The sequence below is a fragment of the Myotis yumanensis genome, unplaced genomic scaffold (genome assembly GCF_028538775.1).
Source record: "Myotis yumanensis isolate MYYU_CA2020_CCGP unplaced genomic scaffold, mMyoYum1.0.hap1 SCAF_5, whole genome shotgun sequence".
In the NCBI taxonomy this organism is placed as follows: domain Eukaryota; kingdom Metazoa; phylum Chordata; class Mammalia; order Chiroptera; family Vespertilionidae; genus Myotis; species Myotis yumanensis.
Window position 1 is genome coordinate 39,865,334 of NW_027223756.1, and position 72,089 is coordinate 39,937,422.

The window sequence follows — 72,089 nt, forward strand, 5'->3', positions numbered from 1 at the left end:
GTTTTATGGAGAAAGTAGATACCATGATGCACTAAAGGAGGTTTTGGTCAGACGAGAGGGTAAGAATATTGATTTACTGGTTAAGGAGCTTTGACTTCCATAGGCATACCTACATGTTCCATGTCTCATTGGAACAAACATTTTGAAAGTTCTGAAAAGATGTGCTATTGGAGAGAGAGAAAGAAAGAAAAAAACCCACCAAACAATTCCAGAGGCAGTTTCATTTAGCAAATATTGAGTTAAATTAGTTTTTTTCCCCTTCCGGGATTATTTGTCTTTATTAATGTGCCTGGTAAATTTCCAAGAGAGTGAGGGATATAGTATAAAGTATTTTATAAACCCAGGGAAATGAAAATGAAGGCTTGTAGAATACATATATTGAAGGATAAATTAATTCAAATTGGTGACTGATTAAATATATAAAGTAAGAAAATAATGTAAACAAATTTTAAAGATGTTGCGGTTGAGAGATTATAAAAACCATTTTCTGGTTATTGCTATCATTTGTTGAGCTATCATTTGTTACACGCCGGGCACTGCAGGTGAGGGGCTGAGATTCAGAAGTTGAAGTAATTTGTCTCGGGTCATATAGATAATTTGTGGTTGTCACAAGAGTGCAATCACAGTGCAACAAAATGATTGATGGAGAGACACCAAAGACTTCAGTGAAAGGATGTGAAGTTCCTTTAATCACTAAGGATGTAGAAACTTATGGTACCAATTACACAAAGCAGGAGGCAACACGATGTACTCCCAGAGCGCCAGATGGAGGTACAGGTGCAGCCAATACCTGCTGTACAGTGTGATGATTCTGCCAGATGAGCTTTCTTTTTTTCTTCCTTTCTCTTTTAAGAAATTTATGTGAGCATCTGCAAGTCACTGGTACGAAATAACCCCAGTAGATTCCTGGGTGCTTACTGTGGATCCCAGGGAAGCAAAGGCCAATGTCCCAGGAATGGCATCGCTCAGAAGGCCCAGGCTATAGGTCTGTCTGAAGTCCACACTTATTCACAGTAACGGGGAGAGGCAGCATTTAAGTCCAGGTCCACTTCATTTCAGAGCCCCTGCTTTCCCTCTGTGCTTGCTGTTGATTTTGTGTACCAATAGAAGAAAGGTGAAGCCGTTAGAGTGCCGTTGCTTGCTGGTCTTCCCAGCTAGGTCTGTGGAAGAACTGGACTTCATAGCTTGGGCATCAAAGTGCCCCTGTGGCTTAACCTACCTTTTCTAAGTCCTCCACGCAAAAGAAAATCAGTACCTATTTTAAGGGATTCATTGGGTATCAAATCCCTGGGTGGTTTGTTTAAAGCAGATGTGCCGCTCTGGTGGCACATCTCAGTCTTCTGTTCCTAGGACAAGGGTGTTATAACAAGGACCACCCATGCTTTGCCAGGACAGGCTCTCCCCCTAAAGGAAGATCAGCAAGATGACTGACAGGCACTGCTCTAACTCCTGACTTACACTTCCTTATTGAACCTCACAGCAGTGGTTGAGAGATAATGGGATAAATCTAAGTGACACAGAGGGTAATTGATTGTCCTAAGTTCACATATTTGGTAAATGGTAGAATTTGAACTAGGGGGTTGGACTTTAGACTTCATATTTGAAACTCCTACTCTGGCCATGGAAACACTGCTGTCTATTTTGATTCCACCCCCCTGGCCACTTTCTGCTGCTGCTGCTATTACTTTCTCTGACGCTTGGAAATCTATGAGGCTATTCTGCTGTTAATCCCATCTTCATCTTAAGACTCCCTTTTCTTTGTATTTTTACATGATGTTTAACCTTAATGTCCTTTCTTCAGTGACAAAGCCTGTCTTCCCAGCTCCTTTCTTTGACCAACACTCTATGGGTTTGAGGGGAGTGACCTCGCTTACAGAGTTATGATGCTTCTGTCTGTCTTCCTTTTCATTTTAACCACGCCCACTCTACCACTACTTTTAAAAATAAACATTCTCTTTCCTTCTGTTGAGAAATTTAGACATTCTTATTGGGAGATAGAAGGACTTGGTAGACATTCAAGACTGTCTAAAATTCTCTGTTAATAATTTTTATTATATTTTTTTCTAATTGTCTAAATTATTTTTTCCTTCTAAAACCAATAGCCACTGAGCTCCTACTCTGTGCGAGGCACTATGCTAGCAGCATAAAGATAAATAAGAGCCTGTCCTGCTCTTCAGGTGCTCAGTATGTCTGAGGACCGCCCGGTGGGTGAAAGGTGCAAGGCTAAGAGGTTGTTAAAGCACCTGGGGACAAGGAAGAGCTAGAGACAGAACAGGGCACTGCATTTGGGGCTGTGGGAGATGAGCAGGGACTCACTAACTGGAAAAGGGAGTGAAGGGCAGAGCTGGCCATGTGACCACATGTGCGAATGCATGGAGGTGGGAGATGCACAGGGCGCCCTGGAGGAATAAACGGGCTTCTGCTCTGCGGAAAGCACAGTGTGTATGTAGAAGAATGGAAAGAAGTGATCACAGACCAGCCTTCTCTGCCATGCTGCAGCCTGGGCGGAAGCCTACAGACACTGGGAACCCCCTTTCCAGCTGCAGTCTCTATACGAATACCTTCACTTTCCCAGATCTCCCTTGGGAGGGCTCAGCAACCCATGCAGATTCTGATTTAAAAAAAAAAAAGATTCCCTTACCTTTCAAAATTAGAAAAATCCTCATCCTGTACTAAGCGAACCAGTGGTGGTGGTGGTAACACGGTCAGAACAGACCAGTTTCTGTACCAGTTCCACTGCACAGCTGTCGGAAGTGATCTGACTTCTGGTTTAGTGAAGATAAGGGCTACTTCAGTAAAGCCTTTTCCAAATGAGTACCTCCCTAGTGACACTAGGATACAGCCCCCTCAATGTGGGTTTGAATCATGGTGATGATCCTCCCCTTCCCCAAATCATCATGTGTCTTTCTGTCTGGGTGTCAAACTGCTCTTGGTCAGAAGCTATGGACATTTTCTGGAAAGGTTGGTCAATTTATGAGTCAACATTATTGCCATTTTTTCAAACTTTATCTTTCTTAAAAATATGTTTTTATTGATTTCAGAGACAGAGGGAGAGGGAGAGAGAAATAGAAACATCAATGAGAGAGAATCATTGATCAATTGGCTGCTTCCTGCACATCACACACTGGGGATGGAGCCCACAACCCAGGCATGTGCCCTGACTGGGAATCAAACCATGACCTCCTGGTTCATAAGCCGATGCTTAACCACTGAGCAAACCAGCCAGGCCAAACATTATCTTGATAATGTCTTTATAAATACATTTCATTGCCTGCCCTGCTCAAATCCTTCAAATCCTTTTTTTTTTTTTAATTTTATTGATTTTTTACAGAGAGGAAGGGAGAGGGATAGAGAGTTAGAAACATCGATGAGAGAGAAACATCGATCAGCTGCCTCCTGCACACTCCCTCCTGGGGATGTGCCTACAACCAAGGTACATGCCCTTGACCGGAATCGAACCTGGGACCCTTGAGTCCGCAGGCCGACGCTCTATCCACTGAGTCAAACCGGTTAGGGCTGCTCAAATCCTTTTAAAGGAAAATTGTCCTACCACAATCCTGGGACAGCAACATGACCTCATGACCTTCCCCGACACCCCAGGCACTGCATGAACCTCTAACCAGGGACAACTAATCCCTCTGCTGATCAGTGAGTGATAAAGCAAAATCACTTATTTGATACTTTTTTAATTAAAAGGAAGTCTGTAAACAGTTATGTAAACATTGATTCTTTTTGTCATCCTTATATTGAAATAATCTTCCTTAAATTTCCTTCATCCTAGCATTTTTAGACTAAACTGAGTGAGAACACACACACAATATTGTGTTTTTCTAGTGTCTATTCATGAACCTTACAGGTAGGTATTTTGTGTTTCCACTGTATATGGTGGTGAAGTTATTGTCAGAAAACCTAATCCTCTATGGCATGGTCTGCATAATTTCTAAATAACCTTTATAAAATGTGTATACCCATTTTGCCAGGGTAGTGGCATGAAACAGATTAACTACTTCCCATATCAACTCATATTTACTAAGTTATTAATATGTTGACTCCCTATTGTCTATCTTAAATCAGGCATGATGGTTAGGTTTGTATGGTGACCAGATCAAGAGCGACGTGGGTTTTCTGTCAGGTAGAAGGGACATCCGCAACACATACTCCCTGCATGCCCACACTCTGATTTCTTTAAAAAGACAGCATAGTAATGACTAAAGGCAGTTGACGTGAGCATGGCCTGGAGGTGTTGCTTAATTCATTTTTCTTACAACAGATGTATATTTATGTAATTCCAAGAAATTAAATGAATGTACATAGTTGCTGATGCCTTGAGGCATCTTCTATAAATCAGGAGCCATGTCGAAGGGAGTCAATTCATGTCTTTTCTTGGTGTTCAGATACACTGATCACCGTAGCTGAAGTGACCACACAATTGTGCTGATCCTCTCCTGCTCGTTCCCTAGGTATGGACAGCTGACGCTTGTTCTGTGTGTGGTTGGAAAGAGAAGCATAGGAGACCATGTGATACATATGAGTGCTCTTTGTTTTTATTTTTGGAGTGCAACAACTTGGAGTTGGTTGTTTCTGTTTTTCCTGAGAGGGCATTTGGTATATTCTAACATCACCTTTCCAAACCCTTTCCTTTCTTCGGATTTATGATTTCCTTTCTTATGCTTCAGAGATTCACCGGGCAGTGACATGCCAATCCCTCAAGGTCCCATGGGTTGTGGTGGGAGGCAGGAGACAGCCCTCATGGGGAGCCTGCAGTGTAGACTGCACCAATTGCGTGAGGCGGCAAACAAGGCCACATAATAGAGGGGATTAGACGAGAACAAAAATTTCTTTGCTTTATTTATAGTATCATTGTGGAAGGATGAAAAGCTATAAATCAGCTTTGCCTGGGTGTGGACTGGCAATAATCCACTCAAAACCTTGATTGTTCCCTTGACTTTGCCTTGTAAAAGCTTCTGTGGCTCCTGTGGATTATGACTTCATAATGCTTGGACAAACATCAATTAACACACATCAAAACGTTTCCATTTGTGTCTCTCTGTGAATGGAGGGGACCCAAAAGACACAACGGGGTTGGAAAAGCTCGCATGGAGATTACCGGGGGCCAGGCCCGCCGAGGACACAGGTGTGCTGCTTGGTGTGTGTCGGAAATATGCATTTCTTGGGGAGCTTGGAGTAATTATCAAACCAGACCTCTAAAGCACTGCTTATGGGAAACCTTAGCTTTTATAAGGAGCTGTATTTTGAAACCTAGGAAATTAGTTGTTGAAAATCAGATGAAGCTTGTGAGTGTGGCTGTTGACATGGGAGACAGCAGACATTATATTCGTTTTCATAATCATTAGAGAACATTTTTGTCTTTTTCAAAATCTCTCAGAGAGTTTAAGATGGCACTTCTTCCAAATAATATGAATAATTGAAATATGCTTAACATAAATGTTTGATAATATTCATATAATAGTCAATGGCCAAGAAAAATATTCCCATAACATTTTATAGTATGGAGTTTAAATAGATGCCATTTCTTACCATCTCATTACTCTTATAGCAGCGGTTCTCAACCTGTGGGTTGTGACCCCTTTGGCGGTTGAACAACCCTTTCACAGGGGTCGCCTAAGACCATCCTGCATATCAGATATTTACATTATGATTCATAACAGTAACAACATTACAGTTATGAAGTAGCAACAAAAATAATTTTATGGTTGGGTCACAACATGAGGAACTGTATTTAAAGGGCCAGAAGGTTGAGAACCACTGCTCTTATAGGAATATTTTCTATCCATGATGTCCAGATTATATGCAGCTGAGACAAATTCATGGCCAAATTATTATCTTTATTGTCACTTATAAAAAGTTGACAACAGTTTTTATCCAGTGTTAGAGCATGACATTAATGTCAGCTCCAAATATCTCTCATTGTGTGTTTATCTTATAATAATGAGTATATTTACATGGCAAGTCTTCAGAACATATTAATGTTGCTATTATTAACACTGAATGATTTGAAAAAGTACAGTTACCAAGAGTAACCTCATTTTTAGAATTACTTTTTATATTATATAAGACCAAGGCCTCGTTCCTGGGAAGTTTCATTAATAAGCTACAATAATCATATCAGGCCAATTTGCTGTAATTCACAAATCCACATGGTTAGAGTAATATTAGAGCATAGTCATTTCCCCAGAATGTCTTATAAATCAAACTAAAGGGTTAGCTTTTGCATTAGTTTCTTTTGTGAATATTTGTTTCAGCAGAAATTACAGTAATATTTTACTGTTAAGGAAATAAAGAATAGTAACTGGGTTCTACTCAATAAGAAAACTCTCCCCTTGTATATGAGAACTTAAAATTTTTTAAATTATATATTTGTTTTGGGTGTACAGCTTAGTGGTTAGACAATCATATACTTTACATAGTGTTCCCCCTGATATTTCCAGTATCCAGCTGGCACCATACACAGTTATCGCAATATTATTGACTATATTTCCTATGCTGTACCAACTTCCCCATGACTATTTTGTGACTGCCAGTTTGTGCTTAGTGTCTTCACCTCTTCTACCCAGTGTCCCAACACTCCCTCCTCTCCAGCAACCACCAGTTCTCTCTGTATCTGAGTTTGTTTCAATTTTGTTTGTTTGTTTATTTTATTCTTTAGATTCCACATATCATGAGATCATATGTTATTTGCATTCTTCTAACTGACTTATTTCACTTAGCATTATACCCTCTAGGTGCATCCATGTTGTTGCAAATGGTGAGATTTCATTCTTTTTCATGTCCGAGTAAATATCCCATTGTGTAAATGTACCACCACTTTTTATCCACTCATCTATGATGGGCAGTTGGGCTGCTTTCACATCTTGGCTATTGTAAACAACACTGCAATGAACATAGAGGTGCATATATTCTTTCCAATTAGGGTTTTGAGTTTCTTAGGATAAAATCCCAGAAGTGGAATCACTGGATTGTAAGGAAGATCCATTTTTCATTTTTTGAGGAAATGCCATACTGTTTTCCATAGTGGTTGCACCAACGTGCATTCCCACCAACAGTGCATGAGGTTTCCTTTTCTCTATACCCTCCGCCAACACTTGTCATTTGTGGATTTATTGATGACTAGAGGCCCGGTGCACAAAAATTTGTGCACTTGGGGGGTACCTCAGCCCGGCCTATGCCCTCTTACAGTCTGGGACCCCTTGGAGGATGTCCACCTGCTGGTTTAGGCCCACTCTCTGGGGGATCAGGCCCAAGCTGGCAGTCAGACATCCCTCTGGCAGCGCAGCAGCCCTCGAGGGATGTCCACTTGCCAGCGGGGAGCAGACCTAAGCTGTAGTCGGACATCCTTAGTGCTGCTGAAGAGGCGGGAGAGGCTCCCACCACCACCGCTGTACTGGCAGCCTGGCTTGTGGCTGAGCAGAGCTCCCCCTGTGGGAGCGCACTGACTATGAGGGGGCAGCTCCTGCATTGAGCGTCTGCCCCCTGGTGGTCAGTGTGTGTCATAGTGACCAGTCATTCCCAGTAGTTCTGCTGTTAGGGTCAATTTGCATATCACCCTTTTATTATATAGGATAGAGGCCTGGTGCATGGGTGGGGGCCAGCTGGTTTGCCCTGAAGGGTGTCCCAGATCAGGGTGAGGATCCCGCTGGGGTGCCTGGCCAGCCTGGGTGAGGGGCTGATGGGTGTTTGCAGTTGGTCACACCCCCTTCAGGGTGGGGGTCCCCACTGGGGTGCCTGGCCCGGCTGGGCGAGGGGCTGATGGCTGTTTGCAGGGTGATCACACCCCCTTCAGGGTGGGGGTCCCCACTGGGGTGCCTGGCCAGTCTGGGTGAGGGGCTGAGAGCCGTTTTCAGGCTGGCCAAGCCTGTTGGCAATGGAAGCTCCCAGCCTCTCTTTTTTTTCTTTTCTTTTTTTTATTCTGGGATTTATTTACCTTCTATAATTGAAACTTTGTTGCCTTCAGTGGATCTGAGAGCCGGCTCCTGCTCGCTCCAGCTCCGTGGCCACAGCTGGCTGAAAGCAGATATCTGGGATTTATTTACCTTCTATAATTGCAACTTTGTTGCTTTGAGTGGAGCTCACAGCCAGGCCACGGTAGGGGGGAAGCTTGGCTTCCTCCATCACTGGAGCAAGCAAGCCTCCTGCTCGCTTCAGCTCTATGGCTGCCAGCCGCTATCTTGGTTAGGTTAATTTGCATACAGTCGCTCTGATTGGCTGGTGGGCGTGGCTTAAGGCGTAGCGAAGGTACGGTCAATTTGCGTGTTTGTCTTTTATTAGATTAAATAGCCATTCTGACAGGTGTGAGGTGATAACTCTTTGTGGTTGTAATTTGCATGTCTCAGATCTTTAATGGTGGTGAACATTTTTTCATTTGTTTATTTGCCTTATATATGTCCTCTTTGGAGAAGTGTCTATTCAGATCCTCTGTCCATTTTGGATTGTTTGTTTTTTTGGTATTGAATAGTATGGGTTCTTTATAAAATTTGGATATTAACTCCTTATCAGATGTATCATTGCTGAATATGTTCCATATCCAGTGGATTGTCTTTTCCAGTTGCTTTTGATGGTCTCCTTTGCTCTGCAAAAACATTTTAATGTTATGTAATCCCATTTGTTTAGTTTTTCTTTTGTTTCTCTGATCCAAGGAGATATATCAGAAAAAATATTGCTATGAGACAGAGGGAGACATCTTAGAGGGACAGAGCCATAAAGAGCTACCTATAGTTTATGTTAAAATAAGGGTGGGTCTAACCTTAAAGACACACCTGATTGTGAGGGAGGTAACATGACACTGACACCTTTCACATTCAGCTGACATTCTTTAGTCCCCAGAATGCAAAGTTGACCTTGCACCCTTCCTCGATCTTAGGCTGGCCACCCGAGTTCCAGGATTCAGGCAAAGGCCTTACCTGGGGCTACTTACCCTCCAAGCCCTCTTCACATTTAAACATCCTGAGACTGGAGATTGGCTGTTCTGCTATGTATGGAATATAATGATTGCAACCACAGGTGATCTCTTTTCATGTGAACCTTTACATCTATCCAGCAGCTTCTATTATCTATGTGGACAGGATCCTATTCTCTAACATCATTGTTTATTATACTACTAGAGGCCCGATGCACGGAATTCGTGCAAGAGTAGGCCTTCCTTCCCCTGGCTGCTGGCACCGGCTTCCCTCTGGCACCCAGGACCCGGGCTTCCCTTGCAGCCCTTGCTTCATCCAGTCTAATTAGCATGTTATGCTTTTATTATTATAGATTTGAGTACAACTGCCCTTAAAGAGATACGCTTCCAAATAGGCAAGAAATTGCCTTCTGGTTTTGGCTCTGTGCAAACCTCCTTTGCTCACACATTTAATTTAGTCAGAGGAACACGGGGACCCTGTATGTTTTTTGGAGCTTCGGCACAGGCCCTGGAGGAAGGAAATTTGGCACAATGGCAAAGACATGGGCTTTGAAGTCAGAGACCTGGCTTTTGATGCTGTCTCTGCTGTGTATATCACAACATTGTTAGTGACAAGTGGGATTAGTGACAGCATATGATGTGTCCAGAGCCTATATTGGCATTTGGTAGAAGGCCAATAAGAGGTAGCTATTATGAAAAAATCATCCCATTTCTCCCATTTCACCTCCCTAATTTTGCAGTTTTAGTTTCATTTAGCCAAAAGTGCTAGGTGGCGTGATCATCTCCCATTTATCTTATTTCATTGTGGGTGTGGAAGGAGCAGATTGAAAAGAAATAAACAAGGATGAGGAAATGCATTCAGCCCAACGAGCAGGTGTGTTTCTTGTACATTTGTTTCTCTATCACGAGGATAGGTGTCACTTTGATAATCACTATGCTGAGGAAGAACTTGAGGAAGGAACCCTGATCTGGTTAAATTAAAGATTAATCTATTTTGATAAAACATTTATTAAAAAAGATATATTTCCAAAGCCTTTTTCCATCAACTTGCTTTTTTTTTTGTTGGCTATCACATGGCTATATCATTTTTAGACACTAAATGAAAAGCATGTGTAACAGCACAGAAATGCACTTCTCATCCACGTTACCATGGGTACCGTCCAATATGAAATATGGGCTTTCTTGAAGTAGAACACACTACTTTAATTATTACATGCAGTTTGGAAACATGAATATTTATACAATTAGAGACTTGGAAGCATTGCCCAAATTCTTTCTAGTTGGACTCTAACATAGGCATTTTTCCCGCCAATCTTTTCTATAAATGCAAACTGAAAGATGAAATTCTGTGGCAGCCTTAAAGTCATTGGTTCTAAAGAAAAATGCTACAAAATTGGCCACATGAAACACAGTTGTTTGTTAGCACTGGGCCCCAAAGTTGCTTGGATTACTTTTCATTTGTTTGTTTGTTTGTTTGGTTGGTTGGTTTGTATCTATTTTCACTTGCGTTTTTATTGATCACATTTATTCTATTCCGCTCTGTGGCTTGGAATATTTGAACAGTGCATTTAAGGCTGTGATTCAGGTCTTAGTATAATCTCATTGTAACTGACTTTTTCATGTTTCCCCCTTTGGGTTCTAATTTTTCAGTACAAAGATAGATCTTATGTTTTAAAAAATTAATTTGACTCATGGAAATGAATAAAAGTATTCTCTTCACTTAAAACACATATGCATATACACACACAAGTACACTCACACTAAAATGCAAAACAAATTATTTTTAGAATTTTGAGAACATGGGATGCCTCTAGCTCATCCTCATAAAGTACTGGGACTCTGATAAGGGTTGATTTTTGAAATTTCTGGGATAAAAGTAGTTAAGAGTTTTGATTCTCTGCTAGTTTTACATGTTGATTATTGATTGATGTTAAGACAAATTTACTTGAGTTCTTGGAATATAAATTGCTGGACTTTGTATAAATTGTTGCACTAGGTGTTACGATTTATAATAAATCTTATATTACTAGTAATTCTGTACAGAATTGAGTATCAAATTGGTGGAATTACTTAATAGGAAAAAGAACTCATGCAGGTATTAATAAATTGTAAGAGCCAGAAAATTCCAGATAACATAAACTTAATAGTAGTACTTATAAATGACTCTCAGTAGCAAGATCTCATCTGCCTATAAATTTTTTTAAAATTCAAATATAAGCTGCTTATTTAAGATTTTTCCACTTGGGGAGCTGTGTCTAGTAATGAGCTTCTTCCTACCAGACAATTTTTGCTAGATCTGGTTCCTACTTTAATTTGGTTATGTCATGGGGGGGGGGGGGCGATAGGGGGGGGTGGGCAGGGGCGCAAATTTATCAGAACACCTAAGTAGGATCAGCAACTGCAGTTAGAACTGGGACTCTTCAATTACTTTGCTTGAAAATATGGTACTAAGTTTTTATAATGGTTTTATCATTGTTTTCATTGAGCCAACAGGAATAAAAGATATGAAACATGAAAAATACATCAAGTCTTGTTCATGATTATACCACTAGGTTTGTTGAATAAATGAATACATTTTCTTAGAAAATGATGTCACCATTTGTAGTGTTCAAAGTAGGCCGTGATATTAAGATATCCCATTACTGTCTGTGAAACTTGACAAAGATCTGGAGGAAAAACTTATGAATGTAATGCAATTTATGAAGCACTCTCTGGTACACTATGTGAATAAAGCCCCAAATCACCGGTTCTTTTAAAAAATGTTTTTAAATTAAATGTATTGGGGTGACATTGGTTAATAAAATTATATAGGTTTCAGGTGCACAATTCTATAACACATCATCCGTATGTTGCCTTTCGCGTGGCGTTGGTGGTATAGTGGGGAGCAGAGCTAGCTGCCTTCCTAATCATTGGCTCCTAAGGACCATTGTGTGTGGTGAATCAGTCAAGGAAAAGGAATCCTTGGGTTTGAAAGTACCATTTAGGCCAGTTAGTGGCTACAGATGCTGAAGTGAGATAAGATGTGTGGATATCATTGATCCTCATGTGGGGTGAGCTTTTGTGTAGTCACATGGGTCCTTGGCAGTTTCCCAGAGGGAGAAAGCCCTGGATTAGGGAGGGAGTTCATGCAGTGAGCTCGTTATCATGTGCAGCTCCATAAACTCTGACAACCATCTGTTATTTCAAGGATACGTTGTGCTGCAAGTTCATCTTCTCCTTCACTCACTTGCTTCCAACTAAGACTACCATGAATCCAGAGCTTAAGGAGATAGGAAAAGAAGTTCAGATGGGAGCCAAGAGGCCACAAAACATCTTGGCCTCTGTTCTCCTCTTGCCAAGTGTGTATCCACCATTGTGCAACACGGATAGTGTTTCATCCAAACCAACACATTTTTGTTGTTGACTTAAGACATTCAAGGCATCTGAGACCTTTCTGTCTTAATCAGATGCTTTGAACTGATTTCAGAGACAACAGAGGAAAGTAGTTGCTTCAGAGAATGAGAGTGGAGGTGGGAGAGTTTTCACTTAGAGTCGTCACTAGGACTTTTGAGGAAGCCTGGGTAAGAGACTGAAAGGGCTTGGCATGGAGAAGGGGCAGTGGACAGACGGTGTGTGGACCCGGGTGGGAGGCTGTCCTCCGCCCAGGCCTCCCTTCCCTGCACTCCTTGGGAACTGCAACAGCTGCTCACCATCCATCCATTTCATGATTTAACCTGCCAGCTTTTTCTGGGAATGATATAATCCTGATTCCTTTTGGCTTTCATCATGGTGGCTTTCCTGACTGTTTAATCACATTCACTGTGTTTTTCTCCCACTCTCCTCATCACAATTACGAGGGGGACAGCGCCGCTGAGAGCAGTGGGAACATGATGAAAACCACCTTTAAGTGTGGCACAGCTCAGTTACTCTGCCGGCTTCCGCTGGTTATCCTATGATCTGATTTCAGTAACTGGGTGTAGAGGAGGCATGGCCTAAAGAAAACAGAGTCACCAGTTTTAATTTTTTTCTTTTTAATTTCTGAAAGAGGACATTTCAGTCATAGTCTGTATTTGTATCTCATTTCTCTCTGATTGTTTTCTGTGCTATGTTAATTCAAACTTTATGGACAAATGGATTGTAGTCTACTTGTTGTAACTGGAGTTAGAAGTATAGTAGTGGCTTCTGGTGGTGATAACATTCATTCACTCATTCATTTATTCATTCACTCATTATTGAACTGTTATTGAACTCCTGGCATGGGGAAAGGTCTATCCTGATGGTAGAGTTATAATGATAAACAAAGGTAGACATCGGGTCTACAGTATCTTGGGGAAGAAAGACATTTAAAAATAATCATATAAAGAATTATATAGTTAAAATTAAAATATGTGACATAAAGAAAAGAGACACTGTTGTATGAAATAACGGAAACTGACTTGGAGTGAGATAAGGTTTCCCAGGGAAAAGAAAGGCCCTTGAGCTGAATTTGAAGGGCAAGTCAGATGAACTCCCTGCACAGAGGGGCAAACGTGTCCGGAACTGCATCCCATGCAGAGGGAACACCGTGTTCAAAGGATATTGTATTTTTATCATATGGTCAACAGAATTCAATTTCCTTAACTTGCAGGTGAAAGCCAAACGCTGCAGCCCCTTTAGACCCCTCCACTCCGAGTTTCCTGTTTCCCCTTCACCTTATTGTAAGGAGGCCCTCCGTGAGAGTTCCTGTTGCATGCTCATCTTGTCGGTGACTTCGGTCTTTCCTGACGAAACAACAAAAGTTTGCATTGTGTTATGCCATCTTTAATTTCAGAGCTGAGTGATTGATTTGCAAAATGAAATGGAGAAGTCAAGATAAGCTTACATAACAGGTAATCCATCTGGCTCAGGTGAATGGGAGTGTGGCTGAAACATTACATCTGCAGTGTTTGTGTGGGTGTCTTTTAATGGATACTTCTGGGACTTCGACATATGTAGCTAATCAAAAAGATTTCCATTTTTTTTCTTTAAAGAATGTATTCTAATTCCTTAGAGCTCTGCTTTGGTATTCTTGAATCAGAAACAGCGTTTAGCTTTCACCTTCAATTCCAGATTTCATTTAATGCCCTACTCACTGCGCCCTCTCTGTCTGCCTGTGTGGGCAGGTGTTGTCACAGAGGTGCACTGTTCTTTCTCCTGCTGCTGGAGAATAGGTGCCAAGGGCCTCCAAATCTCCCAAATTCTAAGAAAATGTCATCGAATAGGGAAGCCTTCTTATTCAATGGTGATCACCATATGTCTACCTACCCAGATTTCCTGATTCTGGCTCCTGCATATCCCAGTGGACTTGTGCTTTGACCTCTTGTATCTGCCCTATTAATCAAAACTCCCCAAATTCCTTACCTTTTCTTGAATTATGTAGCTTCTAAAATTTGACCAACTCACCCTACTGCCTATAGATGAAATATCTCAGTCTTGAGTCCTAATCAACCATCCATGCATAGCTGTTCTTTAAGTCCTGAGTAGAAATCAGTCTCATATGCCTTGGAGCTGTGGCGATTGTTTGATATTTATCAAGTCATCAGTAGGGGGAAAATGCAAGAGAGAGTGGACACAGGAGGGTCAGTGTGTCCTTGCACCTGCTGTTTCTTAAGTGCCTGTAATTCAAAATAATCAATATGCCAAAGTGGCAAATTTTGGGGTGACACATTCTGGTTTCTCTATCTGTGTAAATGGTTTAATGATTTGGATCATAAACTCCTAGTGATATTTTTGTATAATCACAAGCCAAAGTGAGGTAAACCTTTAGAGGTATCATTATATATATTATTAGCAAACTTACTTTAACCTCATTTCATGGAAAAATGCTCCCAATCTCCCAAATGCTCTACATTTATTTATGAATACATTTCTTTACAATTTAATATTTATAAATACATTCCTTTTCAATTAAATATTTACTAATTAAGAATCTGGGCTGTGTCAGGCACTGTACTATGAATTTTGTGGTGAGAACAACATGATTCCTGTCTTGAGAAGCTAACATTTTATTGTGGGAGACAGTAAGGAAAATTATAATACAATATGATCAATGCTATATTAGTGTGATACAGGCACTATGGGAACTAAAGGTAAGCACTTTCATCGAATTCATGGGTGAGATGTGGCATTCCAGAAACACGTGTATGATTGTCTCATAATATATGTACAGTAAATTCGACAAATTCCAATGTTGAAATCAGTTTAGTTAATTAAGTTGATATGAAGTCCTTTTCTGTGTAGCCACTCAAAATAGAAGTTGCTAGTACACTTACAGCTCCTTTTAGAATCATCAAACTGTTTTATTTAACAAAAAAGGTCATATTTCTTCAACTGCCAACAAAAACTTCTACCTACATCATAATTCCAAGGAATTTCATATTGTTACTAAATCTGTTTTGAGGACAAATTATTTGAATGGGATTCAAGTGCTAATTTTGTCCTTTCTACATTCTCCTCAAGCAAGACCAGAGCTCTCCTTCCTATTTGTCTATGAAATCTAATGTCTTGTTAGCTTTGTAATCATATCTCAGTACCTTCCCCCAGTACATGAACATTCTTCAAAGATTACTGTACATGTAAGACCTAGCTAAGCATGGAATCATACATTTTGACACTTGATTAAATATAGTTAACAATTATATGATATTTTGTTCTTTTTTTATTTTATGTGTTAGATCTTTAATACCTTCAAAGCTTAGTAATACAATAAAGACCTTGAAAGAAAGCAACGTGTAACTATATACACAGTAGCTACTCAGATATTATTGAATACAGGATGCAAATGTATTTTATTGAAAATATATCCTCCTAGAAGATTTTCCAAACAAATTATATCCAAATAATGTAAGATAACATTGGGATATTGGAGAAGGTGCTCCTCCAAGGGCTCCTCATGAATTCGTTTCTGTACTTCTCTTAACAGTGAGGTAAGTATTAGTCTTTCTTTGTAAGGTCTTTGCAACATCTCTAAATTAATGCTTTCCCCTCTTTGACTCAACTTGAGTATCAAATATTATGAATAAAATACCCAAAACTTTCAGGGAAGGCAAAGAGAAAACGGCATGACTTTTATTGTTAAGCTATGGCATCATCTAACAAGTTCACCTAAAGGTCATCTGTCTAAAGAATGTCACTTTCCTTGACCTGGTGTTTACTGGAATCCGTGATGACATTTACAACTTTGTAAGCATAGACATGAATTTGTAGGAAACCAGCAAGCTGCACGTTTATCCTTCTGGTAGCAGGGAAGATGGTTTCAGCCCAGTAGTGAGGATGAACCAAAGTTTGTGATTTCTGACTTTGAGGGGAAAAAAAAATCTGTTTTTGTTGTTGTAGCAGTGGTGGTAAGCTATCAATCTCATTACAGATTTCTTTTTTTTTTCTTCCACTGACTCTATTATACATTGTCAGTATGTTTCAGTAGAGTGAGCCAGCAAGATACACTGGCTTTCCATCCAGTTGATTTTTTTTTTAGTAAGCGCAGTAAAACTTTGACTGTTTGCATGAGAATTATGATGGTTGTAAGATTTTAAAAATTACATGTTTGAGAACAATCTGATGTCCTTTTCTTGAATTATTATTATAATAGCTTATCAACAGGTTTCTTTCCTTCTAATCATTCCTGCCCTAACTCCCTATCAATCTGGTATCCCACTTTTATTATATTTATTTATTTATGTATTTATGTATGTATGTATTTTAAAAAATCCTCACCTGAGGATATTTTTCCATTGATTTTTAGAGAGAGTGGAAGAGAGAGAGGGAAAGACAGAGAGAAATATTGATGTGAGAGAAACACATTGACTGGTTGCCTCCTGCATGAGCCCCAATCAGGGCCCAGGCCCTGTAACCGAGGTACGTGCCCTTGACTAGAATTGAACCCAGGACCCTCCAGTCCACAAGCAGACACTCTATCTACTGAGCCAAACTGGCTAGGGCCTGATATCCCACTTTTAAACAACCTGTTCAGCAAAATGAAATCATCGCCCATCAGAGCAGCCTACACCATGGAACTCGAGGCCCTCTGTCTTAGATTCCTTGGGTTGTCATAACAAACTCCCACAAACTGGGTGGCTTAACACAACAGGAATTGATTCTTTCACAGTTGCAGAGGACAGAAGTCCAAAGTCAAGGTGTCAGCAAGGTCATTCTTTACCTCTTCCAGCATCTGGTAGCTGTCGGCATTTCTTGACTCGTGGCTGCAAAATTCCAATATTTACATCAGAGTGCTTCCTCCTCTCTTCTCTGAGCCTTCTCTTCTCTGTCAAATATCCCTGTGCCTTGCTCTTACAAGGACCCTTGTCATTAGGTTTAGGGCCCACCCAGATAATCCAAGATGATCTCCTATCTCAAGACTCTTCACTTTGTTACATTTGCAAAGACCTTTTCCCAAATAGGTTACATTCACAGGTTCTGGGGATGAAGGTATACAGGATGTCCCCCAAAATGCATACATACTGTAACAGCAGATAGCTCAATTTTTAAAATGAAATGTATTTTAATACATTATAATTATTCAAAGAGCGTGTATGCATTTCTTGGACACCCTATAAACATATCATTGGGGAGGGGGGCGCTAGCATTCAACCACTACATCATTCACATCCGGCCCCAGCTCAGCTATCCATCCTTACCGCCCAGTGCTTCTCAGCGTATTTCTGTTTATTTCTTGATCCCTACCCATCCCCATCCCCAACCCACAAACTTTGCTCCTTACAACTCGTTATGTTGTTCCTATGGTTCATCTGCCTAGCATGCCTCCCCTTCCTTTTTACAAGGTGTCCAGGCTTCCTTCAAGCAGACTCCCCACCACCCCATTCCAGGCGGAGTCTGCTGCCTTCTGTTTGCAGTGTCATTGCATCCTGAGCACACTTGTATTACTTACCAAACTTTACTGTCCTCTTTCCTCTGTGTAGCCCGTGCATCCTGTAGATCCTTTTGTAATGATTATGGACTCTGTCACCTTTGACTTTCTATAAGCTCACACAGTGCCTATAAACAATAGCAATTCACTAAGTGTGGAATATGAGTCAATGAATCTCCAACTCAAAACCTATTTGTTCTTAAAATTTAGCTAACAACCTTTTTTAAAAAAAATTCTCTAAAATCCTATTCCATTCTGTATAATTTAGCATTTGGACTATCAATTACTTGGAGTTCTGGTAGCTCTTCATCTAGCTTGCTCAGTCACCTAAATTATACATCTTGAAAGACAGAATCTATATGCTCTGTGATTTTTATATTGCAAATATGGAAATAACTTGCAAAAGACTTGTTAACTTAATCCCCAGTGGAATCTTTGAGAATGTAAATATTTCTTGGGAGGAAGATGGTAGGAAATCAAACTCTATTTCTCAGCAATTTACTAATGCTTTTAGAAATAAGATAAATTATATTCCAATAGGAACTTCTAGTTTCTGGGTTTAATAAAACTGTTAGCCTTCATGAAATCAGTTTATTGAATTTCATTTTATGTTTCCTCCGTATGTCTTAATGACAACCACAGTATACACTCATATGTTTTATTTTTATTTACCTTGGCTTATGAAATTTAGATGGAAGGAATCACCAACTAGTTAAGTAATATTTAAACTTTGATTCTATGTTTCAAAGTCTTAATTGAAATCTCAGCTACATTGAATCATGAAATTATTATATGCCTACTTTGGGGAAACCATAAGTTTTAAATACAAAGGTATTGTATTGTATGATAACATACTCTAAGAAATTTTCTTTTCTTAGGCATCATCAGCAATTATTTATTTGGGTAATGGAAAATTTTTGTTTTCTATAGTCTTATAAAATTTAGCATCAATATCATTTTAAAAATTTACTTGGGCCCTAACTGGTTTGGCTCAGTGGATAGAGCATTGGCCTGCGGACTCAAGGGTCCGAGGTTCGATTCTGGTCAAGGGTATGTACCTTGGTTGCAAGGCACATACCCAGTAGGGAGTGTGCAGGAGGCAGCTGATCGATGTTTCTAATTCTCTATCCCTCTCCCTTCCTCTCTGTAAAAAATCAATAAAATATATTTTAAAAAATTTATTTGGTTTCAGGTGTCATTAAAAACTCTATGTTTGTGCCACATTAACTGAAAAATTTGGCCCCAGAAGAAGTAGAAAATTAGAGCATAGTTTTAGGCAAAATTGGGTATTTATTTTAGATGGAAAGTATATAAAATTCGATGGATTCTTGCCCTCTGACCTAATACCAACTAAAACTCAACAATTTTGCTATGATTTCTTTTGAGGTCTTATATATTTTTTCAGCTATAAAATGTGAACCTAGGTCAAGACATATATACTAAAGCCTCAATTTTAGCAAGAAAAATATTTATGAACTAAAAGAAAAATACTTAGAAGAATTCAACAGAAACTTGGCGGCTGAGTAAACAACTTTAAAACTTAAACAATCAACTTAGAATATTTGGGACAAGTGCACATTTTGTGAGATTTGCTCTAATTTTTCCTCTTCTTTTCATAGTTCAAACTACAGAATTCTGCACAAGTTCTTCTATGATGCCTTATAATTTTTTGATGGGTTCTATAGAAGATCTTTTCTTAATTTTTTCATTTGCCTTCAATGTCATGACTCTTTAATTTGAATCACTCTTTTTTTCTCCCAAAGCTCTTCTTTTATGGGGAATTTAGAAGAGTTCCTTTGAAAACTGAATCGAGGGTACAATGAAGGAATCCAGGAATACTATACCTAATCCTTCCCTTGTGAATGCTGACAGTATTCTCTGGACAAGGACACAGCTTGGTGACATATTCCAGGAAAAACATCCCAAGAGGTGAAAAGGTGGTCTCTACCCTCCTCCTCACCTAGACATCCCAGTTTTGAAGCTCACATAATTTTCAAAGCATTTTCTTCACTATTCTTTCTAGGAGTGTGTTGAGACTTTATACAAAACAAACATTTAGGGGTCCGAGTATACTTATCCCAAAAGTCTCCTGAAGGCACTTCATCCGTTTTTCTTTCTCCCATTTCCATTCTTCTCTTCCCTTCCTTTTCCTTCCCCCCTCTTCTTTTCTCCTTTCTTTTCCCCAATAATCTCTTTACTTCTTTCAATGAAAATATCCAAGCCCTCAAACCACATTGTCCTCATCTTTAAGAGAAGATAGAGGGGAGAGGATGTCTGCCAATCTCTATTATAAATCAACTAGAGGCCAGTACACGAATTCATGCACCAGTGGGGTCCCTTGGCCTGGCCTGTGGGATCAGGCCAAAACCGGCTCTCCAACATCCCCTAAGGGGTCCCAGATTGAGAGAGGGCACCAGGCCAGGCCAAGGGACCCCACCTGTGCACAATCAGGGCCGGGGAGGGATGCGGGAGGTTGGCCAGCCAAGGAGGGACTGTGGGAGGGCTTCAGGGTGTGTCCAGCCCATCTTGCTCAGTCCCAATTGGCTGGATCCCAGCAGCAAGCTAACCTACTGGTTGGAGCATCTGCCCCCTGGTGGTCAGTGTACATTATAGCAAATGGTTGAGCAGCCTTAGCATATCATTAGCATATCACACTTTGATCGGTTGAACAGATGACCCGATGACCGGACACTTAACATATTAGGTTTTTATTATATAGTATGCCCCATTTTCTGATCAATTTTGTAATATATCATTTGAACTATTTTCTAACTCTCCTTTAAGCCCTAGCTCCCACAATTCTACTTTATATATCTTCTGCTCTATTCAAATTAGACTGCTATCATGTACACATTCCTTCATTCAACAGATATTTTTGAATGTCTACTATGAGCCAGGCACTATTCTGGGCTTCAAAGATACACTAACAAACAAAATAGACACACTTTGTGCTGTCATGGACCTTCTATTCTAGCATCTTCCGGGCATCTCCAGCTTTGCACATTTGCTCATCTTTGGTGTTGTCTCCTTACATGTTTGCCCAACACAAACTTTGTTTGGTATTTCTTAAACTGGTACCTGTATTTCAAAACTAAATTTAGATTCTCTTTAACCCACAAAATGCTTTTAAAAGTAGGCTTGTTGTTAATATTTGCAAGGCCTAGGACTGAAGTATGAATGACATCCACATATAATTTGTCTAAATATTTAAAAAACATAAATCTAGCTAAAAACTTTGATAGCCAATTAAAAGTGAAAAATGTGGAGCACTATGGTTTTGATATATCTGAAAGTTGACATAATATCCAAGATTACTGTTTGCTATTATTGTGCATATCTGGGTTGTCTCTGTAGATTAACTGGCATTATTCGGATAAGTAATAAAATAAAAATATAATAAATTATTGTATCTATATTAAAGTTTTTTCTTGACTTTATTTCAGCAAAGTTAGCAATGTTGCTATAATCAAGATTTTTTACATAATTGTGTTATATTGACAGTGATGTGAATTTAGACTGCATTTCTTGAGTCACCTTAGTCCTTAGACTTTTTTTTTTTAAATTTTCACTTTGGAGAATTCTATTGAGGCTATCGTAACTAGAACTACTAATAAAATTCTTAAAGCAGTATGTGATTCTAAGTGGCCATTAATAAAATTCTTAAAACAGTATGTGATTCTAAGTGGCCATAAGAACATCATGATTAGCATTTTTATTTATTTTAAATCTCACCTGAAAATATGTTTTTATTGATTTTTTGTTTGTTAATCCTCACCTGAGGATATTTTTTCCACTGAGTTTTAGAGAGAGTGGAAGGGAGGGAGAGAGAGAAAGAGAGAAACATGGATGTGATAACGACACATCAACTGGTTGCCTCCCCATGACCGACAGAACTGGCATGGAACCTGCAATTCAGGTATGTGCTTTTGACGGGAAATCGAACCTGTGATCCTTTGTTTCTCAGGCGAACACTCTAACCACTAAGCAATGCCGGGCAGGGCTGTTTGTATTGATTTTCTTTTAGAAAGAGGGAGAAGGAGAGAGAAAGAGAGAGAGAGAGAAAGAGAGAGGGAGAGAGAGAGAGAGAGAGAGAGAGAGATATCAGTCACCTGCAACCTTGTGGTGTATGGGACGATGCTCTAACCAACCCAGCCAGGGCATGTTTAACATCTTAATAGGCAGCTTTATGAAAAAGTATCATCACAGAAAATGTTTTCAGTATTTTAACTTCCTTGAATAAAGTGCTATTAATAGCATATTGGTGTTACCACCTTTTAAAGCAATATCTACATCCGTATGATAATATAAACAATCAGTATTACAGGTCATGAACATTACTCCTATTATGAAGTAACTTTTTTTATCCTACTCGAGGATCTGTTTATTGATTTTAGAGAGAGAGGGGAAGGCGGGGAGAGAAGAAGAACAATCGATGTGAAGGAGAAACACGCATCGGTTGCCTCCCTTATGCACCCCAACCAGGAATCAATCCTTTCCGTGTACAGGATGACCCCTCCACCCAGCAAGGCTTACATATAGTAAATTTAAGAGAACTTTGCAATCTTTAATATTGCACACCATTCGGCTTCCCCATGGACCTCACTGAAAATGTGCTAATTTACTAAAGTAGAAACGGGTCCAGACACCACACCTGGAACATTCGGAGGAGAAAGCGACGCTCAGCAGCAGCTGGGGAAAGGTACTTCATGGTGCAAGAAGCTGTTGCACACACGCTGAGAAGAAGGACGTGCCGGGTTCATTAACCTGTTTTCTCTCTCCTGCCTGAGTCTGCTGCTCCGGCCTTTCCCACATAAGGGAGCAGTGCCGTCTCTGAAGCCCAAGGAGGCCGACCTCACGCCATCGTTTGCTGAGGGACACACAGCAAGAGATCAGAAGAAATGATGATCTGGGAACGGAAAGGCCTTTGATGTGAGAGCTGGCCTTTAAAATGCCAGGTGGGGCTGGGTGAGCTCTCCCTGCTGCATCAGATGACGGGGCAGCTGTGTACTCCTCTAGAAATTTGTATGTTTACAATGTGCAGGCTTCCAAAGTATGGGGCCAAAGAGGGTATCCTTCCCACTGAAGTGTAACATTCTCTAAAAGAAAGCGTACTTAGGATAGGCGTGACCTCTGATTCTGAAGTCCCTAGCCACTTGGCTTTTTTTTTTCTTTCTAATGCCTGGAAAAATGTGACCAGTACAATGGTAGTTTGCCCACATGTCCTATCTCCTCATAGAGAAAACAAGTTCTTTTTGACCAATGAAAGATGTCCTTTTTTTTTATAACCACCACCTGTGGCTAGCACAATAGCTTCAACATGGTAGAGTCTCAAATTTACTTTAAAAGATATTCAATAGCTGAACCAACTCAATAAAAGAAATGTACAAGTAACTGTAATTCATAATCCTTGTGGTTTTTTATTTCTGTTTTAGTTAGGAAAAATTGTACAAATCAGTGGCAGGGCAATTAACCAAACCAATAACTAATTGAGGCCTGAGACTGCATGACTGAGAGGGCAATCATGGTGTCACAAACAGAATTGTGAGCGCCCACTGCAGTGTGGGCGGGGCAGGAGAGATGGAAAAAAGAAAAGTGGGAACCAGTTCAGTTTAAGGTGAAATTGGTAAATATTAATGCAGAGCTTCAGAAGGAAATCAGAGATGTAGCGTTAGAATGCAAGACAGAGGTTGGGGTTAGGGAAAGATTTTTGTCTTGTGATTCAGAAATTATAATGATCATATTTGCCCATGTGACGATAATCAATGCATTTCCTGTTTTCTGTGTGTCAAGCCTTCTGTTAAATGCTGTATCCGTATCCGCTTATTTACTTCTTAGAGTCCCATAAGATTGATATTACCGTGATCCTCCTCTTTGAAATAATATACATGAGGCTCTGAGATGGTTGCTTGCCAACATTTCATTGCTGGTAAGTAACAGATCAGGAAGTAAGCCCAGGTGTGCCTGCCTGTGCAGCTCGCTCTTAATCACCAAGGGCATTTGAAGCCAGGGGATTGGATTCCAGCTCCCTGGCAGAGGTATAGAGAAATAAGAGAAGAAAATGACACGGGAATGGCAACATCTGGGAGAAGGAAAGGAAGCTTTGCTAATTAGTCTACTTAATTTATTAGTGAAAGAAATCCCACTTGAATTGGTTTCAGTGGAAGGATGAGCTATGAAATCATCGGGAAACCACGATTGGAGAAAGGTCACCATCGCTAGCAACATCAGGAACCAGACCCAGAGCATTTGGCATCCTTCTCCGTTTCTCACCATGCCTCTCTCCACGTGTCAGGTCCATTCTCCTCTTCCTGTAGAGCGGTTTCATCCCTGTGGCAAGAATTCCGGGGGCCAGAACATTTCAGATTTTGATAGCTTAGAATTTCAGGCGACAAAGGGACACTGACGAGCCTCCCTGCACCCCAAGTCCAAAAATTCAGGGCAAGGCACTCAGCGGCCCAGCCTAGGTCAAGTGCTACATCAGGATGCTTTTTGCTGTATGAGAGAATAAAACCTAAATGACCAGTGATGGTGTATGTTTCTCACATCGCAAGAAATCTGGAAGGGGACGGCTCCAGGGCTGGTTCCGAGCTAAATGATGTCAAGGGCCAGAATGTCTAGGATTCTTTCAGCATTCCACTCTTGAAGAAGGATGGCTGCTGTTACTATAATAATCATGTCCGTATGGCAACATCTGAAGCCGGAAGAAAGGAGGCAGAAAAGGAAACGCTCTGTGTGACACTCTCTTTGTGTCAGGAGGGAAACTACTGCCTTTCAGGTTTCGTGGGGCCTGAATGGATACAATTTTGGGGATGTTGTTTAAAAAAAAAAACAGGACAATATTAAAAACACAAAATTCAGCACAGGGCTTTGGTTGGGGTCATTGTGAGTATGAGACCCTGAGCTTAAGCCTCATTAGCTCCCTGGAAAATCGACTGGCTATTGCATTTCTTCCTTTGCCTCAGTGGCTGAACTGAGTCACCGGGTCATTCCTGGCTGCAAGGAGCTTGGGAAAGCAAGTATCTGGATCTTTCAGCATCTAACTTTAGAGACAGGTATCTAAGAGGAAAAAGGAAGGGGGAGAAAATAGCTGTAAAATGAGAAATAATTTGTTTGCAGATGTCTATCGTTGGAATATTTATGCAGAGTCAGAGATATAGAATCCTAGTATAAATGGTGCCTGATTTGGAAGTCACCATGTGAATCGGTATAGTGGGATAAATTGTCCCCACCCCCACCCCAACACCTTAAAATTTGTCCACCTAGAGCAGGGGTCCTCAAACTTTTTAAACAGGGGGCCAGTTCACTGTCCCTCAGACCGTTGGAGGGCCGGACTATATTTAAAAAAAAAAACTAGTCGGCTGCTAAGCAACAGGCAGCGGCGGCAAAAACACCCGGCGGGCCGCATGTGGCCCGCGGGCCGTAGTTTGAGGACCCCTGACCTAGAGTCTCAGGATGTGGTCTTATTTGGAAATAGGATCCTTGCAGATGTCATTAGTTAAGCATCTTGAGATAAATCATAGTGGATTTCAGGTGAGCCCTAAATCCAATTACCAATGTCCTTACAGGCAGAGGAGAGACACAGACACACAGAAGAGAAGGACGTGGAGACAGAGGCAGAGATTGGAGGGATGCTGCCACAAGCCAAGGATGCCTGGGGCCACCAGACACTGAAATAGACAAGGAAAGATTCTTCCCCCCAAAAGCCTTCAAAGATATGGCTCTGCTGCCACCTTGGTTTCTGACCTCTACTCCCAGAGCTACGAGAGAATACATTTCTGTTTTATTAAGCCACCAAGTTTATGGTTATTTGTTACGGCAGCCCTAGGAAACTAATACAATGGGATAAAGAGTAATTATCAGAAGAAGGGGTGTGGTGTTGGTGTCCACTGTATAATTTACAAAAGGAGTTTATAAGCAGGTGGTGTTGTAGTTACAGGAGGAGAGCCTGGGCTTGATGGTCATGACAAGGCCTGGGGCTTTCAATGCCATGAAGAGCTGCAGTGTGAAATCCAGAGAAGAGCATGGAGATCATGAGACAGGGGCAAGCTCTCTCTCTTCTCTCCGGACAAACCCATTCCTGAGCATTTCTACCTGTTGCCTGACTCTCTGCCCAGGAGTGCTCTACATCTGAAGTATGCTTCTCCCCTCACTCTTGCCTAATTCACCCATTTGCCTAATTAGCTGCTCTTTGGTCCTTCATGTCCTTGGTGTAGTGGTGGTGATGGTGGTAGAGTGTGTGTGTGTGTGTGTGTGTGTGTGTCTCGAGTGATATGTTCTCAATTTTCTATTTTTAGATATTAAGTTATAGAAGCATAATCTCTGTCTCTCTCATTTTATTTTCATGGTAGAATGTTCTTGGAGTTATTTTTTAAAGTGCTTACATGACGTTGATAGCATGTAATGCCTATCCATGGAGTATGAGCATAAAAAAACACTGATACTAAATTCTTATTTATAAGCCTTCTATATTTAAATGTAGTCATAAAAATCTGTGGTTCTGGGACAATGAGGTATTCCACATTTATTTATTTTAGACATAAAGGAAATCAGCTCATCTGAAATACTAACATTTCTAATTTTACATTGTCCTGATGTGAATATACCATAAATGTATTATTGATGCCCATGGATTCTTATGTAGACTGCGTCTTTTCCTTGATGACCCAGGGTCAAGATCAGGCCCATCCATTACAGTTCTGTGCTCTTGTGGTGATGTCTGGGACCTCTGTCCTACATGCCCTGGACGAGAACATTGCTCAGCTGCTGCTCTTTCCTTTTGCTGTGAGCTGGCCAGCTGTGCATCTGGCCGTTGCCAGAACACTCTCCTTACCAGAATCCTGCCTTTCTTTAATGTGCTGTTTCTAATCCACTGTGGCCTGGGAATCCAAACAGCACAGCTTGTTAGAATTGATCCTGATGGAAGACTAAATGCCCCAGCCAGCATCTGTGTCCCCAAGTGGGTTTCTTTGGGAATCTATCCTGTGAGTTAGGTGTTTTGGGTCCTTGTGCACGGATGGCCAGGGTTATTTTTTTCGTTGCTTCTGAACATGAGACTAGATCCAGCTGGCTGGAGAGCGGTTGACGGCATCCGGCGAATTCTCAGTAGGAATTGTTTTTTTCTCCTTTACATTGTTTTCTGTGTCCTAACAAAGTATTGTATGTATTTTTGTTTCATTTTAGGATATCAATGGGATCATATGGCTGCAGAAGTAATTCTTGACTTTTCAACCTCCATCTTGAGGGGTTACCTTAGCTACACTTTGGATAAGATTATGTGTGGCTCACGTTAGACTGAGAGCCTGTGTTGTTAATGACTGACATACTGCCATCACGTGTATCCACGTGGGGTTAACCAGAAGGGAAAACTCTGTCCAGAACAATGTGACTGGGCCAAGAGGGAATCTTTCAGATGCACATGGCGGTTGTAGGAGTCCCAGAAGAAGCCGCGTTTCCCAGGATGTTGCAGACTGTCTTTGACTCTTGAGATGACATTTAAGTCAAAATGTCGAGAGTAGGAATTCTGAGGTCTGAATCAATAGGTATGTGGATACTAGTCACCTGATTTAAGAAAACAGTCTTTGAGCGGACCCCGTTTCTCTCAGTTCCTTTTCCTAGTCATCTACTCTTCTCCAAAGCACCGCACACACTCTCTCTCGCCTCTAGCTGGGCAGTAGGCAGTGAGGGGCACAGCATAGAGTACATATGGAAGTTGCGAGAGCTAAGCATAAATAGTCAGAGGCTTTAAAAATAATGCAGGTTTGAGAAAATGAGGGCCTCAATAAATCATCAGAAAACTCGATGATGATTCTAACTGCAGATGGGCTTTTAAACAAGTGTGTGAGTTTGCTGCTGCCTCTCAACTCCCAGTTGGATACTTAAAAAAAGGCTCTTTCTCAATTTCCTGTTCTTGTGCCTTATTAAAATCATTCTGGGATTCTGACCCCCGCCCCTGCCTCTTTCTTTTTTCCACATCTGTGTTTGTGTGTGGAGGATGTTACCCACAGCTCTGGGCCATGAAGAATGCATGAAAGTTGTGAGGACGAGACTGTGACCCAGCTACAGTGTGTGCAAATGAGTGATGGAGAGAGAGAGAGAGAGAGAGAGAGAGAGAGAGAGAGAGAGAAATGGTGCAAGGTTATGCGTTATACAGTTATTTCTAGCTTTGAATTGTGTCCAAATCTCATACATTCACAGACAGCCTCGCCAAAGCCCACAGCTGTCATGCATTTTCAACAGATTCCACAGGGCCTAGATGAGGTCGGAAGGCATTCCTTTACTCTTACACATTAGCTAAAAGGAATTACCATAACATCTGATATTGTGGAAGTGGGATATTTGCCATCCTGACCTTGCCCAAAGCAATCCAGAAATAGGGGTCTAAGAATGTATTATCTCATATGGCCTCTGAAGGTCAGCAGGGGCCCTTGGTGGCATCCCAACAAAACCCAAGCACCCAACATGGTCTGCATTGAGGGAGACTGTGCTGCTTTGTACAGACACTGCAGGCAGACATGTGTTCCCATTGCTCTTGGGATGTTTGTCATTGGAAAGGCATGTTCCCCTGGAGAAATTCCCAGCTGTCAGTAATGTGCTGATATACCACAGCCAAGCGCCAGAGGATGTTCCAAGTAAACAGGATGTCCACAGTGTGTGTGATTGCATGAGTGTGTAAGGACAGTTCTGCCCATTTCACAGCCTCATAATGGCATCGACATGCATTGCTTCATCTGCATCTGTCTGTTTAGGGCAGAAACACATCAACACCATGGAGACCATGTGTAAGAAAGCCTCCCTTTTTTCCCCCTTCTGGATGGGCTGTTGATAGGATGGGATGAAATCTGGTGTAAATTGGGAATGAACATTGCTTTAATGTTGTGAGTTGACTTGCTGGGAAGTGCCTTTGAGTCATCCAAAGAGAGAGAGAGGAAATGCTCAGATCATTTGGGGCTATTGTGGGCTGACAAAGGGGCTGAGCCTATAGGAATCTTTTTACAGACCAGCAGAGTCATCTTCATTCCTTGTTCTTGTAAGACACTCATTAGTTGAGTTATTTACATGAATGTACAGAAACAAGTCAAAGTCATGTCATTGCCCTTTTTGTTTGAAAATGCTGCTACTGCTAACTGTTAGCTTCTAAACCTAGTCCTGAGGCAGCACTTTGGGAAGGTAGAGTCTTGGCTCCCTTCATCACTCAGGGTAGAGTGGAAAAATAAGTATCCTCTTAGGTATCAGGCCTCTTCTTACTCTGGGTATGCAAATCCCTTTTGCTCAAGTTGCTATGTTTATTAATGATAATATCAGTAGATAATATATATTGTAGATTTACTACGTGCCAATACTGCGCTATGATTTTAACATATGTAAACTCAACTTTCACAAAAAACATGCAAGGTTGATATTATTATTATTCCTCCTTTAAAGATAAAGAAACTGGGACTGTTGCCTAAGAACACAGAGCTAGCAGAGAGCCAGCTTGAAGCCACGAGTATAGCAACCATGCACTGAATCACTGCTCTACACCACCCTTGTGTGTCTCTGCCTCATGTGAAACCTGATTCTATTACAGCCTCTGATGTTGTTTCATTGAAATGCGGTCATTGTATGTCCTTGAACAGGCTGACGTAGAAAGATGATTTGGTTCTTCTGAGATCTCTCTATTTAGAACATTCCACCAACACGGCAGGGTTGAAGGTTGAGGACCATGGCACAGGGCCTTGGTAATGGTTTTGCTGTTGTTCACTTTTAGTCTTTTAATTATGGTTGTTACACGCTGCTTTTGAAATGTATTACCCAAGATGTACTGATTTAAGCCAAAATCACATGTCACGATGCCAACTCCTAATAAATGTTGACACTCTTTCAATAGTTTTTTATGTGATCCACATAGTGGGAAAAAGAGAGAGTTCTAAATGCACAGAAATGCTGATTTTGACTTATGTAATTCTTAAAGACTTGTACCATGTATCATCTGGTGGAAGACAGTACTCAGAGTGGTTAGGGCACAGGCTTTAAACTCGAGCCTTAGTACTTGCTATCTCTGTGACCTTGGGAACTTTAATTGATGTCTCTGTGCCATTATTTTTTTCATCTGTAAAATAGGCATAAAGAAATCATAATAATAATGCCATAGGATTTTTGTTAGGATGAAATGAAAGAATACATGTACAGTGTGGGCCCCTAATAAATATTTCATAGTCAGGCACTGAATGCCTTTCGACACTGGCACTTCCCACCACTGCCCCTTGCAGTGGTTTTGTCCAAGGTCTTCATTGCAATCAGACACACTGGATCATGAGTGTGGAATGTCACCTCCCTGAACTAGAATGTTTTGTTCTCCACTGTATCCTCATTGCCTAGGATAGGTCCTCACAAATATCTGTTAAATAAATGAATATTAAATATTATTACTATTATTACTATCTGTTTCAGACCCAGATATCATGCTTAAAAATTTTCAAAATAATGTTTAGGTTTGAATAGTTTCCAAGAAGCTTAAGATACATTTGACTCCTAATCATCTATGTTTATAAAAGCCAAGCAACCAGACCAACGGAATGACTGGAAAGACTGGTTGCTGTGATGTGCACTGCAGTGGCCAACCAGCCCGATTGGAGCACCAATCAGCCCCCGACATCCCACGGCCCCTCCCCCCCGGCTGGCCCAGCCCCTGATCGGCCCCACCCACCCCAATCGGGGATGGGGCTGGCCAGCCAACCTCCTGTGGCCCCTCCCCCTGGCCAGCCCGGTCCCCTATTGCTCCCCCTTGGGGCAGGCTGGCCGGATCCCACCCGTGCACTAATTTGTGCACTGGGCCTCTAGTAAACTATAATAGTTTCTAGAAACAGAGTATATTGAGTTTAACTTCTTCAATTTATAAAGTAAGAGGACATACAACATCCCGAAGCCCGGTGATATTGTGATATTCCCTCAGGCCATAATTACCTAGTGGCAGTTTGAACTGGCATCGAGGACTCTAGCCCCCAATCCAGTATTCTTTCTTCTGTGCCCACTGACTTCTAATCTGGCTACCAGTGTGGCGCTCCACCCCTCCTTGGACCAGGCCCCAATCCAGGTAGAAAACAGGCCCTGATTGTCATCATTGGGTTTTACTTCAAACTTCTCATCATCTCTGATTGCTCATTGCTGTCTTTCCAGTTTTTCACAGTGATGGAGTCTCTTTTTTGGATGATGAAGTGATTACAATGTGGTAAGCAATGTGCATGTGTGTAAATGGAGTTTACAGATATCATTAAGTTGCATCCTTTTGCCTTAAGGAGTTTACAGTCTAGCTGAAAACCAAATTGTCCAAAATAAGTCCTGCCGTTATGACACATAGTTAGAACACGAAGACCAGAGATGAAAATGAAATTTTGAGGGAGCTTAGAGAAGGAACAGGGGGTGAATTGGGATGTTCATGGGCGAGGCAGCAGTTTAACTGGACTTTCCTGGGTCAGTGGTGCTCTTCCCATTCCATGCATCTTAGAAAAAATATATTTTAAAGCTAATGACTCAGGGTCTGTGTTACTTCATGACATTTTATATTCTTGTGCCTACCATATAATATACACATATGCAGCATAATGCAACCACAATAGCTTATTTCTCAAAAGAGGGTTTTATTAGAGACTAGAGGCCCGATGCACGAAATTCATGCAAGAGTAGGTCTTCCTTCCCCTGGCTGCAGGCACCAGCTTCCCTCTGGCACCTGGGACCTGGGCTTCCCTTGCAGCCCCAGCTTTATCTGGAAGGTCGTCTGGAAGAATGTCTGGTCTAATTAGCATATTATGCTTTTATTATTATAGATATCATTGTGTATTTTCTACACAGCCACAATTAAAAACATTTACTTGAGTTTATACATGATAGTATACTTCTAAAAGAAAATTTGTGCACATGTACAATACTTGGTATCTCTATACATAGCTAAGAATTATACTACAGATGCTTTTTGGACATTGTTGATTTGACTCACATAACTGATACGGTAAGAACTTGGTTTCCAAACCAAAGTGTATTATGATATAGCGTGCAGTGTTAAAGGAACCCCTGAGCTGAGCCCATGACTTTCATATGAAGAGGCCCAGAAAACATTTACAGTTGCCTCCACAGACATTTTTCTCTTTGTGGGTGGACCTTTCTACTTAAATAATCTGCTGCATTCATTTTAAAATAGTTGATCTATTTTCTGATCCTTATTTTCAAAAGTAAAAATAATGATGGTTAAGTAAGTCTCTTTAGTTTTACTACATATTTTACAATGCACTACATGGTAACTAGAAAATTGAAAGTTTTTTTTATTGAAGTATAATTGACATATAACATTATGCTAGTTTCAGGTGTACAACATAATGATTCGATATTTGTATATATTGCAAAATGATCACCACACCAAGTCTTGAAAGTTTTAATTAATTTTATTAATGAAATCATATTTTTGATTTACCAATCCAAAATTAACTAAAGAAATGCAAACAATGGAGAAACCACAACGAATGTGATTAACTTCAGTTTAGTGCGGAGATGGCTCCAATCCTCTTGGTCACTTTGCCTTTCCTCGGTCTCTGGTCAACTGAGCTGTCGTCTGCTCTGGGCTGTCTCTCCTGAGGGAGCATGCGTGTGCCCATGGTTTTGACTTTGGGTTGCTCTGGCTGCCCATTCTGCTTGCTGCCTCCTAATTCCTGAGGGCAGCCTTGTCTCCTGTTTCTCACGTGGAGCGCGCTGACAAATACGCTCACTGAACAAGTTAACCAGCATGCTCACTCTGGCTTCTTCTGAAACTGATGAAATTTCCAAAACAATTCCGTGCTCCCCTGAAGGACACAGGGAAGGTGAAACCAGGCTATGGATCACAGGCCGTGAGCACCATGGTGTTTGGTGGCTTTCGGGGGCCACATTCTCACATGTTGAGAATTGGCTGGGAACGTCTTACTCAAACCCTGTATGCTGTGTCTTGCTGTAATTAGTTTTTACATTGGAACTGGATCTTAGACCAGACTAGCCATTGCTATTTATGCAGACAAGTCAATCAAATTCTTGGAAATATCTTGGGACAGGTTTCCTGAGGTCATGAAAATATGAACATAGCAAGAAGAATGATTTATTACCAAATATTTTTGAGCTTTTATTATGTGAAGGAGACTTCTTTAATGGGTAATTGTATATGCAAGACACAGTCCTTGCCCAGGGGACCATGTGCACAATTGCCGAAATTGGCGAGGGGCCTGCTCTGGCTGAAGGAGGTCAAGGGTGTAATTCAGACGAAAAGGATTTTCCCATCCTTGATAGAACATGAGGTCTGAAAGGCCTTTCAGAAATCATCTGCTCCTCTGATCTTATTCTATGAACATGATAACTGTAATTGCGACTTGCCCAAGATTACTGAGAAACTTAGCAGAAAGTCAGATATAAACATTCTTATCTTTCCTCTAAATCTGGTGATTTTTGACATATATATGTGTGTATATATATGTATATATATGCGTATGTATATGTATATATATATATTTTAAATCCTCACCTGAAGATATTTTTCCATTTTTTTTTTTTTTGAGAGAGTGGAAGAGAGAGGGAAAGACAGAGAAATATCAATGTGAGAGAAACACATTGATTGGTTGCCTCCTGCATGCGCCCTTGGCCAGGGAAGAGCCTGTAACTGAGGTACCTGCCTTTGATCAAACTTGAACCCAGGACCTTTTGGTTCCCAGGGTGATGCTCTATCCACTGAGCCAAACCTGCTAGGATAACAGATATTTATAATGAAGTAGATTAAATACAATTTAATTTTTCTTGAATTAGGTTAGTGCTTATTATTGAGGTTTTCATTCTAATGTGCTAAATCTGTGTTGTCCCACCCTCCCACCCCCATGTTGTATATTTTTAGCTACAAGAGAGAGGGCAAGAGAAATTCTCTATTTTTGCACTTTAATTTTTTCATTGTTATTAGCGCTAAGTTAGGACGTTGTATTATATGTGATAGAATGTTAATTGAATAACAGTAGAAAATATAGATAAGGAAAAAGAGGAAATTCAATTCAATTGTAATTCAAGCCCTTAGAGAGAAACACGATTTTATTCATAAATGTATATACTTTGTAGTAAACAATGGGATCACATTTAACCTACTCTATTAGACTTCAGTGTCAGTTTTCAATTTTTATTTTTTTGTTTTTAGGTTGTGTTTATTCTGTGGATTCTGGAGTAGCTCTATAGAAACTTGTTGAAGTTTTTATTGCTCCTTTTTTGGATAATGTAGGTTTTATACGTTATAAATGCACTCATCTCATATTAGTGAATATTATAGTATCAGATGAGCTTCATCCAGTGTGAAAACAGAGAAGAGACTATCACGGTGCTCGAATACAGAGCAGGCCTAATTTGATGGGATGGAGAGAAAGGAGGGAGATATAAAAGCTTTTGTATAGATAACTTCCAGCTCAGGCAGACGCAGGTGTGCACTGCCTGAGAGTTCTGAGGAATCACCAGGGATAATGAGAGTCTTGAACACCTGTCTGGGTGGGTGTTTGCCCACCTTAAGAGCCATGTTCCACTTGACCTTCAAACCCTCTGTCAACCCAGATGTTTACTCTGGGCAGTGTCTTTCCTCTGCTTTATCGCTTCCCTTCTCTCCTTCAAATTACAAGTGGAGGGCCCACTTCTCCCAGGACAATTCCTCTAACATCCAGTGAGCTCCCCACCCCAACATGATTCTGCCTCCTCTCGACTATTCGACTACTCATCATTTTTGTAATCATTGTAGCTCTTATTTGTATCGATGGGATGGATGTGTGTCTGTGCTGTTTCCCTTATTAAAACAGAATCATGCTTCTGGGACCATGTCTCCTGTTGGCTGTGTCCCCTGACACACTAAACAAAATAGTTACATATCTGAGCATTTTTATATAAATGCAGCCCCAAGGGGAATTTTATATCAATTTCTTTACCAGGAAGTTGAAAATATTTTTATTAGTTGGATCAAAAGTAAGGAAAGAAAAATGGAGATGAGTCTGATTATTGAGCTAGCTGTTGAAGATTTGCTTCATGCTGGACTTTGTACTGAACTTTTTTTTCCCCACACGTTACTTCATTTAATTTTCACCACCACCCACGTGGGAGATACTGTTAAATTCATTTTAGAGATGAGGACATGGAGAAAATTTCCCTGATGAGGCTCAGAGAGTTAAGAGACTTGGTCAGGGACACAGGATGAGTAAGTGGAAGCATTGGACCAAGAATCCAAAAATGTATGACAGGAAACATTCATGATCTTAGCCAGTTCTCACATCTTCATATCCATTTTCTATTGGGCTGATTTTAATGAAGTAAAATAAGGCCGTAAAACCTCTTTTTCATTTTAAACTTTCCAAGACCTAGCACTGAAGGTTGATATTTCAGTAATTGATCCTACCACATGGATTTCAAATTTTATGGCAGATCATTCCACAGTAGATGATTACTTACCTGACCTATAAATAAAGGAGCATTGCCTAGTGAATCGGGAAAGAACTTGAGGGATAAATATATCCAATTAAAAACTGTTGTGAAAATAATAGGAGTCAAAGGCCTTTTATCTCAGTGTAGGTATGAAAATATCACTTTATTAATAATATTAATGTTATTATTACATTGTCTTTGAAGGCTTGCCATCTAATAGTTACTTGTTTGTTGTTCCTTATATGAGGTAATAGTGTCTATTAGAAATTATGTGCTTTTTCCTTTCCTATGTGTCACATTTGTTTTCAAATGAAATCTGACTCGGATAGTCAATTTTGGTCAAGTAATGCCTAAATTCTAATCTTTTATAATATTAAACACAACTTTCTACCAGCATGGTATAGAATGTAATATCCAATATTTTTGAAATGCAGCCCAGGGAGAAAAATGCTGATGGTTGCAGAAAGGTGTCATCAGAGACCAGGCCAAATGAACCAAATGCAAACATCCTTAAATTACAAGAAAGACCTATTTCATAATGTCACAAGTATATCCTTCCCTGGGGCAGTATTGATAATTAATGCCACATATTCATGGTGAGAAATATGTATGAGTTTGGTCATAAATGCTCTCATGCATTTTAAATGCCAATAAATGAATAGCCTTTATTATTTCAGAATGATAACTTGTTCCCAGACACCCGCTACTTTGCAGGGGATGATGACTGCTTGGCACACAATGAGGTGTTACGGGAACATGCCTGAAGCATTTGTAAGGCACGCCCTTCGCTCTGAATCAATGCAGCAAGGGCAGCAGAGAAGGGCATGAGGATTATGCTTGAGGAAATCCACCCCCTACCCTTGCTCCCACTTCCACTCTCATAAATCAGTCTAAGTGAATATCTTAAGCTTAGTTGGACAACATTTCTTTTTTATAAAGACAATGCTTCTCTTTCTTTGGCTTGCAGAGCCAAGTGCCCCGTTCATGGTCTTCCCTGCTTTCTAGACTCAGCTTTTGTTTGTATTTCAGAGCCTTGCGTTTGTGGCCGGTTTTGTTCCACATCATAAGAAAAAGACTTGTCTGTGCTCTGACTTGGTGGCGGATTAAAGCCATGTGAGACTGGCACAGAGACAGTGGGTAGAGCAGTTCCTGTGATGGGAAGGATTATCAGCTGAATAGAAAATTAAGAATAGGACTTCTGATTTCACTTCTTTTTTTATTTTTTCAATTATAATTGCATTCAATATTATTTTTCATTAGTTTCAGGGAAACAGCATAGTGGTCAGACAATAATGTACTTTTCAAAATGCTCCCCCGCTCCTGATATTTCCAGCACCCATCTGGCACCATGCACAGTTATCCCAGTATTATTGACTCTACTCCCTATGCTTTACTTACACCCCATGACTATTTTGTAACTACCAATTTGTACTTCTCAATCCCTTCACCTTTTTCACCCAGTCCCCCAACTGCCCTTCCTTCTAGCAACTAACAGTCCACTCTCTATGTCTATTTCAATTTTGTTCACTTATTTTGTTCTTTAGATTCCACATGTAAATGAAATCATATGGTATTTGTTTTTCTCTGATTGACTTATTTCATGAGCATAATACCCCCTATGTCCATCCATGCTGGGAAAAAAGTTCATTCTTTTCTATGGTCAGTTCTGACATATAGAGCTTGGAAGTTGTCACCCCTGTCCAAGTGAACTAAACACACTTAAAACGGATGACTTTTCCTGAACCCCTCAGAGAACAGAGGTTGCACAGAAAACAAACTAATAACCCAACATTTTTGTGAGAGGGGCAAGTGCAGAGTCAAGGTTGAGGTCTCTTACCTGGAGGAGCAGCTGCTGGTGCCACAATCTGTTAGGGACACTTCAATGGCCATTTTGAGGAAATGCTGGAGGCTGAGTATGGACCAGTATGACAGGGAGAAGGTTGTAAGGGCTGCAGTTTTATGGGGCCCCTAAGAGCTTTAAACTCTAGGAACCCCACCAGATTCTCACAGTGAAGAGCCAAGAAAGATCCTCTTGGGGCTTTGGCATGGAAAGGGAAAGAGTGATCATTCTGAAATATTTTCTGAGAGTCCTCCATAACTAAGGCACACGATCCAGGAGGAAGGACTTCACCAGAGCCTTATCCAGCTGGGGAAGGGCATTATCCCCCCAGCAAACCTTCTGGTCTCACCTGAGGGGAAAAAGTCATGCCATGGAGGAGGTCACAGCTCAGGGACCCAGGATTACTAAATACAGATTTACTCATAAAATTAAAGAATGCTTTCCTTCTCCCACACTCTATCACCAAGGGCTCCAATGAGAGTGGGTTATAATGGAAAGAGCTGTAAAATTCAGACAGTCTCTGGAGAAGAGTGCTTAGGAAAGCCCAAAGTCAACAGGGAAGATAAAAGCAAGAATACTAGAGGAAATTGAATACCCTGGCACCTACATTTATAGCAAACATTAGTACAGCATGTCTGGCTTTTTAAAAAATTAGAAAGCCTGCCAAAAAGCAAGAAAAACACAGTCTGAAGACACAAAGCAAGAATCAGAATCAGACTTGGATATGACACAGATGTTGGAATGATCAGAACTTAAAATAACCATGATTAATAAGTTAAAGGCCCTAAAGGAAAAAGTAGGCAACATGCAAGAACAGATGAGTAATGAAAGCAGAGAGCTGGAAACTATAAGAAAGAATAAAAAAGAAGTGCCAGAAATCAAAGGCAGAAATGAAGCGTGTGTTTCATGCACTTGTCAGTAGATTGAGCAAGCCTGAGAGTAGAGCTAGTGAGATTGAAGATAGGTCAATACTATAGAATTTACCAAATTGAAAGGTAAAGGGAAAAAGAATAAAAACTCCTCAAATATCCAGTAACTGTGAGATAACTGCAAAAAATATAACATATACCCTACTGGTGTTACTCAACGGTAGGAGTATTAGCCCAAGCACCAAAGTGTCATGGGTTCGATTCCCAGTCAAGGGCATGTACCTGGGTTGCAGGTTTGTTCTCTGGCCCTGGTTGGGATGCATGCAGGAAACAACCAATTGATGTGTCTCTCTCATATTCTTCTTCTTCTTCTTCTTCTTCTTCTTCTTCTTCTTCTTCTTCTTCTTCTTCTTCTCCTTCTTCTTCTTCTTTCTCTCTCTCTCTCTCTCTCTCTCTCTCTCTCTCTCTCTCTCTCTCTCCCTTCCACACTCTTTAAAACTCAATGCAAAAAGGAAACAGAGCAGAACTATATGAAGTCATATTCACTGAAAACTTTCCAAAATTAATTGCAGATGCTAAATCACAGATTGAGGATGCTCAGATAACATGCGAAAAGATAAATACCCACCCACCTACCAAAAAACAACAACCAAGAAATGACACCCAAGCATATCATATGCAAGCTGCAGAAAATCAAAGACAAAGAGAAAATCTTGAAAGGAGCCAGAGGAAAAAATACACCTTCCATATAGATGAACAAGGAAGAGAATTATAGTGGTGTCATCAGAAACAATCTAAATAAGAACAGAATGGAGGGAAATATTTAAAGTTTTGAAAGAAAAAAAACACCAATGTACAATTCTACATCCAGTAAAATTATTCTTCAAATGTAAAGGAGAAATAAAGACTTTCTCAGATGAACCCAACCTAAAGGACTCTATCACCAGCAGATCTGCCCTGAGAGAAATGTTAAAGGAAGTTCTTCAGGGAGAGACTCACACCAACATGAAGAAAGAAAGTGTGTTGGAGAAGAAATAAATCAAGGTAGAATGAAGTCTTTTAACTTTTCCCATTTTTAATTGCACTAAAAGATAACTGTTTAAAGCAATAGTAGTAACAATGTTTTGGGTTATTATAGCACATGGATAAGAGAGATGAAAAAGTGAGTAAGGGACAAGAGGGAGGAATTGGGAGTACGCTCTTGCAAGATATCTGCATTATATACACATCAAGGAGTATGGTGTTATTTGCAAGTGGACTTAGATTGGTTAAACATGCATATTTGAAAACTCTAAGTCAACTACTGAAAATATTTCTAAAAGAAGTATATTCAATATACCAAGAGAAGAGATGAAATGGAATCATAAAATGCTCATCTAAAACTGGAGAAGGCAGAAAAGAGAATAAGAAGAAACGATGAACAAATGTAATACTTAGGACAGCTATACATGGCAGATGTTAATTCAACTGTATCAACAATCACACAAAGGATTTATACACATTAATTAAAAACATACAATATGGAAAAATCTCATTTATAAGCATAGATGCAAAAATTCCACGTAGAACATTAACACATATTAAATATGCTATATTTCTATAAAATATATAACATTTGATTTTCAAAAGTATGCTGATGAGTGTTTTATAATTGACACACTTAAGTTGTTTTCAGTAACAAAGTTGCATAATGATGAAAATTTTGCCAAACATCTGTTTTCAAAATTCTGTCTTGATAGCAGGAATTATTTTCCAAAACAACCATTTTCTCACTTCTTATTGAAAATGCCTCTTTTACACTGGGACATATTAAGGGTGTGTGTGTGTGTTTAAACACTGCTAAGCAGGCATTTTTAATCATAAAGTTCAGAAATTTAAAACAGTTGTGTGTGTGTGTGTGTGTGTGTTTGTAAGAGAAAAACATGTAACTCATCTTCAAATTCTCCAACTGTTTTCCAGACTTTACCCGGAGACAAGCAGTCTCTTCATGGTACTTAGGATCTTCATGTCAACTCCTCGTTTCAGTACAAATTATTGTAAATATTTTTCTACTCCGTGTAATATAATCCTGAAATTTACTATCATATAATCCCTAATCCCCTTGGTCCTTAAGCTTAATGATGGAACCAGTTTCAACTTGTATATTAAATATTAATAAACTTAGTTCTTTCTTATTTTTTTAAGTTAAAAATGGATGGGCCATCTGGTGTACCCTCTGGAAGGCAGGCCCTGTGCATTGGAAACTGCTGCTCTGAGCGAACCGGGTAGTCAGAGATCTTTCCCCACTGGGTGTGGCCCAGAGCAGCTGGCTTCAGGTGAGGTTTGAGCATCACCCCCACAGGTGGGAGTCGGGTATTCTGTCTCTATTCCGAGGACTCCATTTCAGCCAGAAAGGTGGGCACTGCCGTTATCTATACCAAGTGGGGTGGTAGGTGACCAGTCTACTCAGTGTTGTGGTAAATTGTTAAGATACATTTCAAAATGTTAGATCTTGAAGCTTTTCTTGAACTTGAAATGTGCTTAGCCATAGAAGTGTATTATATTAATTCCAACTAATTTAAATACCAACAAAACCTTCATTATGAAAGATGCATCATTCCAGATCCACATTTCGCATAGCAAGTCTGAAGCGTTACTGCTCAGTGCTCGCTGGGGGCAGCCTGGTCTCCGCTCACTAACAGAATTTTCAACTGCCATAATGTCAAGCCCCTCGAGAACTTTTTAAAAAGAAACATATTTTTCTATTTTAACAGCAGAGCGAGACTCCCTGAGAGCGAGACTCCCTGAGAGCAAGCTCTACATTAGAATGTCAATTACTTTTATTTGCCTTCATTAGTGCTGGTCTTGCAAACAATGTGTCCGAGTGGAAGAGGAGACTGAAGTCCTTCAATGACCCCTCTCATTAATTCTTTGTGCAAACAAACTCGGGTTGGGTTTAAAGCAAGATAACCTAATGGATGTTTTGTAGAGGATGTGCGGCCACTTTGTTTACCAGTTAAGTTTTATCAAATAAAAGGGACCCAGGAAAGCCAAGAAATGTTTGCAGCTCTATAAATCTCAAGCTATATTTCGGACATTCCCGAAACAGCCACTCTCCAGACTGTAGCTTTGAATAGATTTATAAGAGGCAAAGGTCACAATTCTTGTGAACAGAGGAAACAGCACATGGAGTTTTTGTTGATTGTCTGCCTCTTAAAAAAAAATCAAATGTGGCCACGAAGGACATAAAATAGGGACACTCAACTACTGGTAGCAGAAGCAGGGCTTGTGGGTGTGTTTGTCTCCTTGGTGACCATGTGTAACGAAACAGATGTAGAATAACCTCCAGGTTTCCTCTGTCTTCCTTTAACCAAGGTTATAGTACGTTTGTTTTAAACGATGGAGGAATTCTATAATCATCTGCAAGGACAAGACAAAGCCATTCAGTTGCTCATGAACTTCAGAATATGAACAAGATGGGGTGCAGTTTGGGAGAGCAGGAAGAGGACTTCGAATTCTGCTTTGAGGAAGTCAGTTTTAGTTTTTAAAATTTAATTAATTAGGTCTTGGGACTTTGGACAAGTTATGTAAGACTGTGGTCTTTTATTCACCTGTCAAATAACTGATTTGCTCTCTGGTGTTACTGAGAGGATTATGAGAGATTATTAACAAAGAAACTAACTTTCTTGTCCATTTTATTTATTTATTTATTTATTTATTTTTTAAAGTTACAGAATCATACAAACGTAAGGTCTCACAGTGATATTTTGTAGCTGGATTTTTCCACTCAGGAATCACCTCGCCTGGATCCCTGTTCTAGGGTCACTTAGCTCCTGGGCCACGTGGGAAAACTTAAGGCAACAGCAGCATCAAGAGTATTGTTCTATTAGCAATATTTATGATTATTTATGATTAACTTTCTATTTTCCTTAAATGCCTTTCACATGACCCCATTCCCTGGTGGTGGTGGCTTTCTATGGCTTTATTTGATGGATGGATACATAATGGCAGTTGCACTGCTGCTGAGCACTTAGCTTTTCAAATGAATCACAAGGATGAAGTGAAAATATCATCTCTATTCCGCACCCATAATGAATTTAAGTAGCTCAACCTCTCTGAGGTTTTAAAAGTTTCCATTTTGCTTTTCACTTTAAATTCTAAGTCCACTGGGCAAGTCTCTCTATTTCTTCCTAGTAAATTGTTGATTCATAAATGTGGCTTGTGAATAATATTTAGCTAAATTTTTCATGTATTTCAGGAAGAGTGCCTTACTCAATTTATCAGCGGCTTCTAAACAGTTCTTTAAAGATCTTAAAAGTGTGGTTTTGAACTCTATATCCAACAGTTTGCTTTCCTCCAATTCTGTCGTTTGTGTCCTGTTTCTTTGTCTCGGCATTTTTTATGCTTCGCTGTGTCGATAGAGTGCCTTTCTGTGCTAAGTGTCCCAATTACCTGAGGTAGACACTCTTGGTGCACCCCCTTGTGGGCTTTGTGCACAGTCTTGTTGTGGTTAAGCCTTGATTGTTGTAGTTATCACTGTGAGGAATTGACCTCCAGGCCAATTGGCTGTGAGAATCAGCTGTGTCTGCGGTGGGAGAACTTCTGTGCTGGAGACACCCCTCTGGGGCTAGACTTGCTTCGATGGGGCTTTGGTGCTCACTGAGTCTGCCCCCTAAGTGTGTCTTGATCTTAGGCTTATGTAGAAAGTTTTTTTTTTTTTTTAAAAAGTCAGTATTTCCCAAAGCTTCTGTCTAAAGTTAATTCAAACTTGGGTTACAGCTGACTCTGAATCAAAACATCCTACTTTATCTTTAAATAGTTTCCAATTGTCCCTTCTCTCCCAAGGTCTGCATGTAAGAACCTCCTGCTGTTAATTAAGAATGGCTAAGGGCCTGTAGCCTGTTTCCTTTGGGCCCTAGATGATGGCCCACCAGCCTGGCAGACAGAGGTTCAGAAAGCCTGGGCTCTGACTTAGAATTCTGCTCGCCCTGCTCAGAGGTATGAGGTCCTAGAACAGATTGCTAGGACTGCAGCCAAATGCTGAAAACAGGGATGAGGCCCAGAATGGCTTTCATCCTCCTGAACCAGAAGTTCCTCAGGGTTAGATAGGCTCTTGTGCCCAGTAAGAACCGGTCCTTGCTATAAATAGTTTCTAAACTGTGTGGAGGCACTGAGGCATTCATCTTTCTTTTGGAAATTTCCTCTCTATACCCAGATAGTCATGGCAAAGGTGGAATGCCTGGGGTAACTCCCCCCCACCATTCAGGTAATTCTTGTTGTGGGGCAGTCAGCTATATATTTGGTTATATTCCTAGGGTCTGCATGGAACAGGATGTCCATTCAGGGAACGACAAATATATTTTTTCTTCGGGCCCGAGTCAATCTTTTAGGTTCCTGGAAGATAACACTTTTACTAAGAATTCCTCCTTGTCCCTTGGACTCTGCTCCAGAAGTTTGGAGTCCCTCATCCACAGCATTCATCAGTTAGTCGTACAATTAAATTATTCTTGCATGAGCTGTTTCTCCCATTCAACTCTAAATTCTTCAGGTATAGCGACCATGTATTATTTGTCATCGTTTTATTTGGATAGGTTTTATTATATTGTCAAATATACCTACAGATTGAATATTTTTAATAAACCAAACAGTTTGACTTTATTCCAACGTAGGAAAAATTGATGAGGAAACGATAATTTGTTATTCCTTCTTCAAGCATGTATTTCTCAATACTTCATTAGGCAAGGTAGCATTTTCTTGGGGGCAGGTATGGCTTGTGTTGTAAGACTCTCTTTAATATTAATCTTTTTAATAATGTAAGCACATGACCTTCTTTTGGATCTTTCTAAATCAAGTAACTTACTCTTAAATTTGTGGTCTTGATAACAACAGACTAATGCGCAACTTTAGATATGTATTTGATATTACAATCTTGATTTCCTTAGTGGTTTCAGTGAGCATTTAATGCATGAGAGTAATGATTGGGTGCCAGTTACTGCTTTGCATGAATTATTTTATTGATTTTATGAGGTAGGTACAGTTTTAATGCTAATGTTATGGGTGAGGATACTTTGAGAGATGAAATAATTAGATGGTAATATAGCTGATAAACGGTCTAGCTGGGTATCAACCCAGCCCACTCTCTTTAACCAATGAGCTGTGTGGCTTTGCTTCCCTTAGCCACCATCCATTTATGCTTTTCTCATCGGCATCCCCACCCAATCTATGGACCTCAAATGTCATTCCGCCTGTTGCCCAGCAGAGGGAAGGTGTCAGAGAGCTGGGTGCACATGCAGTGCACCAGAGGTTATCATCACCGACGGCGTTGCTTCACTCAGCTAGGAGTTTGGGGTAGTTTTTGGGACCCCAGAGGCCTCCTCTCAGCACAGGGGCCAGTGTCAATACACAGCGGAGAGACCACACCTGAGGAGGGTTTTCTGTCTATTTAAGTGACCTTGTTCATGGCTCGGGGTCACTGGGCGATCCTTCTCATCAGTCAAATATTACATTTCCCTTTCTGAAACGTCCTGTAGACCTTTTGGATGCTTTCTCCTCCCCATGTTCTATGGGATGATAAAGATTTCAAGCTCTTCAAAAACAAGCAGACAGGTACTATTTAGATGACTTTGTCGTTCTTAATTACATTTGTCATGCTAATTAGATTTTTAACAAAGAACTAATTACCAATGCAGTTTCTTCCCTACCTGCCAGTTGTCAGAGGATGAGGTAGACTCAGTGCTCAGACTTGGACAGTTTTGATCTGTATAACAGTATGCGGGAGGCTGGGCTGCATCTGATTGAACAGACACCTTCCCTCGCATGGCTACCAATCAGTAAGGACTTTAGGGTGCCCACTCAGTGCCTACATTTTGATGAATACAGGGAATGAGTGAGAAGATCCAGGTACACAAACTCTGGGCCAACCATTTGGGGGCATATTTTTGCTTTTGTAAACTGAATATGAAAAGATGACAGAAAATTAGAGCTGGTTGAACTCTGTTATAAGAGTGGTAGTGTTTGAAAGATGAAAGCTTGGAACATTTTTACTTTGGTGGATCTACAAAATGCTGAAGGGCCTAGCAGGATTGCAAAAAACAAATCTGAAATTTGGTTCTGAGTGCACTCACTGCAGGGCTTGAGTACTGGAGATAATTAATAGAAATGAATCTTAAACTTGGTGACAACAGTTTCCAAAGAGGCTGCTGACATGACTTGGTGCTGTGGAAGGCAAAGTTGACATGTAATAAAACTAAAGTTAATTCTACCTGCCAAAACATTGCAAAAGCATGCTTATCCAGTAGAAATAATTACTAAAGTATGTACATAAAAATACCCACAATGGATTTTTACAGAGAATGGACACACACTAATCAATGGGAATTTCGTAAGTGCGCCTTTGAAGGTGCTGATTAGATGTCAATGAAACTGTTGTGTCTGCTTCTCTTCCGTAGGTATTTAATTTGGGGATTTATCTACCTCTCAGTGTGTAACTTGATTTTATATTTGACATAACAGAAGGGGGATCAACTTTTCTGTGTTGCAACATTTCTTGTTAACATTTCCCACATGTACTTTCTGTTTAGCTAATTTATAATTACAGTTTTATTACTTTATTGCCATGTTTTATTCCTGATATAATGTGCTTCTATATTAAAGGGCGATATGGTGCATAAATGTTGTTAAGCATATAAACTGATGGCATAACTTGCCCTTGACCTTGGATCTTGGTAGTTGCTAGAACACTGAGGAGACAGCTTATTTTGGGGCCTCTTGGGAAACTACCAAAGGCATTAATTTTAAAACTAGACTGGAGTAATTACCATTACAGTTATGTTAGAGGTTAACATTCGTGTTATTTCCTCTTGTTGCCTGGCTTTACAGAATGTTATGCCCCACTGCTTTTATTAAATCCAGGTAATAGAGGAAATAACAGTGTTATTAACCTCTAACACTGATGAAAAATTAGTCTTAAGTAAAACATGGTTTAAAATCAGAGCAATTGTGTTAGCCGTCTAGCTGGTTCCCGGCGAAGCACAGTAAGGCTTTGTGCACTCATTGTGTCCATAGTTATTATTACAAAAGTAAAAACAAGTATAATGTGAAATAAATCTCTGGGGGGAGTGGGGGCTAGATTTTAATACATGCTGTATTTTCACTAATAAATGTTATAGGTTTGCGTGACATTATATAAATAAGTACTGATTTTAAAAAGTACCACTTTTCTATGACTGGAAAAGGAATTAGTTTTGCTAACTTGACTACTTTAGCAGAAAAGCACTTCGAAATTTAAAATATAATAATGGATCCCATGAGAAGTCCCCAGTGGGATGCTTCTAAACATAAGCATGTTTAAGTTGGGTATTACTGTGGAAAAATTCTCTTTTCCATGCTTGTTTGCATTTAAAACATTAGTTTTAAAGTGATTTTTGAGATTGAGGCAGAGAGATATCTTGCCTCCTTGGTTATACAACATATACCCATGGGTTTGTGGGATATTTATTCTCATTGGGACTACAAAGTAACTGTCTCAAAAAAGTTTATTATTTTTAGACAAATGTAGAAATATAGACATAATAAATAAAGTTAAGGTAATAATTTGTGATAGGAAAACATACTTTGCTGAAGAGTTTATCATGATCTAATGATTAGCTCTAACCCTAAATATAGTTTGTTTTGATTTGTAAATATTTTATTTAAATTTACTATTAAAGGAACTCATCTCCTCTGTCAAGTCAAGTATATATGTATCTAAAGAAATTTAAAAGGTTTTTTTGGTTGTTTGATTTTAAAGTAAATCTCCCTGCCTAACTTTTATTAGTGAACTGCCACATTATTTGAAGGTGGTTTTTTTCTTGGGGAATAAAACATAGTTTAATTGGAAGCATGTTCTTTTCTAACCTACTCAATGCATTTGCTACCATAATTTTAACAATGAAGTATTAAGGGATTTCTTTTTAATCTATAATTTTTAGCTTAAATATAGAATTAATATAATTGATACGAAGAGGTATCATTGAGAAAGAATTTTTGTTTTATGTATTTACTCAAAGGATTATGTGGGAGGACATTAATAGAGTATTTGAGAACTATTTTGTGAAACACACATTTGAACGTGTTTTGTCAATGTGTAAACATGAAATACTGTACAGTAATATTATCCTCATGATTTAGCATAGAAAGTATTTATAAACATCGTAAGATTCATAGCATTTCTATAGAATATGTATACTTGTCTAATAGAAAATAATAAAGAAAACTAGTCATAGTGCTTCTTAATCATTAGGAAAACAGACATTCCAGTTGCATGAATGGTCTGAGGAAAGGCTCAACAACTCAGTTATCTTTTAAATTACCCACCACTTCAATGGTTAATTGAGTATTTCTAAGCCAATAAACTCCTCTTCAACATTACTGATTGGGAGCTTAGTATCCAAAACAAGCCTGCCATGAATGAGTCCATCTGCGACAAAAGGCACCGGCGGCCTGGCATCCGCGCTGCGGCGTGTCCTCCCTCATTCTGAGCACATTAGTACACTGGTCCCTTCCACTGGAGGAAGCCTTTGTACGCTGAGCATGTGGCCGTTTCAACGCCCCAGCGGGGCATCCAGAGGCTGCGAAAAAGGAAAAATTATTTGGAACAATTTGCATTCGTTCAAGGGCAACGTTAAGCGTTTTGCAGCTGGTTTACTGCTATTCTTGTGCTGTTTAAGCTGTCTTTCATGTCAGAAGGCCTTTCCTGCTTCCAGATCATCAGGAAGCATTCCACTGCGTGCTGTCTGCCCAGTTCCTCCCGGGCTCCAGGCTTTGATCACGGATACCATTTGCAATCCGGCTAAAAATAGAGGCTGCTGAGATCAGCCTGGGTCCTGACAGTGGGGACAGGCCCTTTCCTCTTTCCACTGCATGCCCTGGTTTTGTAGTTTGGGAGGGAACACAGGCTCCCAGCACAGAGGAAGAGGGTTCAGGATCAGAGCATGCAGAGTTCTTCCTTGGAGGTGAAGAGAGTTTATTAAGGAGCTCAGTGTCAGGAAAGCAGGCCCACCCTGCAGTAAGATGAAGTGTTAAGAGAGTCTTTCTTTCTTTCTTTCTTTCTTTCTTTCTTTCTTTCTTTCTTTCTTTCTTTCTTTCTTTCTTTCTTTCTTTCCTTCCTTCCTTCCTTCCTTCCTTCCTTCTTTCTTTCTTTCTTTCTTTCTTTCTTTCTTTCTTTCTTTCTTTCTTTCTTTCTTTCTTTCTTTCTTTCTTTCTTTCTCTCTCTCTCTCTCTCTCTCTCTCTCCCTCCCTCCCTCCCTCCCTCCTCCCTATTTCTTTCTTTTTGTTAATCCTCATCTGAGGATTTCCCCCCATTGATTTTTAGACAGAGTGGGAGGGAGGGAGGGAGTGAGAGAGAGAAACATTGGTTGCCTCCTGCATGCTGCATGCCTCCTGACTGGGCAGGCAGACGGAACCTGCAACCCAGGTACCCTTGACAGGGAATCCAACTACTTAGAAACACCAGCCAGGATAGTGAATATGCTATTTTCTTTGGGTATAGCACAAGCAATACTTGCCTCCCTTACATTTAACATATGCTCCTTGTTGCATAGTTTTCTAGCTTCTACTCCCAAGAATGGCTTCTAAACTAGAGGAATATCTTTTTAGTGGAAAAAAACAAGGATGATGATTGCTGTTAACAAATCTAACATAAAAGAACAATAATATAACTAAAATTGCGATTCAGTAATGGTCGTTATAAGGATAGATCCACAATAAAGATGATTCATATTCTTATAATATCATTTATTAATATTTTCTTAAGTGTGTCTACTTATTCAAAACAAAAGCATGAGGGTGTATTATATATGGCTTTTTGTTAATTTCTCTAAGAAATTCAATGAATGTAATTTTATTAATTTTATGATGTGGGGAAATGGTGCCTTTCATTGTTGTTTGCTTAAGCAACAAATCAAATATGCCACAGCCATAAGACTAGAGACTTATTGGCAATGAAACGTGATCTGGGTGGTAAAAGTACAACTTCGAATGCTAGAATGTCAATATGATACTCAGTGTGGAATACTTAGTATGAAATGAAATGTACTGGGAGGGGTTTGGAGACTTAAATAAATTTCTCTGCCAGCAGGCAGGACCATGTATTTGTTAATTCTCCCACATAAAGCTCCGTGCAAGCCAGCTCCTCTAACCTAGAGTGGGCTCTGAGGGTGCCATCAAAGAGGCCAAGAAGATGTTAGTTTTAATGCCACATCCATTGTGGGCAGGTTTGGAGCCTGTGTGTATTTTGGAGGAATAAAGAGGAGTTAGTCAAAGGGAGAATTGTGGGAATACATTTGGAGAGTGAGATTTAAGGCAGAGGAATCAATTTAGAGGAATTTCAGCATAAAAGAGATTTTGGGGTGCTCCTGAGGCTGCAAGTGGTGCTGTCATTCTGGGTTGGAGCACTGGGTGATGGACAGTGTGTGTGCGTGTGTGTGTGTATGTGTGTGCGTGTGTGTGCGTGTGTGTGTGTGTGTGTGTGTGTGTGAGGAGGGGGGTGGCATGGGCCAGCCATGGGCTGGCAGTGGAGGTGAGGCTGAAGTTTACAGAGCCAGTCAGGGGACAGATAAAAAATATTAATATTTTTTTAATCATAGTGTAATAATATTTTGGGTTTACTGTATTCATGTTTTTTTAAAATTCATATTTTGTCTAACTTTCAAAATAAAGCAGGAAACTTTATAAGCTGTTCTTGTGTTTGTGCTTAAATATCACCAAGTGTGAGAGCTCCCATTACAGCATCCGCTGTTCTGTAGTAGAATCAAACCAAGTTTTACGTTTCAAACAGCCTCGCCTATAACAAATGTCCCACCCATGTCTTTAGCATGACATGGTGATCTCCGGTGATCTCTCTCTCAAGAGGGAGCCCCACTCAGGTTATTTGGAGCTTGGTGTTGGGATCACCGCTATTTTGAGCACGTTGTCCTCCAGCATAGCGGCCCCGGGCATTTCGTGTCTGTCTAAAAGTGGCAATGGAGTTCTGCAAACCAGGGAAAAGGGTCAGGATTTCATTGAAAAGATGGAATGTACAGTTGCACTAATGTCTGCAAAATCAACTTGCTCCTGCGTTGCAGAGGACTGTGGGGGGAATCGGGGACATTTTTGCAATACCCCTTTATGGTCCATTCTGGGAAATTGGCCCCCAAGCCTCCGAAGGTTAGTTGGATCTCTTGCTCCCAGTCACGGGTGGTTTGGGAATTTATGTATTCATTTTACAATTGTCATTGTTCAGGCAATAATATGGGGACACTAACTTCGACTCTCCTTTATTGAGTGGGGTTGTTCTAAATTTGCTAGTTCTATGGCTCCTGTGATGAAAATTATTAAAAATGAGCACTATGGGCCAACTTTAATATGAAATTACAATGAAAAATACATTTTTCATTGGCATGTCTAGCAAATAGCTTTTATGTAAATTTGAACCTGCCTTGAGCTTTTGGGGACCTGTGTAATCGCACTGAGTGTTTGACGTGTACCAGCAGTGGCGATTTTGCTGGTCAAAGGAGTCACACCTCATAAGGAGGAAGCTGGGGAAGGGAAGGCTCGGCACTGCTGCGTGATGGAGGAAAAGTGGAACACGGTTTTGCGAGTATGGTTCTGTATTATTTGCTTCTTCTCCCTTTTCCCATTTTATCCTCTAGTTTTGCTTTCTTCTTTCTCTTGTTCTCCTTTGCTTGAACTTGTCGGCTCTACTTTGGGCTGTGTAAGCATTAGAGGTGGTGACATTTTGAATTTATCGAAGGGCATCTATCTGACAATTGTCAGGGTGTTTTTGTAGAAAGACAAGTAGAGAAAATGAGAGGGACCATGAGAAAGCATTTAGCCTTCATACTCCTTAGATCCTTTTCTTTCTTTCTTTCTTTCTTTCTTTCTTTCTTTCTTTCTTTCTTTCTTTCTTTCTTTCTTTCTTCCTTCCTTCCTTCCTTCCTTCCTTCCTTCCTTCCTTTCTTTCTTTCTTTCTTTCTTTCTTTCCTTCCTTCCTTCCTTCCTTTCTCTCTCTCTCTCTCTCTCTCTCTCTCTCTCTCTCTCTCTCTCTCTTCCTTTCTTTCTTTCCTTCCTTCCTTCCTTCCTTCCTTCCTTCCTTCCTTCCTTCCTTCCTTCCTTCTCTCTCTCTCTCTCTCTCTCTCTCTCTCTCTCTCTCTCTCTCTCTCTTTCTTTCTTCCTTTCTTTTTTTTCAACATCCCCAGAACTCAAGAGAGAGCTTCACATCATTTCATCCACGAGTGAGAGTGAGGCAGAGAGTGACGGAGCTGCCGGGTGAGACAGGGCCAGGGCAGGTGGGGCATCTGCCACTGGCATCCCTCGGAGCCTTCATTGCATCATGACAATAGAGAGTGAGAGGCCTGCCTGAGCTCTTACGAGGAAGTCGGGGAAAGAGCTTACTGGTAAGTATTAAAACAATGCACAGTATATATTTAACATATTTACTTGGACTTTTATGGAATAATTATCCTTTCTAAATACATTAGAACTATCAACTCAACATTTGTTATGGTACAGCTGCTACATAATATCTCCTACCAAGGTAGAAAATACATGTATTGTTTATTTTAGAGGTCAAAAAGTGTCATGTACATAATTTAATTTAATGGAATTTATAATGACTCATCTATAAAGAAAAATGTTTTCCCCAGAGGCCTATTATATAGAATGTCAGGAATTCATGATGTTTTATGCAGTACCTTTTGAAGGAAGAAAGAGAAAGATGTTACTCATCATGACTACAGCATCTCCATCTACTAAAACAGGTTCAATTAAGGGGTTACATCTGAAGAAAAAGACACAAAGGGACCCTGACAGTGGCTACTGTATTGGACCTAAGGAGTATCACACTACGGGCAGAGAGGCCTGTTGCTACTGATATGAAAATCATATGATTAACTCTTTACTGTGACCCTGTGATCATCTCCAGATTATATTTTGACTTGCTACACACTTGCTAATTGAAAAAGAAAAACTTCAGAAGACATGAGTATCTAGTGTTTTTGCCAGCTTCATTTCTTGGTATGTTAACACAGTAAGCGCATAAGCTACACACAGTCACTTATGAATTTTATTGGCATGATCGCTGCACCCAACATGATGAAGGAGACTCAACATGATGAAGGAGACCCAGGATTCTGAAGGAGACACAGGACTTTGATGACTGCCCCTGAGAAACTTCATCTAGGGCTAAAGGACACATTTGTGCAGCTTGGAAGGTATTGTCCCTTCCTCTGAGGAGACACGTCCTTGTACCAGGGAAGCAGTGAGCAAAGGATGGCTGGGCTCCCACCTTCTGTTTTCCTCTTTTTTAAAAAAATATATTTTATTGATTTTTTACAGATCGGAAGGGAGAGGGATAGAGAGTTAGAAACATTGATAAGAGAGAAACATCAATCAGCTGCCTCCTGCACACCTCCTACTGGGGATGTGCCCGCAACCAAGGTACATGCCCTTGACCAGAATCGAACCTGGGACCATTCAGTCCCCAGGCCGACGCTCTATCCACTGAGCCAAACCGGTTAGGGCTCTGTCTCCCTCTTGATTGGGTCCCTTGTTCAGGGAGGAGCCTGTGCCACCGTGTCAGGGTCGCTGAGTACACCTGGCAGTAAGTGAGCTGGATAACAATCTACCTGGCCTGCTTTTTTTTTTTTTTTTTTTTTTTTTAAAGCAAACTGTATGTGCCCTTCAGGTTTGTATCCCACACACTGCCGTGAGACGTTAGGGGTGGTTATTTTCATTTTGGAAGTTTATTCACTTTGTAACGGGGCATATAGTTATTTTTTAAAAAAATAATTACTCCCGCCGAAACCGGTTTGGCTCAGTGGATAGAGCGTCGGCCTGCGGACTGGAGGGTCCCGGGTTCGATTCCGGTCAAGGGCATGTACCTGGGTTGCGGGCACATCCCCAGTGGGAGATGTGCAGGAGGCAGCTGATCGATGTTTCTCTCTCATCGATGTTTCTAACTCTCTATCTCTCTTCCCTCCTCTCTGTAAAAAATCAATAAAATATATTTTAAAAAAATAATAATTACTCCCATTATTCAACTTACAAATCACAGAATAAGGAGTCACTGTTTAAGGGGTACAGTTCCAGTTTCTTTTTGTTGTTGTTGTTAATCCTTTCCTGGGATATTTTTTCCTATTGATTTTTAGAGAGAGTAAAAGGGAGGAAGATGTGGGGGGGGGGAGAGAGAGAGAAATGCTGATGTGACAGAGACAAATAGTTTTTGGTTGCCTCACAGAAACACCCTGACCAGGGCCGGGGAGCACACCCCACAACCCAGGTATGTGCCCTTGACCGGGAATCCAGCCCACAACTGTGCAGTGTGCTGGGCGATGCTCTAACCACTGAGCACACTGGCCAGGGCTACAGTTCCAGGTTTGCAAGATGAAAAGAGTTCTGTGGATGGATGGTGGTGTCATCAGAACAGCCACATGAATGCACTAATGCCTCCTAACAGTGCACTTAAAAATGGTTAAGATGATACATTTTTTTTAAAAAATATATTTTATTGATTTTTTACAGAGAGGAAGGGAGAGAGATAGAGAGTTAGAAACATCGATGAGAGAGAAACATCGATCAGCTGCCTCCTGCACATCTCCCACTGGGGATGTGCCCGCAACCCAGGTACATGCCCTTGACCGGAATCGAACCTGGGACCCTCCAGCCCGCAGGCCGACGCTCTATCCACTGAGCCAAACCGGTTTCGGCAAGATGATACATTTTATGTTATGCATATTTTGCTGCTATTAAACAATTTTAGTTTCAACTCTAATGTGTGAAACGAATCATAAAGTGCCTACTATGTGCCAGATCTTTAAGTAGTTAGTTTGCATACATTATTTCTGATAAATATTATTATTCTCCGATGAACAGAAGTTCATAGGAGTTAAAATAATTTCATGAGGTTATGTAATTAAGCAGCAGAAGTGCAATCTGAACCCAGGTCTCTGTAGTCTGTCTATTACCCCGCACTTCTGCTACCTATGTGGAACCACCATACTTGTGTGCACACACGTGCACACATGGACACACACACTCACACACACACACACACTTCTATGTTTTTATCTTGATATATAATACGTATTATTCCTTAGATTAAATTAATTGTGTTAGTTACTATTAATTACTGTAAATACAAATGCTGAGTCTAACCACTTAATTAATATAGCCACGTTAATCCACATAATCGCCTTATGGAAAGTGGCATGGACCAATTCTCATTGCTAAACAGTCTTAGAGGAGGGGCTGCCCGAACACAGCCAGCTTCCTGGTTGCCTCAGGAAGCAGGGAATTAGACTGATTGCTCAGGCTGCAGGCCTTGTAATTACAACCTGGCATTTTAGAAATGGCAATTTAAAGTTTCAGCTCCAAAAAAGTGTAAGACCAAGTCTAGCATCTGACATTTTTCTCTCTCACAGTTTTAGGAAAAGAATAAATTCCTTAACATGTATCTAGTGGAAGTTGTACAAGATTTTTTTTTTTTAATCTCTGAATGAGCTTAATATGTGTCCACTGTGTCGCAAGCACAGCCTGCCTGGTGCGGACACAGATTGTGTCCCTGGTAAACAAGATGGCCACAGCCTTGCTCGAGCACGCGTTTCCGAAGCCGTGGGCCAGAGGCCGGGTAGTTGGCTGCCTCCTGGTTGTAAGTATAGGTACGCTAACTGTGGGCCTGAGGGGAACCTCCACTTTGGGTTGTAGCTTATTATTAGGTGAGGAAATTACTGGACACCTCCAGCTGCCATTAATCAGCCACAGAGTCAGACTGGAGCCAGGAGAGAGGCCTGTGGGTGGATGGTGCCCAGCGCTGTGGAAACACAAGGAGACAGAGACAAATGTTTTCCAGCCCAGCAGCACTACACTCTGCCCTTTCACAGCCCTTAACATGCGTGTTCAAATTGATTTAGTCCATTCACCCCCTCAACCTAACCATCTATTTCCCTTGAAGACTGACAGTTTTATGTGTTGCTACCATGTTATTATGTGTTGCTGTTCTGCCGGTAGCTATAGTATTTCAGAAACATTTACTTTCAGGCAGAAAGGATGAATGAGGAGGGGGGTGGAGAGAAAGAGAGGGGCCGTGGCGGCAGTTTTGTATGGGACGCAAAGCATGCCCATCGTGGCACCGACTTTCTCCCTCTCTTGTCTTTCTGTCTTTTCTGTGTCAGTGATTTCCATGAAAAAGCCTTGAATAAAATTCCCCACTTGAGAAACACATCTGTCAGGTGATGTCAACGCCTGGCTTACTCCTCTTCCTGTTGGGTTGCAAGCACGGCATTCCTCACGGCCCTGGAATGCTGACATGGTCCAGTGGCCAAAGCCAAACAGGTAGGATCAAGCTGAAAAAAAATCCACGGGGCCTTCTGCTCTCGGCTCCGCTTTGGAAGTACCTAAAGCAATTTGTGGTCCCTGCTGCTATGTAAATTCAGAAAAAGGGTGATGGCAGAGATCAGAAAACAAGACAGCAAACAGCCTCCGGTCCGCTGCAGGGACATCCATCCGTCCGTCCGTCAAGACATTCCAAGCGCCATCGGTTGGAGACGGTTGCCTCAGGATAAGCAGGACTTCAGATCTGACCCTCACCCCCAACATTTTTGGAACTGGATGAAAGTGCCTTATCTGAACATGTAAGAATATTTCTGGCATCGAAGGCCAAAGACTAAAATTTAGTTAAAATAAATACTCAGAGAAGGAAAGGAAGCGGTGAGGTTAAAGGTTTGATCAGATAGGAGCCTCTCTGCTCGCCCCCTCGGCCTGGCCAGGGTTTGATTCTGTCCGGTTTTCATGTTCCGATCTAGGCAGCGGCCAACACAGAGACTCCCTTTCCACGCTTCCTGCTTTTGTGTCAGAGGGGAGAGGCTGACAATCCCAATGATTTATGCCGACAAGTACAAACAAACAAGCAAAATGGAATTAAACCGGCCAGTTTGCAGTGTCTAACCAGAAACGCGTGTTTTCCACTTTCTTATGCATCAGCCTTCGTTATGGGTAGTATCTGATTCTATTCAAGAGTCATAATTATCACCCTGTCATAGAGAAAGGTTCTAAAATAGTAGCCTGGGAATAAATTTGCTATTTTGGGGAAAGGACCCTGGGTGAGAGAGATACACGCTTACACACACACACATACTTTTTTTAAAAGAAAAAAAATTCGGTTATTCTAGCATAGATCACATTTAAGGACCAGGGTTTTAGTCACCTGGTGACTTCCCAGGTGGGTCCCCTCGGCAGCTGGAGGTCACGAGGAGGACTCCCCGAGTGGGTGTGGAGATGGGGTTCATGGCCGTCCTCACCCCCTGAGCGTTTAGGTAACAATCCCTCGTTGTCCCTGCAGTTCTCAGGGTTTGCATGGCTGACTGTTCCTAAGCAGAGGTCACCTGGTGACCCCGAGTTCCTCTGAAGCAGGACAGCAGCAGCCCTCGGGGAAATGAGGCATGTGGTTACCTTAGCCAGACATTCTGTCTCCGCTTGGTGACTGTGAGTGACTGAGGAAGCCTGACATCCCCTGGCTGCTCTTCACCCTTGTGCTCAGGGACTGCGGTGCTCGGAGCACTGGTTCAGCACCGCCTGGCCAGGGCGGGGGTGGCTAGGCAGTTATCTCTACTGATCCCTGCAAGAACTGAGCTTCCTTTGATGAGGTGCCATGCAAATGCCACTTTATAACATACACCTTCTCACTATGGAGATCCAACAGGTCACAAAGTTACGGTAGGGAAGCTTTCCCCCTGACAATGAGCTTTAAAAGTTATTTAAAATCTCTTTTTAGAGGGTATGACAACATATGCACAGAAACTACTTAGTCCTTGAAAAAGTTGCCATCACTGTTTGGGAAGTGGGAGCTTTTAATGCGATTGGGAAGTGGGAGATTGTTATGACCATTTGTTCAGAATCCAAAAGTGGGAGACATGTTGTAAAATATTTGGACTATGGTTACAGGACCCACAGAACAGACTGTTTAACATCAAGAATGTCCCAGGAGATTAAAACAAGTGATTGCTTCAGTAATAGCTGAAATACTTAATATTTTGGTTTCCTTTAGTTATGTCTAATCTGTGTAAATCTTTTCCCTCACGAAGTAAAATAAAAATGAATCATTGAAAACATTTCTACTTAAATCTTTCAAGGAATTCTCTCGGGGGTTGGAGGAGAATCTAGATAAAGAACTCATGATAAAACCGGTCATCTTAATCTGCCACTTTCTCCATCCTGCCAGAAAATTAACAATCCAATATGGCTTTCTGGTGCAGAATCTGAGCTTGAATGATCAGCAATGGATGGAAAACCTGTAATTAAAGACTTAGAAACTTTCTTTATTGGCTTTATCTTTTCAATAAGCACACCTCTTCAACTGGAAACAACACCTCTCCATGGCTATTTTTATTTGAATAAAATTCAGTGTTTACAGTTGTTTAAAAAACACAAGTTTTTGTACACATTAAGTCATGGGTGTTTGGTGTATGGCCGTGTTACATAGTATTCTGTTATATTTAAATGCATTAAAAATATTTGTGGGATGGCAGTGGCTATATGCTCCCAAGAAAATTTGTTTCATAGGAGCATATGGAGAGGAATTGAAAAAAACAAATTATATTTTATTCCCAAGTATACTAGTAAATTATAGCAAATTATCTCTTATGTTCTTCCTAACGTATAATATTTATTGAAAAGCTCAATCTTTTGCCTTGTTTTCTGATTTCCTGCAAGACACTATTAGATACAGAACAGGAATGGCCATTTTTGGCCAAAGGAATATGACCCTGCTTTTTCTTTAGAGTCAATGAATTCAGAGAACTAATTGTTCTCTGATGCCCCCTACTTTGAGGTCCTAAGGAGGAAGTCTTTGTGTCATAGTCCAGTGGGCTTCTCTTTTGTATGCGGTGCTATAGTCTATAAACAAAAGGAAAGTAATCAAGATACAAAAACTACTGAGAAAAAATTTACATCACCTGGATAATTAATTCCTTTTAGTTGAATACTTTGGCTGAGTCATGCTCAAGCCCCTAGAGGAGGAATGTGATTTGGGGAGCATTTTAGGACAGACACCCGTGATCAGTTATACCAGTGTTTTACACCACCCATCAGCACATTGTAGGAATAGAGAAAATTCTCCAGAATTCTAGAAAATGCATGTCAATTGGGATACGTAGACCTGATTTCTTTAAAAAGATATCCTTAAATCCTACTATTCCACAGGCTACAAAATTGAAGGCTGTCTGGCCATCATGACTGCATCTCATCATTATATTCGAATCATGGCTCATTCGACTCTATATCTCAGTTCATATTCCCATGAAAGCCTAGATGCTTGCCTTTCTATTCTGTTTATTTCTCCGTTGTCTTGTCTGGTTTCCTGATCCTCCCAGGAAGGAGAGGTATAGCTCCTTCCCCAGCAGGGCTGAAGGCCACTGAGGCCCCACCTGTAGTCAGAAGAAAGGAGTCCTTTGGAACACTTTTGTGATTGGGGGATTGGGACTTAAATGCTGAACTTTTATGTCTGACCACATACAATACCAAAATATTTATCAATAATTTAAAATAATTTATCCACTCGAAACCGCACTATTCAAGGATGAAAACTTGAGAGTTTAATGACAGAGCAGTTTAATATACATATATAATTTATATGTAATTACATATGCTGTTATATATCATTACATATAAAAGTATATACACACCATATATAAACATAAATGTTTAATTTGTCTATACACACAAACACACCTTTCCTTGGTGTGTAAATGTGTAACACAAGAAATAAAGTGAAATAGATTTTCCTCGTGCTTAAAAGTTACCATGCTGGATTTAGTATAATTCCTTAAGCAGTTATAAAACAACTGTATGCTAGATGCTAGTAACAGAGAGAAAATAAGATATGTTGTTTTTATCCTTAAGGTACTTATTGGAAAGTAAACAGAACATTTTATTGCATGACAAGATCAACATCAGCAATGCTATGAGAACTTGGTGTCCAGGCTGCTATGCATGACAGGTGTAAAAACAGTTTACAATTGTACAAAGGGTATGAAATGTACAGAGAATTGTTCAGAGAAAATTTGACATAAGAGTTTTCATTTTGATTTGAGCTTCTCCTTGTGTAAGATCATCAAATGTATACAGTAACGTTAAACTCTACGTTGTTTTTCTTAAGCATGTCCCTCACTAGATGTAATTTTTCCCTTCTTGATCCTGACATTTTGTTATTCTGTGGTTAAAGTGATTTTCAGGTGTGGGCAAACTTTTTGACTCGAGGGCCACAATGGGTTCTTAAACTGGACCGGAGGGCCGGAACAAAAGCATGGATGGAGTGTTTGTGTGAACTAATATAAATTCAAAGTAAACATCATTACATAAAAGGGTATGGTCTTTTTTTTTTTTTTTTTTTTTTTTTTTTTAGTTTTATTCATTTCAAATGGGCCGGATCCGGCCCGCGAGCCGTAGTTTGTCCACGGCTGGAGTTGCTTGTTTTTTAAGAAGCACAAGGTTTAAAGAATAAACACCACTTCTATTACTCCCACCCCTGTGTTTTAGTTTGTTTGTGGACTTTGGTGAATTTTATAGAACTTAGCTTCATCTATGCTAGAGAGTGTCAGAAATTTTTTGAAGCATTTAACAAATTATCACCTTGGTGCTCAACTTAGACATAATGATCACCACATAAATTAATGTCTTCTAGCCTGCTGAGTTTTGGTTAAGTCTAGATTATAGCAATGTGAATTATGACATGCTTTATCATATCTCTTAGTTATCAAAGCTGTGCTGAATTAGTGTGCAGGAAATCTGGTCAGTTTTCATGATAAGCTGACTTGGCCGTGTCATGCCTAATCAGTTGTCCAGCTGTGGAGTCTGCTGTGTTCTCTGAGGGACGTAGCTTTACTTGTAGGCTTGCATCAAGGAAATCTACTCAACTAAGTTAGATTTATATCTCAGAAATGTATAAGCACATACATACTAATTTTAAACATAAAATCAAATTATATACTTTATTATAAACATTGCATATATTTTTTTCCCCTAAAATTCACATGCCAGGTTTTGGAGAATAGCACAAACTTTTAGGGAAAATTTTTCAAATCATTCTTGTAACGGATCCCTTATTTAGAAAAATCCCATTTTTTTTCTGGCCATAGTCCCAATAAAATGTTCTTTAGTGGGTATTTAAAGTAAGTGTTGCATTTTCTATTATGAGGATGTTGGATGGCTTAGTGGCTAAGTACTGAAGTCATAGGCCGTAAGTATTCCTTTTCTGTTTTCATCAGTGCATAACATGAACAAAACCAATGTATACAAATGTATGATTTCTTTCAACCCATCTGTGATTGAGAAAAGGACAACAGGGGATGTAGAAGTCACTGTAGCATAGATCCAAGCTACAATGAAGGTACTGTCCTAGTTTAACTTAGAAGCAGAATTTGTAGTAGCGATAAGGACAAAGGAGTAATGAGAGTCTCCAAGGTACCGAGGCCACCTGAGTGTGGTGAAAATGGATACAGTGACTGAAGCTGTATGGAGGCTGTCTGATGGCTGAAAGCTAAGGTAGGTGTGCTACGGGTGGGGTTTCTATGAACTTTAAAAAAATATACCTCTTAGCCATGGACAGCTCAGGACACTGTAAGAACTGGAGAAGTCCTGTAGCAAAATAGTTCCAATGTGGAGAATGTCTGTTCCACAGTCACTTAAAGAAAGTTTCTTCATTGTCCGGCCTGTGTTGCTCAGTGGTTGAGCGTCAACCTATGAACCAGGAGATCAGGGCACACGCGCAGGTTTCGGACTCAATCTCCAGTGCAGGAGGCAACTGATCAATGATTATCTCTCATCGTTGATGTTTCTATCTCCCCCTCTCTCTTCCTCTCTAAAATCAATACAAAACATATTAAAAAATAATAAAGTTTCCTCATCAACCTTCAGCAATGAGTAATCTTTAAGATTTTAGAAGGCAGGCAAAGGAATGTTTCCAGATGTTTGAAAAATATTATTTTTAGGCAGAACGTTTAGCAAATGAGTTGTTACTTTGTTGTGCTTACCTTTGAAGAAGTTCAGAAATTTTAACTTAAATAGTGACGTGAAATCCATCTTCAAATTTAATTTCAGGGCAGTTTTATGTTCTTTTTTATTTCCTCAGTGAAAGGACTGCTGCCACAGACATACAGCTGTTACATTTCAGAGACATTGTTGGACACAGGGAGCAAGCGGGTTGCTAAACATTCCCCACTTCTTGCTTCTACTCTGTTGTCATTATTCATGGCCATTGTCAGTGTTCACAATCATCAGAAATAATGAATGGAGATGAAAATGGAATTAATATTATATTTTTATTCCTTATTAGAATAGTAGAATGATTATTTGACAGAGAGAAAACTTGTGTAAGTGAAATGTCAAAAACGTTTTCATGATTTTAAATAGAAGCTTGCTATTAGATTGTCATTTTTGTGAATGAGAATAAGTTAGTTACTGGGTAAATAGCAGTGAAAATTATATTAAATGCTGTTTAAGTACTTTATAAATTTAGTAAATTACAGACAGATAGCAGAAACCCGAATTTTGGGGTGCTAAATACCCCTTACGAGTTCTGATACTTTTAGAACAGAATCTGTGGCCTATAGAACTAAATTTCACCAATACTTCAAAATGTCCCAGTGGGTTAATTGGATGAACTCATGAGTGTAATATTTACCCTGTACAACTTTAAAATGCAGGTAATTTACTAAGATGTAATTACTAGTTTCCAGGCCTTTTGGTGTCTATGTTCTCCATTTCTCCTAGGACTCTAAGACCGAGGAAACTGCAGAAGATGACTGCCTATTCCTGCAGGAAATCCCGAGCTGGGAAACTAACAGCGCAGCCGGAAAGGCTAAGGAATCGAGCACTTAAAAATGGGTCCCACCGTCTTGAAACTTCAGAACCATTTAAAACTATCACCCTGGTGAAGCACAGTGGTCCGCACTGGGACATTCACAGTTTTTTTTTTTTTCTCCTGGCTGTCTTTCTCCACTCCTCATTTGCTTCTGACAAAGCATTTCTCCTATTCTCTGTAAGAAGACAAGTTGCTAATTGACCGGCGAGGTAGCTGGCCGGGTTAGAACTCTGTTATTGAATTCCTATGGTGGGAGTGAAAACAAAAACACGGATGGGTCCCCTTGTTATGCCTACAATTAACAGAGTCAACATCCTAATAGGCGTGGAGGACACAAGCAGATGTTCTACTTGCGTGTCTGTGAGAAACGCATGTTTACCGGTTGCACTCTGGCTTGGCCTGGAGACCTCAGGGAGTTTCCCTCCCAGTGGGGAGTCCAGTGATTTATTGTTCTCTGTCCAATGAGCATGTCTGAACCGAGCAGGGTCTTTGAGAGGTTAAATGCATCCTTCCAGAGGTTAGCGGGAATTCATGCTGGAAGGGAAGGCTTGCGCTGCCTTAACCAGGGGAGGGCGTCACATCTGCCGCAGACCTGTGGAAGTGGGAAGCACCGGGGGACCGGTAATGACAGGGGTTTCCTAAGAGAGAACGTAGCAATGAAACATGAGCACCGACGTTCGTTCTTCCTTCCAGCTGAACAACATGAGAGCGCTACGAAAAATAACAAACTCCTGCAAATTCCTGCTTGAAACACTGATTAGTCTTGATCGAAACAGTAAAGATATAATTTAGACTTGTATTTGAGACACTCAGAACTGAATTACGTGATAAGGCTCAGAAACCTGAAAGCTTTTTAAATGCTTAAGAAATGCTTAATTTTGCCCAGCCAGCGTGGCTCAGTGATTGAGCCTCAACCTATGAACCAGGGGTCATGGTTCGATTCCTGGTCAGGGCACATGCCCAGGTTGCGGGCTTGATCCCAGTGTGTGCAGGAGGCGGCCCATCAATGATTCTTTCTCATCATTAATGTGTCTGTTTCTCTCTCCCTCTCCCTTGCTCTCTGAAACCAATAAAAGTATATTTAAAAAGAAAAAAAAAAGCCTTAAAAGATGCTTAATTTACCACTCACCTTCTGTATCGAATTTACAAACATATTCTGATGTAATTATTTGGCTGGTGTTTACCAGGAAGAGCCTACAAAGTAATTGATGGGGACTTTGTACTCTTGTGCTTTTGCTTCTTAGTCACACGCCTGGATAGCGATAGCCTGATATGCTCTCGTTGGCATGAAAAATGCTAATACCTCGCCAGAATTTACTTCATGCCAGGTGCTATGTAACTGCTTCAAACAACTTATCTCATTAAAAAGAATGTCATTACATCAGATGAATGAATATGAAACTGACAGACTGTTATTTTGTAATAAATGCTAACAATATTTTATCTTCTTAGCTTTCCTTTTAAGTCATGCTCAGTTATTGGTTATTTGCCATGAGATCTGGCTAAGTTTTTCTTCTTTAAACTAAAAACAAATAAACAGCCGTTAAGAAATTTGCGGTGGGACAGGACTCCTGTGTGAGTATTTTATGGCTGTTGGTGGCTGGACTGAATGGAAGGTGTAGGATGCAGAAAAGAATGTAAAGATTTCCTTAATGTGTTTATATTGATTACATATGAAAATGGTAATATTTCAGACATACTGGGCTAAATAAAATTAATATCCCCTGCTTCTTTGTACATTTTTTAATGTGGCTACTAGATAGTTTACATTTTAATTACCCGAATTGCTTACCTATTGGGCACTGTACAGTTTCTCAAATCTTGAAATCAGGTTGAATTTGCCAACTTCCTTTTCTGCCCCATACTGACTTGTGCGTGGTACTTGCTTTTTATCACAGCAACTTCAGAAAACCCAACTTCAAAAAGATATGACATCCTCAAAAGACAGTGTGATCTAACATTGACACTGTGAGCTACCTGGATCTGGCAGTTCTCATGGTATCTAGTACATGCCAAGTACTGCTATGATTTCCTCAAATGTTTAAGATACCCAGGGGTGGAGAACACAATACTGTGCACAGATGATGTGTTGTGGAATTGTACACCTGAAACCTGTATAATTCTGTTAACCAGTGTCACCCCAATACATTCAATAAAAAGGGAAAATTTAAAAAATAAAACTATTTTCAAAAGAAGATACCCAGCAGCACCTCCATATGTTAATTGAGGTTCTCTGGTGTGCTTTGGCACAGAGTTTGGGAACCATGAATACATATTGTAAGAAACTTGATAATTTTTAGTTTGTATAGATCTCATATCTCAGTAGAATGATTAATTCTAGAAAGTTATCAGAATACATAATCTAACTCACCTGTCTCATTCATCTCTCCACTCATTTAGTCATTCAGATTTTATCTAAAATGCGCAAAATGGTGAGTGCTGGGTGCTGGTGACATAGTGGGGAGGAGCACAGAAAAATCTCTACCGCGTGCAGTTTGCAATAATTTCTAAAACATGCAGCATCTGACTTATTCACTAAAATTTGTTAAAAACAACAGTGAATTAATAACAAAAATAACCTGTTAATTCAATTATAAGCAAATCTTTTAAAATCATTTAAAAGATTTAAAAATGAACAGGGTGTTAATTTTTCAAATATGACATACAGATCAGAAATTTTGTTCGTGAAATCCGCAGTCCATTAAATGGAGGTCTGTGAAATTGAGGGTTTACTGTATGTTGCCTTACATGGTAAAAAGGATTTTGTGCATGTGATTGTGTCAAGGACCTTGAGGTGGGGGAGATTCCTCTGGATTATGTCAACCATGTCAAACTCCAGGCTGGCAGGCCACATGCCTCTTTTAAATAAACGAGGCATGTACCCCGCCCCCGCCCCGGCCTCGAGTTTGACATGCTTGATCTAGATCAGTGATGGCGAACCTTTTGAGCTCGGCAGTCAGCATTTTGAAAAACCCTAACTTAACTCTGATGCCGTGTCACATATAGCAATTTTTTGATATTTGCAACCATAGTAAAACAAAGACTTATATTTTTGATATTTATTTTATATATTTAAATGCCATTTAACAAAGAAAAATCAACCAAAAAAATGAGTTCGCGTGTCACCTCTGACACGCATGTCATAGGTTCACCATCACTGATCTAGATAAACCTCATCTAATCACATATGTACTGAAACTTTGGAAAACATTTCCTGGCTGCAGTCAGAGAAAGGTGTGAGGATGGATGTAGGGTCAGTGAGAAGTGATGTTTGTTGCTGACTGTGAAGATGAAGGATGGGGCCACTAGCTCAGAAATGCAAGCAGCCTCTGGGAGCTAGACCAGGCAAGGACATGGACGCTCCTCTGCAGCTTCAGGAAGGAACGCAGCCCAGCTGACACCTTGATATTTGCCCAGTGAAATGCATGTCAGACTTCTAACCTGCAGTCTGTAAGATAAGAAGTTTGTGTGGCAACTCGTTGTGGCAGCAGAAGAAACTGATGCAGGAAGTGAAACAAGGGAGCTCAGCAGGTGAAAGGTGGGTTACGCCAACGCACACTTTTCTATCAGAGACTCAAGAGCAAGGGTGCTGGTTAGCATGTGGCCACAGCTGTAGCTTGATGCACAGCTATAGCTTTAAAAAAATTTCAATTCTCACCGGAGGATATGTTTTTTAAATTGATTTTATAGAGAGAGGAAGGAAGAGAGAGAGGGAGAAACAGCGATGTGAGAGAGAAGCATGGATCGGTTACCTCCTGTATCTGCTCTGACTGGGGATCAAACCCAAAAGTGAGCCCCGCGGCCAGGGCACAGCTTCAGCTCTTATCTGCATTCTGTAAGCAGAGCACACCTGGGAGCTGCATTGGTGGCTGCACCCAAGATACCGTAACTGTCAATTTGAGGAGGCATGAGCTGCACTTTATGAATATTTAAGGTCTGCTTAGTCTTCCCATCCCTCTCTATATAAACATTAAACTCTCCTTTGTTCCATTGTTTTTATCTGTATTAAACACCATCTATTCTGCTCATTCAATTCATCTTTAATATACAGAGTGGGGCAAAAGTAGGTTTACAGTTGTGAGTACATGAAACACAATTTATTCTTTTATTATATTTATAGATTATTGTGTTATGTTCCATAGGAACAACTGTAAACCTACTTTTGCTCCACTTGTACTTTACTGACTGACTTAGTCTCTGACATTTCTTATGAGTTTTATCCATTTCATTGGTTCCTGACTTCTAGAGCAGAATTGAATACTCCCAAACAATGCAGCGAACACGTTAAGAATCAAACGAAAGGCAATCCCTCCCCCAGGTGAGAATAAATTAAGTGTTTAGCTGTATCCTTTCTGTTGACTTTGTTCAAGGATGACTTGATACCTTGAAGAGCCTCACCTTTGCACACATGCCCAGCAGACCTGGCTAGTCAAACTCGAAATAGGTGTGTCTGTTTACAATCCAACAGCGAAGTAATCCATTTAGTTATGCCAATACATGGGTGAGGGCTTGGTGTGCAAGGACAAACCCTACCTGTAACATGTGTTATGCGTATAAGGCACAAGCGGGAGAAACCATTTGCACATTGGAAGGGTCACGCACCATGAATATTGCCAGCCAAGTAAAAGCAGTTTAAAAGTCAAACAACATTGGACTTTTGTTTCAAGTTTTAGATATTAAAAAGTAAGCAGTAAATCATTATGTTTTCAAATAGTAGACGAAGGGGGCTATTGCTTGCTTCACTAGTCCAGAGAAATGTGGCTTCTGATACACGTCAAACTCAAAATTTGAGACCACCTTTTCACAAACTCTGCTCCTAAGGGAGTGGGTTTGTCTTCCGTTTTCCTCATTTTAAAGTTGTTATGGTGGTCGGAGAGGGCCAGAAGGATGAGGGTTTTTTTCCTGCTGTGGAAAATCAGTTAATGTTTACTTGAATCAAAATATTTGTGGCCACACAGGCGAAGCCAGGGCTCCTGCTTCAGGAATCCTTGGTTCGTGGGAGTACAGCCCATTTCTGAAGGGTCGGAGTCACTCTGTGTTAGTTGAATTTAGTTCATTGATTCCATCTTTTCATTTACAAGTTCTTTTACTTGTGATTGTATTTGCAGAATCAGAAGGCATTATTAATAATTAGTTATTGTAACAAGGTTTTCTATATTCATAGTATATCAGGCTCTCTTTAATTATGTAGTAACTATTAAATAAGCCAAATTTTTTTTCAGAAAGTCAGTGTTCTTAAAGAATTTATTCGTAGCCAATATAATAAAATTGTTTTCTTTGGGCTGAAAAAATTCAGTGAAACTATTAAATTTCATAGGAAGAAAGCAGCTTTTAGGCAAAGGTGATGATAATTGAACTGGATAAGTATTAATTTGATTCAGATTTAGTAGGATCAGCCAAGTGGCCACTATTTGCTAGCCTGTTACAATGAAGGCTTAACATGGACTTTTCTGTTCATATTGTTATTGGGTTATAATGTTCTTGGAGATGAATCTTTGGAGAATTAAATAAAGGCCATTTTAGTAATTAGCCCATGAAGGTGTTAAAATTGTCTTATGATCCATTAGTTACACTTTGATGTTGCCAGCATCTATTGAATAAACCAACATTTAGGCAGCAGGGAGGAAAGATCATTGTAATGGAGATGTATTTATTGCAACTGAGAACTACGAAGGATGACAAAAGGTCATAATAAGCTTATTTAAGAATGGTAATGTAAAATCTGAAAATTATTTTTAAATGTTGTGTAAGCACTTTTCATTAAGAAATGGTATGGGAAATAGAAAGAAACAGATGGAATTTTAACCCTTGGTAAAATCAGTGATGCAGCGTGCACGTGCACACTTCCACCACCGCAGAGAAACAGCACCCAGCCCTGGCCGGTGGCTCGGTTGGTTGGAGCATCATCCCAAGCACCAAAGGTAGTGGGTGTGATTTCTGGTCAGGGTGCATACCTAGATTTCGGGTTTGGTCCCCAGTCAGAGCACACGTGGGAGATGACTGATCCATATTTCTCTCTCACATCAATGTTCCTCTCTCTCCCTTCCTCTCTCTCTAAAATCAATAAAAACATATCCTGGGGTGCGGATTAAATAGGAAAAAAAAGAAACAATACCCATCAACAAATACAGCCCACATACCTCTACATCACTATGCATTAACATCCATCACTATGGTATCAACTAAAGGGTTGTTGTTTTTTTTAGATGAGAGCCTTAATATTAGGCCTCAAACTTACAATTCTAAGATCTAGACTTTATAGCTAGTTCTTTCATTAAGAAATAGTCAGAATGCTTACTCTTGCCTAGAGCCGCTGCCACTGAAACTACATTGCATAGAACCCACATAAGGGCTGCAGGTGCAGCTCTTACTTGGGAATGGTGAGGACCATTGCCAGCTGTTTGTATGGCTTCCTCCTCTGCCTTTGTGTGTGTGTGTGTGGAGGGGGGGGAGCCAGCGGGGGGCGTGAGGGGCCTCTGGGGCCTCAGCAGGGCAGTGGAAAGAGATAAATCAGTTGTTGAGCTTCTATAGCTGCTGTTCCTTACATCTGCCCCACGCTTTAGTCCAGGTTGTATGGACCAATTCAGTAGCATCCAAACTCATCGCCTCACTTTCACTTATAATAGACACAACACCGAAGTCCTTTTCTAAATGGAGCTCCAAGATTGTTTGTCTTCTGTTCCAAATTATTTTCAATGACTCTTCATAATGTACTGAATTGATTTAAATAATTAAATTGACTTCTGGCATTTAAGGCTCTCTGTAATAATAATTTCCCCCTAATTTCTAGTCATCCTGCCCCAAAGTGTGCTGTCCCGTCTTTTAAGTATGTGAAGGGAGTGAATTGGCAGATAAACCCTCAATCAACATGAACTTCATTGAAATTACCACTGATGTGGCAAGTATGTGAGGTTATGTGGAAACGGATTTCCATTCCAGTGTTTAGTGCATTTATCATCCATGCTCACATGACACATATGCTGCAAGATCCTCTATTTTGACTATGTATCATCTTGGTATCATGATGGGACAGCCCCCAGGACATCACTGTAAGAGAAGCAGGTAACTCAAGTCCTGTTTCTTCCTTGTATATCGAATGGTCCCTGATGTCTTTAACATCTAACGCTCACAGATGACAGAGCTTAACCCCGCAGAGACAGTCGGCATCTCCCCTGTACAGAGAGAAGAGATGGTTGGCCAGAGCCACAGCTGCAGAAGCTCTACTTCCCTGGAGAGAGCCACTGAGTGTCTAGCTGGGGTCTTACCTGGCTTGATGAAAAGGCAGCTTTCAAAATTTCAACTTCCTGTCCCCTAATAGCGCCCCTCTGTGCTGGGTGATGGGCAATCTCTGAATCACAGTTTCTGTCTTTGAAAAAGTAAAATAAAAAACCAGGATTAAAGAGATATTTAACTAAAAAATATTTGGATATGAAAATAATTTTGTCTTCTCTTTTGAGAACTAGCATAAGTCAAATTCAGAGAATGAGACACGGGGTGCAGGAATTCAGGAATTCATATTGACACGTAGAAAGACAGAAGTTGACGATTGGGCCCTCACCAAAACAAAGCTCTATACAAGCACTTAATGTAGATTCACAAAGGCCTTGTGCTCATTTAATTCTAGTTCACCATTTTCATAGTTTGAGGGAATTGGCATGAAAAATTTAGCAACAACCAAGAGCTAAGAATGGAGGTTATAAAAGTGGATATTTCGATTTTTCAACTACAAATATTACTTCTCTCATTCTAAAAATAGGTCAAAGATAGCTTTTAAATGCTATCTCTCTGATGGGGACTGTTTGCTAAGTAATGCTTGAATGCAAATACTTATACCTTTTATAAAGATAAATGATAAAAGAGGAGCTTGTTTTGAGATACCCGTTAGGTGTTTAGACACATACCACTTTCTACTGTTTATAAACTAGGTAATCTCCCAGCAGAATTGTAAGTATTTATTTAGCACCTACTAGATATTTGGCATGATACCAGGATACAGAGACATTTAAATCATGACAAATATAATATAGTAAAAATGGCATCTAAACCCCAGTTCCCCAGAAAACAGAGCCTGTGGTGAGCTTATGTGCTAATGTTTTCTTGGAGGACTAGAATCCTGAGGGAATCAAGGAGAAGGAGAAAATGGATGTGAGGCAGAGAAGGAGGGAGAGTCCGTGAAAATGTTACATTACTCTGCTGGACAGAGCGTGTCAAGAAAAGACGGCACCAACAAGGAGTCCCTGCAGAAGCAATATGGGATGGTGTGCACTGAAGTAGCTGTGAGGGACTATAGAAGTGAGAGAATTTACTTGCCAGCCTTCCTTCCTTCCTTCCTCTCTCCCTCTCCTTTCTTTTTTGAGTTCCTTGCACTTCTGGGCTCTGCCCTCCTGTCCCTACATGCAGTCCCCACACCAGTGGCATCTCCAGGAGCCCCCGGGGCAGGACTCAGGCATTGGAGATTGTTTGCTCCAACCATCCAGGCGCGAAGCAGACCAGCTGCCTGAAGGTGAGGTGATGCTGGGGCGAGGTGACCAGGCTTTCAACTGTGGGGAGCAGGGCCAGTGGCAGAGGCATGGAGGGGCCGATGAGGGTGGTCCAAACTGGAGAGGTGCATGACCCGGGCCAGTACAAGCAGTACAGGGCGGGGCCAAGGAGGTGCACAGCTGTGACTATGCAACCAGAGTTTATTCTTGTATTATTATTTAGTAAGTTTTGTACCATTTTCCATAGGAACAACTGTAAACCTGTTCTTGCCCCCACCCTGCATTTACCGTTGGATGATTGTTAAAAAAGAAAAAAAAAAAAAAGCCTTAGCTATTCAGAGACTAGAGAATCAGGAATCACTGGCTCTTTTGAAATTAGTTTTGAACTTTTATTTTAGGAAAGAGGAAGAAACAAACATTAAAATTATGCCTGCACTATGCCAAGGCTAATTTTTAAAAAAAGAAAGTGGGAATAAACACCAGATACACAAACTTTGTAGTGGAGAATAAGACAGTCAAAAAGAAGCTAAGAAACTTGGAAAGGAAGAATGAAGGGTCATATCCACAGAATACTAAAATGGGCTTAATCGTATTTAAATAAAGACTTGTACAAATGGTTAGCCAGAGGAAATAATTTATGTCTCATATGTCAAGGAAAGATCCTCTTTTGTTACTTTGACAATCACTCTTATGACACACGAGAGAAAAATACCAAGTCAACCAAAAATAAATTTCTACTTTTCAAGCCTGAAGGCGGACAGAAATAGCCAGTCTTGTTAAGGTTTCTGACCTATTTATATACTTCTCTGCATCATGGAAGACATGTTGGTTACTCTCTTATTGTTTTGTAACGGTGATTTTCAACCTGGTGTGCCTCAAGAATTTTTAAAACGTGCAATACCCACCAGTCAGGGGCACTGACCTCTTTTCCCTTAAATTTCAAATAAAAAATCCCGACAAGAGTCAACACAACAATAGCCTGGTGTGAAAGAATCAAAATTATATCTATTTTTTTGTCAGATTGGCAAAAAATATAATATATTTTTTGGTGTGCTGCAGAATTTTAGTAATTAGCTCATGTGCAACATGAGATGAAAAAAAGTTGAAAATAACTTTTCTCTAAGGATAGAAAAACATTAATATATTTTTTTAGAATTATAACTTCAAACAACTGTAGATGAGGGCATTTGAAGGAAAAGATCCAGAGACCCAGGCAGTATTACAAGTAGATAATTAATAAAATGATCTTAAATTATAAAAATAAGGGAAATCACAAGGCCCATTTTTTTTTTTTTTTTTTAGGCTCACCTTGGTCTTCCCCGAATACTTTGTATTTTATGCTATAAGTGCTTTTTCCAGGGTAAGTGCACTGCTTGATGTTGAAATATGTAGCAAAATCTGTGCAAAAAACATTTTGTGTAGATAACTAGGAAGTAATTCACTCTTTAAAGAAAACTTGTAAAACTAGTTGCTGATGCCAAAAGGAGTCAAAAAGCTGTGATTTTGGTTAGTTGTGCCTCTGGTGAAGGGCCTGCAGGTTGAGGCAGGCTCGGTGGGCGTGGGCGTGGGCGCAGGCGCAGCCTGAAGTCACCCGTCCTGGGGAATAGCATAGCCCTGTCTCTGCAGTGAGTTTGGGGTTATAATGATTGATCTAATTATCTGTGGTCTCAGCTGCTCAGGGAATTCTGTTTTGTTCTTGGACTTTGTATAAAACCTCTTTACCGATTTGGAAACTGAAGGTCAGGGTTTCTTTACTTCTCTGCCCCTAAACACCCCCATAAGCAGCACACACTGGGGACCGGGAGGGCCACAGGGGCCCCTGGGTGTGGCCACTCGGTCTTGGCAGCT